Here is a 72,089-nt window from a genome sequence, read left to right as displayed (position 1 = left end):
CCAGTGCACTCTCTGGACTCACTGCACTGCATCCCCAGTGGTGCCAGTGCACTCTCTGGACTCACCGCACTGCATCCCCAGTGGTGCCAGTGCACTCTCTGGACTCACCGCACTGCATCCAGAGTGGTGCCAGTGCACTCTCTGGACTCACTGCACTGCATCCCCAGTGGTGCCAGTGCACTCTCTGGACTCACTCCACTGCATCGCCAGTGGTGCCAGTGCACTCTCTGGACTCACTGCACTGCATCCCCAGTGGTGCCAGTGCTCTCTCTGGACTCACTGCACTGCATCCCCAGTGGTGCCAGTGCACTCTCTGGACTCACTGCACTGCATCCCCAGTGGTGCCAGTGCACTCTCTAGAGTCACTGCAGTGCATCCCCCGTGGTGCCAGTGCACTCTCTAGACTCACTGCACTGCATCACCAGTGGTGCCAGTGCACTCTCTGGAGTCACTGCACTGCATCCCCAGTGGTGCCAGTGCACTCTCTGGACTCACCGCACTGCATCCCCAGTGGTGCCAGTGCACTCTCTGGAGTCACTGCAGTGCATCCCCAGTGGTGCCAGTGCACTCTCTGGACTTACAGCACTGCATCCCCAGTGGTGCCAGTGCACTCACTGGACTCACTGCACTGCATCCCCAGTGGTGCCAGTGCACTCTCTGGACTCACTGCAGTACATCCCCAATGGTGCCAGTGCACTCTCTGGACTCACTGCACTGCATCGCCAGTGGTGCCAGTGAACTCTCTGGACTCACTGCACTGCATCCCCAGTGGTGCCAGTGCTCTCTCTGGACTCACTGCACTGCATCCCCAGTGGTGCCAGTGCACTCTCTGGACTCACTGCACTGCATCACCAGTGGTGCCAGTGCACTCTCTGGACTCACTGCACTGCATCCCCAGAGGTGCCAGTGCACTCTCTGGACTCACTGCAGTGCATCCCCAGTGGTGCCAGTGCACTCTCTAGAGTCACTGCAGTGCATCCCCCGTGGTGCCAGTGCACTCTCTAGACTCACTGCACTGCATCACCAGTGGTGCCAGTGCACTCTCTGGACTCACTGTACTGCATCCCCAGTGGTGCCAGTGCACTCTCTGGACTCACCGCACTGCATCCCCAGTGGTGCCAGTGCACTCTCTGGAGTCAATGCAGTGCATCCCCAGTGGTGCCAGTGCACTCTCTGGACTTACAGCACTGCATCCCCAGTGGTGCCAGTGCACTCTCTGGACTCACTGCGCTGCATCCCCAGTGGTGCCAGTGCACTCTCTGGAGTCTCTGCAGTGCATCCCCAGTGGTGCCAGTGCACTCTCTGGACTCACTGTACTGCATCCCCAGTGGTGCCAGTGCACTCTCTGGACTCACTGCACTGCATCCCCAGTGGTGCCAGTGCACTCTCTGGACTCACTGCAGTACATCCCCAATGGTGCCAGTGTACTCTCTGCACTCACTGCAGTGCATCCCCAGTGGTGACAGTGTACTCTCTGGACTCACTACACTGCATCGCCAGTGGTGCCAGTTCACTCTCTGGAGTCACTGTACTGCATCCCCAGTGGTGCCAGTTCACTCTCTGGACTCACTGCAGTGCATCCCCAGTGGTGCCAGTGCACTCTCTGGACTCACTGCACTGCATCCCCAGTGGTGCCAGTGCACTCTCTGGACTAACTGAACTGCATCCCCAATTGATCCAGTGCACTCTCTGGACTCACTGCACTGCATCCCCAGTGGTGCCAGTGCACTCTCTGGAGTCACTGCAGTGCATCCCCAGTGGTGCCAGTGCACTCTGTGGACTCACTGTACTGCATCCACAGTGGCGCCAGTGCACTCTCTGGACTCACCGCACTGCATCCAGAGTGGTGCCAGTGCACTCTCTGGACTCACTGCACTGCATCCCCAGTGGTGCCAGTGTACTCTCTGGACTCACTGCAGTGCATCCCCAGTGGTGCCAGTGCACTCTCTGGACTCACGGCACTGCATCCCCAGTGGTGCCAGTGCACTCTCTGGACTCACAGCAGTGAATCCCCAGTGGTGCCAGTGCACTCTCTGGACTCACAGCACTGCATCCTCAGTGGTGCCAGTGCACTCTCTGTAGTCATTGCGCTGCATCCCCAGTGGTACCAGTGCACTCTCTGGACTCACTGCACTGCACCCCCAGTGGGGCCAGTGCACTCTCTGGAGTCATTTCAGTGCATCCCCAGTGGTGCCAGTGCACTCTATGGACTCACTGCAGTGCATCCCCAGTGGTGCCAGTGCACTCTCTGGACTCACTGCACTGCATCCCCAGTGGTGCCAATGCACTCTCTGGACTCACTGCACTGCATCCCCAAGGTGCCAGTGCACTCTCTGCACTCACTACACTGCATCACCAGTGGTGCCAGTGCACTCTCTGGACTCACTGCAGTGCATCCCCAGTGGTGCCAGTGCACTCTCTGGACTCACAGCAGTGCATTCCCAGTGGTGCCAGTGCACTCTCTGGACTCACTGCACTGCATCCCCAGTGGTGCCAGTGCACTATCTGGACTCACTGCACTGCATCCCCAGTGGTGCCAGTGTACTCTCTGGAGTCACTGCAGTGCATCCCCAGTGGTGCCAGTGCACTCTCTGGACTTACAGCACTGCATCCCCAGTGGTGCCAGTGCACTCTCTGGACTCACTGCGCTGCATCCCCAGTGGTGCCAGTGCACTCTCTGGAGTCTCTGCAGTGCATCCCCAGTGGTGCCAGTGCACTCTCTGGACTCACTGTACTGCATCCCCAGTGGTGCCAGTGCACTCTCTGGACTCACTGCACTGCATCCCCAGTGGTGCCAGTGCACTCTCTGGAGTCACTGTACTGCATCCCCAGTGGTGCCAGTGCACTCTCTGGACTCACTGCAGTGCATCCCCAGTGGTGCCAGTGCACTCTCTGGACTCACTGCACTGCATCCCCAGTGGTGCCAGTGCACTCTGTGGACTCATTGTACTGCATCCACAGTGGCGCCAGTGCACTCTCTGGACTCACCGCACTGCATCCAGAGTAGTGCCAGTGCACTCTCTTGACTCACTGCACTGCATCCCCAGTGGTGCCAGTGCACTCTCTGGACTCACTGCAGTGCATCCCCAGTGGTGCCAGTGCACTCTCTGGACTCACTACACTGCATCCCCAGTGGGGCCAGTGCACTCTCTGGAGTCATTTCAGTGCATCCCCAGTGGTGCCAGTGCACTCTATGGACTCACTGCAGTGCATCCCCAGTGGTGCCAGTGCACTCTCTGGACTCACTGCACTGCATCCCCAGTGGTGCCAATGCACTCTCTGGACTCACTGCACTGCATCCCCAAGGTGCCAGTGCACTCTCTGCACTCACTACACTGCATCCCCAGTGGTGCCAGTGCACTCTCTGGACTCACTGCAGTGCATCCCCAGTGGTGCCAGTGCACTCTCTGGACTCACAGCAGTGCATTCCCAGTGGTGCCAGTGCACTCTCTGGACTCACTGCACTGCATCCCCAGTGGTGCCAGTGCACTATCTGGACTCACTGCACTGCATCCCCAGTGCTGACAGTGCACTCTCTGGACTCACTGCACTGCATCACCAGTGGTGCCAGTGCACTCTCTGGACTCACTGCAGTGCATCCCCAGTGGTGCCAGTGCACTCTCTGGACTCACTGCACTGCATCCCCAGTGGTGCCAGTGCACTCTCTGGAGTCTCTGCAGTGCATCCCCAGTGGTTCCAGTGCACTCTCTGGACTCACTGTACTGCATCCCCAGTGGTGCCAGTGCACTCTCTGGACTCACTGCAGTACATCCCCAATGGTGCCAGTGTACTCTCTGCACTCACTGCAGTGCATCCCCAGTGGTGCCAGTGCACTCTCTGGACTCACTGCAGTGCATCCCCAGTGGTGCCAGTTCACTCTATGGAGTCACTGTACTGCATCCCCAGTGGTGCCAGTGCACTCTCTGGACTCACTACACTGCATCCCCAGTGGTGCCAGTGCACTCTCTGGACTAACTGAACTGCATCCCCAATTGATCCAGTGCACTCTCTGGACTCACTGCACTGCATCCCCAGTGGTGCCAGTGCACTCTCTGGAGTCACTGCAGTGCATCCCCAGTGGTGCCAGTGCACTCTCTGGACTCACTGTACTGCATCCACAGTGGTGCCAGTGCACTCTCTGGACTCACTGCAGTGCATCCACAGTGGTGCCACTGCACTCTCTGGACTCACTGCAGTACATCCCCAGTGGTGCCAGTGCACTCTACGGACTTACAGCACTGCATCCCCAGTGGTGCCAGTGCACTCTCTGGACTCACTGCACTGCATCCCCAGTGGTGCCAGTGCACTCTCTGGACTCACTGCACTGCATCCCCAGTGGTGCCAGTGCACTCTCTGTAGTCATTGCGCTGCATCCCCAGTGGTGCCAGTGCACTCTCTGGACTCACTGCACTGCATGCCCAGTGGTGCCAGTGCACTCTCTGGACTCACTGCAGTGCTTCCCCAGTGGTGCCAGTGCACTCTCTGGACTCACTGCAGTGCATCCCCAGTGGTGCCAGTGCACTCTCTGGACTCAGAGCAGTGCATTCCCATTGGTGCCAGTGCACTCTCTGGACTCACTGCACTGCACCCCCAGTGGTGCCAGTGCACTCTGTGGACTCACTGTACTGCATCCCCAGTGGTGCCAGTGCACTCTCTGGACTCACTGCAGTGCATCCCCAGTGGTGCCAGTGCACTCTATGGACTTACAGCACTGCATCCCCAGTGGTGCCAGTGCACTCTCTGGACTCACTGCACTGCACCCCCAGTGGTGCCAGTGCACTCTCTGGACTCACTGCAGTGCATCCCCAGTGGTGCCAGTGCACTCTCTGTAGTCATTGCGCTGCATCCCCAGTGGTGCCAGTGCACTCTCTGGACTCACTGCACTGCATCCCCAGTGGTGCCAGTGCACTCTCTGTAGTCATTGCGCTGCATCCCCAGTGGTGCCAGTGCACTCTCTGGAGTCACTGCAGTGCTTCCCCAGTGGTGCCAGTGCACTCTCTGGACTCACTGCACTGCATCCCCAGTGGTGCCGGTGCACTCTCTAGAGTCACTGCAGTGCATCCCCAGTGGTGCCAGTGCACTCTCTGGAGTCTCTGCAGTGCATCCCCAGTGGTGCCAGTGCACTCTGTGGACTCACTGTACTGCATCCCCAGTGGTGCCAGTGCACTCTCTGGACTCACTGCAGTACATCCCCAATGGTGCCAGTGTACTCTCTGCACTCACTGCAGTGCATCCCCAGTGGTGCCAGTGCACTCTCTGGACTCACTGCACTGCATCCCCAGTGGTGCCAGTGCACTCTCTGGACTCACTGCAGTACATCCCCAATGGTGCCAGTGTACTCTCTGCACTCACTGCAGTGCATCCCCAGTGGTGCCAGTGCACTCTCTGGACTCACTGCAGTGCATCCCCAGTGGTGCCAGTTCACTCTCTGGAGTCACTGTACTGCATCCCCAGTGGTGCCAGTGCACTCTCTGGACTCACTGCACTGCATCCCCAGTGGTGCCAGTGTACTCTCTGGACTAACTGAACTGCATCCCCAATTGATCCAGTGCACTCTCTGGACTCACTGCACTGCATCCCCAGTGGTGCCAGTGCACTCTCTGGAGTCACTGCAGTGCATGCCCAGTGGTGCCAGTGCACTCTGTGGACTCACTGTACTGCATCCACAGTGGCGCCAGTGCACTCTCTGGACTCACCGCACTGCATCCAGAGTGGTGCCAGTGCACTCTCTGGACTCACTGCACTGCATCCCCAGTGGTGCCAGTGCACTCTCTGGACTCACTACAGTGCATCCCCAGTGGTGCCAGTGCACTCTCTGAACTCACTGCACTGCATCCCCAGTGGTGCCAGTGCACTCTCTGGACTCACAGCACTGCATCCCCAGTGGTGTCAGTGCACTCTCTGTAGTCATTGCGCTGCATCCCCAGTGGTACCAGTGCACTCTCTGGACTCACTGCACTGCATCCCCAGTGGGGCCAGTGCACTCTCTGCAGTCATTTCAGTGCATCCCCAGTGGTGCCAGTGCACTCTATGGACTCACTGCAGTGCATCCCCAGTGGTGCCAGTGCACTCTCTGGACTCACTGCACTGCATCCCCAGTGGTGCCAATGCACTCTCTGGACTCACTGCTCTGCATCCCCAAGGTGCCAGTGCACTCTCTGCACTCACTACACTGCATCCCCAGTGGTGCCAGTGCACTCTCTGGACTCACTGCACTGCATCCCCAGTGGTGCCAGTGCACTCTCTGGACTCAGAGCAGTGCATTCCCATTGGTGCCAGTGCACTCTCTGGACTCACTGCAGTGCATCCCCAGTGGTGCCAGTGCACTCTGTGGACTCACTGTACTGCAACCCCAGTGGTGCCAGTGCACTCTCTGGACTCACTGCAGTGCATCCCCAGTGGTGCCAGTGCACTCTATGGACTTACAGCACTGCATCCCCAGTGGTGCCAGTGCACTCTCTGGACTCACTGCACTGCACCCCCAGTGGTGCCAGTGCACTCTCTGGACTCACTGCAGTGCATCCCCAGTGGTGCCAGTGCACTCTCTGTAGTCATTGCGCTGCATCCCCAGTGGTGCCAGTGCACTCTCTGGACTCACTGCACTGCACCCCCAGTGGTGCCAGTGCACTCTCTGGAGTCACTGCAGTGCTTCCCCAGTGGTGCCAGTGCACTCTCTGGACTCACTGCACTGCATCCCCAGTGGTGCCGGTGCACTCTCTAGAGTCACTTCACTGCATCCCCAGTGGTGCCAGTGCACTCTCTGGAGTCTCTGCAGTGCATCCCCAGTGGTGCCAGTGCACTCTGTGGACTCACTGTACTGCATCCCCAGTGGTGCCAGTGCACTCTCTGGACTCACCGCACTGCATCCCCAGTGGTGCCAGTGCACTCTCTGGACTCACTGCACTGCATCCCCAGTGGTGCCAGTGCACTCTCTGGACTTACAGCACTGCATTCCCAGTGGTGCCAGTGCACTCTCTGGACTCACCGCACTGCATCCCCAGTGGTGCCAGTGCACTCTCTGGACTCACTGCACTGCATCCCCAGTGGTGCCAGTGCACTCTCTGGACTCACTGCAGTGCATCCCCAGTGGTGCCAGTGCACTCTCAGGAATCACTGCACTGCATCCCCAGTGGTGCCAGTGCACTCTCTGCACCCACTGCACTGCATCCCCAGTGGTGCCACTGCACTCTCTGGACTCACTTCACTGCATCCCCAGTGGTGCCAGTGCACTCTCTGGACTCACTGCACTGCATCCCCGGTGGTGCCAGTGCACTCTCTGGACTCACTGCAGTGCATCCCCAGTGGTGCCAGTGCACTCTCTAGACTCACTGCACTGCATCCCCAGTGGTGCCAGTGCACTCTCTGGACTCACTGCAGTGCATCCCCAGTGGTGCCAGTGCACTCTCTGGACTCACAGCACTGCATCCCCAGTGGTGCCAGTGCACTCTCTGGACTCACTGCACTGCATCCCCAGTGGTGCCAGTGCACTCTGTGGACTCACTGCAGTGCATCCCCAGTGGTGCCAGTGCACTCTCTGGACTCACTGCAGTGCATCCCCAGTGGTGCCAGTGCACTCTCTGGAGTCTCTGCAGTGCATACCCAGTGGTGCCAGTGCACTCTGTGGACTCACTGTACTGCATCCACAGTGGTGCCAGTGCACTCTCTGGACTCACTGCAGTGCATCCACAGTGGTGCCACTGCACTCTCTGGACTCACTGCAGTACATCCCCAGTGGTGCCAGTGCACTCTACGGACTTACAGCACTGCATCCCCAGTGGTGCCAGTGCACTCTCTGGACTCACTGCACTGCATCCCCAGTGGTGCCAGTGCACTCTCTGGACTCACTGCACTGCATCCCCAGTGGTGCCAGTGCACTCTCTGTAGTCATTGCGCTGCATCCCCAGTGGTGCCAGTGCACTCTCTGGACTCACTGCACTGCATGCCCAGTGGTGCCAGTGCACTCTCTGGACTCACTGCAGTGCTTCCCCAGTGGTTCCAGTGCACTCTCTGGACTCACTGCAGTGCATCCCCAGTGGTGCCAGTGCACTCTCTGGACTCAGAGCAGTGCATTCCCATTGGTGCCAGTGCACTCTCTGGACTCACTGCACTGCACCCCCAGTGGTGCCAGTGCACTCTGTGGACTCACTGTACTGCATCCCCAGTGGTGCCAGTGCACTCTCTGGACTCACTGCAGTGCATCCCCAGTGGTGCCAGTGCACTCTATGGACTTACAGCACTGCATCCCCAGTGGTGCCAGTGCACTCTCTGGACTCACTGCACTGCACCCCCAGTGGTGCCAGTGCACTCTCTGGACTCACTGCAGTGCATCCCCAGTGGTGCCAGTGCACTCTCTGGACTCACTGCACTGCATCCCCAGTGGTGCCAGTGCACTCTCTGGACTCACTGCACTGCATCCCCAGTGGTGCCAGTGCACTCTCTGGAGTCACTGCAGTGCTTCCCCAGTGGTGCCAGTGCACTCTCTGGACTCACTGCACTGCATCCCCAGTGGTGCCGGTGCACTCTCTAGAGTCACTGCAGTGCATCCCCAGTGGTGCCAGTGCACTCTCTGGAGTCTCTGCAGTGCATCCCCAGTGGTGCCAGTGCACTCTGTGGACTCTCTGTACTGCATCCCCAGTGGTGCCAGTGCACTCTCTGGACTCACCGCACTGCATCCCCAGTGGTGCCAGTGCACTCTCTGGACTCACTGCACTGCATCCCCAGTGGTGCCAGTGCACTCTCTGGACTTACAGCACTGCATCCCCAGTGGTGCCAGTGCACTCTCTGGACTCACCGCACTGCATCCCCAGTGGTGCCAGTGCACTCTCTGGACTCACTGCACTGCATCCCCAGTGGTGCCAGTGCACTCTCTGGACTCACTGCAGTGCATCCCCAGTGGTGCCAGTGCACTCTCAGGAATCACTGCACTGCATCCCCAGTGGTGCCAGTGCACTCTCTGCACCCACTGCACTGCATCCCCAGTGGTGCCACTGCACTCTCTGGACTCACTTCACTGCATCCCCAGTGGTGCCAGTGCACTCTCTGGACTCACTGCACTGCATCCCCTGTGGTGCCAGTGCACTCTCTGGACTCACTGCACTGCATCCCCAGTGGTGCCAGTGCACTCTCTGGACTCACTGCAGTGCATCCCCAGTGGTGCCAGTGCACTCTCTGGACTCACTGCAGTGCATCCCCAGTGGTGCAAGTGCACTCTCTGGACTCACAGCACTGCATCCCCAGTGGTGCCAGTGCACTCTCTGGACTCACTGCACTGCATCCCCAGTGGTGCCAGTGCACTCTCTGGACTCACTGCAGTGCATCCCCAGTGGTGCCAGTGCACTCTCTGGACTCACTGCACTGCATCCCCAGTGGTGCCAGTGCAGTCTCTGGAGTCTCTGCAGTGCATACCCAGTGGTGCCAGTGCACTCTGTGGACTCACTGTACTGCATCCACAGTGGTGCCAGTGCACTCTCTGGACTCACTGCAGTGCATCCACAGTGGTGCCAGTGCACTCTCTGGACTCACTGCAGTACATCCCCAGTGGTGCCAGTGCACTCTACGGACTTACAGCACTGCATCCCCAGTGGTGCCAGTGCACTCTCTGGACTCACTGCACTGCATCCCCAGTGGTGCCAGTGCACTCTCTGGACTCACTGCACTGCATCCCCAGTGGTGCCAGTGCACTCTCTGTAGTCATTGCGCTGCATCCCCAGTGGTGCCAGTGCACTCTCTGGACTCACTGCACTGCATGCCCAGTGGTGCCAGTGCACTCTCTGGACTCACTGCAGTGCTTCCCCAGTGGTGTCAGTGCACTCTCTGGACTCACTGCACTGCATCCCCAGTGGTGCCGGTGCACTCTCTAGAGTCACTGCAGTGCATCCCCAGTGGTGCCAGTGCACTCTCTGGAGTCTCTGCAGTGCATCCCCAGTGGTGCCAGTGCACTCTGTGGACTCACTGTACTGCATCCCCAGTGGTGTCAGTGCACTCTCTGGACTCACCGCACTGCATCCCCAGTGGTGTCAGTGCACTCTCTGGACTCACTGCACTGCATCCCCAGTGGTGCCAGTGCACTCTCTGGACTTACAGCACTGCATCCCCAGTGGTGCCAGTGATCTCTGTGGACTCACTGCACTGCATACCCTGTGGTGCCAGTGCACTCTCTGGACTCACTGCACTGCATCCCCAGTGGTGCCAGTGCACTCTCTGGACTCACTGCAGTACATCCCCAATGGTGCCAGTGCACTCTGTGGACTCACTGCACTGCATCCCCAGTGGTGCCAGTGCACTCTCTGGACTCACTACACTGCATCCCCAGTGGTGCCAGTGCACTCTCTGCACTCACTGCACTGCATCCCCAGTGGTGCCACTGCACTCTCTGGACTCACTTCACTGCATCCCCAGTGGTGCCAGTGCACTCTCTGGACTCACTGCACTGCATCCCCAGTGGTGCCAGTGCACTCTCTGGACTCACTGCACTGCATTCCCAGTGGTGCCAGTGCACTCTCTGGACTCACTGCACTGCATCCCCAGTGGTGCCAGTGCACTCTCTGGACTCACTGCACTGCATCCCCACTGGTACCAGTGCTCTCTCTGGACTCACTGCACTGCATCCCCAGTGGTGCCAGTGCACTCTCTGGAGTCACTGCACTGCATCACCAGTGGTGCCAGTGCACTCTCTGGACTCACGGCTCTGCATCCCCAGTGGTGCCAGTGCACTCTCTGGAGTCACTGCAGTGCTTCCCCAGTGGTGCCAGTGCACTCTCGGGACTCACTGCACTGCATCCCCAGTGGTGCCAGTGCACTCTCTAGAGTCACTGCAGTGCATCCCCAGTGGTGCCAGTGCACTCTCTGGAGTCTCTGCAGTGCATCCCCAGTGGTGCCAGTGCACTCTGTGGACTCACTGTACTGCATCACCAGTGGTGCCAGTGCACTCTCTGGACTCACTGCACTGCATCCCCAGTGGTGCCAGTGCACTCTCTGGACTCACAGCACTGCATCCCCAATGGTGCCAGTGTACTCTCTGCACTCACTGCAGTGCATCCCCAGTGGTGCCAGTGCACTCTCGGGACTCACTGCAGTGCATCCCCAGTGGTGCCAGTTCACTCTCTGGAGTCACTGTACTGCATCCCCAGTGGTGCCAGTGCACTCTCTGGACTCACTGCACTGCATCCCCAGTGGTGCCAGTGCACCCTCTGGACTAACTGAACTGCATCCCCAATTGATCCAGTGCACTCTCTGGACTCACTGCACTGCATTCCCAGTGGTGCCAGTGCACTCTCTGGACTCACTGCAGTGCATCCCCAGTGGTGCCAGTGCACTCTGTGGACTCACCGCACTGCATCCAGCGTGGTGCCAGTGCACTCTCTGGACTCACTGCACTGCATCCCCAGTGGTGCCAGTGCACTCTCTGGACTCACTGCAGTGCATCCCCAGTGGTGCCAGTGCACTCTCTGGACTAACTGAACTGCATCCCCAATTGATCCAGTGCACTCTCTGGACTCACTGCACTGCATCCCCAGTGGTGCCAGTGCACTCTCTGGAGTCACTGCAGTGCATCCACAGTGGCGCCAGTGCACTCTCTGGACTCACCGCACTGCATCCAGAGTGGTGCCAGTGCACTCTCTGGACTCACTGCACTGCATCCCCAGTGGTGCCAGTGCACTCTCTGGACTCACTGCAGTGCATCCCCAGTGGTGCCAGTGCACTCTCTGGACTCACTGCACTGCATCCCCATTGGTGCCGGTGCACTCTCTAGAGTCACTGCAGTGCATCCCCAGTGGTGCCAGTGCACTCTCTGGAGTCTCTGCAGTGCATCTCCAGTGGTGCCAGTGCACTCTCTGGACTCACTGCACTGCATCCCCAGTGGTGCCAGTGCACTCTGTGGACTCACTGTACTGCATCCCCAGTGGTGCCAGTGCACTCTCCGGACTCACTGCAGTGCATCCCCAGTGGTGCCAGTGCACTCTCTGGACTCACTGCAGTACATCCCCAATGGTGCCAGTGCACTCTCTGGACTCACTGCAGTGCATCCCCAGTGGTGCCAGTGCACTCTCTGGACTCACTGCAGTGCATCCCCAGTGGTGCCAGTTCACTCTCTGGAGTCACTGCAGTGCATCCCCAGTGGTGCCAGTGCACTCTCTGGACTCACTGCAGTGCATCTCCAGTGGTGCCAGTGCACTCTCTGGAGTCACTGCACTGCATCCCCAGTGGTGCCAGTGCACTCTCTGGACTCACTGCACTGCATCCCCAGTGGTGCCAGTGCACTCTCTGGAGGCACTGCAGTGCATCTCCAGTGGTGCCAGTGCACTCTGTGGACTCACTGCACTGCATCCCCAGGGTGCCAGTGCACTCTCTGGACTCACTGCACTGCATCCCCAGTGGTGCCAGTGCACTCTCTGGAGTCTCTGCAGTGCATCCCCAGTGGTGCCAGTGCACTCTCTGGACTCACTGCAGTGCATCCCCAGTGGTGCCAGTGCACTCTCAGGACTCACTGCACTGCATCCCAAGTGGTGCCAGTACACTCTCTGGACTCACAGCACTGCATCCCCAGTGGTGCCAGTGCACTCTCTGTAGTCATTGCGCTGCATCCCCCGTGGTGCCAGTGCAATCTCTGGACTCACTGCACTGCATTCCCAGTGGGGCCGGTGCACTCTCTGGACTCACTGCACTGCATCCCCAGTGGTGCCAGTGCACTCTCTGGACTCACTGCAGTGCATCCCCAGTGGTGCCAATTCACTCTCTGGACTCACTGCACTGCATCCCCAAGTTGCAAGTGCACTCTCTGGACTCACTACACTGCATCCCCAGTGGTGCCAGTGCACTCTCTGCACTGACTGCAGTGCATCCCCAGTGGTGCCAGTGCACTCTCTGGACTCACTGCACTACATCCCCAGTGGTGCCAGTGCACTATCTGGACTCACTGCACTGCATCCCCAGTGCTGACAGTGCACTCTCTGGACTCACTGCACTGCATCCCCAGTGGTGCCAGTGCACTCTCTGGACTCACTGCACTGCATCCCCAGAGGTGCCAGTGCACTCTCTGGACTCACTGCACTACATCCCCAGTGGTGCCAGTGCACTCTCTGGAGTCTCTACAGTGCATCCCCAGTGGTGCCAGTGCACTCTGTGGACTCACTGTACTGCATCCCCAGTGGTGCCAGTGCACTCTCTGGACTCACTGCAGTACATCCCCTATGGTGCCAGTGTACTCTCTGCACTCACTGCAGTGCATCCCCAGTGGTGCCAGTGCACTCTCTGGACTCACTGCACTGCATCTCCAGTGGGGCCAGTGCACTCTCAGGAGTCATTTCAGTGCATCCCCAGTGGTGCTAGTGCACTCTATGGACTCACTGCACTGCATCCCCAGATGTGCCAGTGCACTATCTGGACTTAATGCACTGCATCCCCAGTGGTGCCAGTGCACTCTCTGGATTCACTGCACTGCATCCCCAGTGGTGCCAGTGCACTCTCTGGACTCAATGCACTGCATCCCCAGTGGTGCCAGTGCACTCTCTGGACTCACTGCACTGCATCCCCAGTGGTGCCAGTGCACTCTCTGGACTCATTGCACTGCATCCCCAGTGGTGCCAGTGCACTCTCTGGAGTCTCTGCAGTGCATCCCCAGTGGTGCCAGTGCACTCTGTGGACTCACTGTACTGCATCCCCAGTGGTGCCAGTGCACTCTCTGGACTCAATGCACTGCATCCCCAGTGGTGCCAGTGCACTCTCTGGACTCACTGCAGTGCATCCCCAGTGGTGCCGGTGCACTCTCTAGAGTCACTGCAGTGCATCCCCAGTGGTGCCAGTGCACTCTCTGGAGTCTCTGCAGTGCATCCCCAGTGGTGCCAGTGCACTCTGTGGACTCACTGTACTGCATCCCCAGTGGTGCCAGTGCACTCTCTGGACTCACCGCACTGCATCCCCAGTGGTGCCAGTGCACTCTCTGGACTCACTGCACTGCATCCCCAGTGGTGCCAGTGCACTCTCTGGACTTACAGCACTGCATCCCCAGTGGTGCCAGTGCACTCTCTGGACTCACCGCACTGCATCCCCAGTGGTGCCAGTGCACTCTCTGGACTCACTGCACTGCATCCCCAGTGGTGCCAGTGCACTCTCTGGACTCACTGCAGTGCATCCCCAGTGGTGCCAGTGCACTCTCAGGAATCACTGCACTGCATCCCCAGTGGTGCCAGTGCACTCTCTGCACCCACTGCACTGCATCCCCAGTGGTGCCACTGCACTCTCTGGACTCACTTCACTGCATCCCCAGTGGTGCCAGTGCACTCTCTGGACTCACTGCACTGCATCCCCGGTGGTGCCAGTGCACTCTCTGGACTCACTGCACTGCATCCCCAGTGGTGCCAGTGCACTCTCTGGACTCACTGCAGTGCATCCCCAGTGGTGCCAGTGCACTCTCTGGACTCACTGCAGTGCATCCCCAGTGGTGCCAGTGCACTCTCTGGACTCACAGCACTGCATCCCCAGTGGTGCCAGTGCACTCTCTGGACTCACTGCACTGCATCCCCAGTGGTGCCAGTGCACTCTCTGGACTCACTGCAGTGCATCCCCAGTGGTGCCAGTGCACTCTCTGGACTCACTGCACTGCATCCCCAGTGGTGCCAGTGCACTCTCTGGAGTCTCTGCAGTGCATACCCAGTGGTGCCAGTGCACTCTGTGGACTCACTGTACTGCATCCACAGTGGTGCCAGTGCACTCTCTGGACTCACTGCAGTGCATCCCCAGTGGTGCCAGTGCACTCTCTGGACTCACTGCAGTACATCCCCAGTGGTGCCAGTGCACTCTACGGACTTACAGCACTGCATCCCCAGTGGTGCCAGTGCACTCTCTGGACTCACTGCACTGCATCCCCAGTGGTGCCAGTGCACTCTCTGGACTCACTGCACTGCATCCCCAGTGGTGCCAGTGCACTCTCTGTAGTCATTGCGCTGCATCCCCAGTGGTGCCAGTGCACTCTCTGGACTCACTGCACTGCATGCCCAGTGGTGCCAGTGCACTCTCTGGACTCACTGCAGTGCTTCCCCAGTGGTGCCAGTGCACTCTCTGGACTCACTGCACTGCATCCCCAGTGGTGCCGGTGCACTCTCTAGAGTCACTGCAGTGCATCCCCAGTGGTGCCAGTGCACTCTCTGGAGTCTCTGCAGTGCATCCCCAGTGGTGCCAGTGCACTCTGTGGACTCACTGTACTGCATCCCCAGTGGTGTCAGTGCACTCTCTGGACTCACCGCACTGCATCCCCAGTGGTGTCAGTGCACTCTCTGGACTCACTGCACTGCATCCCCAGTGGTGCCAGTGCACTCTCTGGACTTGCAGCACTGCATCCCCAGTGGTGCCAGTGCACTCTGTGGACTCACTGCACTGCATACCCTGTGGTGCCAGTGCACTCTCTGGACTCACTGCACTGCATCCCCAGTGGTGCCAGTGCACTCTCTGGACTCACTGCAGTACATCCCCAATGGTGCCAGTGCACTCTGTGGACTCACTGCACTGCATCCCCAGTGGTGCCAGTGCACTCTCTGGACTCACAGCAGTGAATCCCCAGTGGTGCCAGTGCACTCTCTGCACTCACTGCACTGCATCCCCAGTGGTGCCACTGCACTCTCTGGACTCACTTCACTGCATCCCCAGTGGTGCCAGTGCACTCTCTGGACTCACTGCACTGCATCCCCAGTGGTGCCAGTGCACTCTCTGGACTCACTGCACTGCATTCCCAGTGGTGCCAGTGCACTCTCTGGACTCACTGCACTGCATCCCCAGTGGTGCCAGTGCACTCTCTGGACTCACTGCACTGCATCCCCAGTGGTACCAGTGCTCTCTCTGGACTCACTGCACTGCATCCCCAGTGGTGCCAGTGCAATCTCTGGACTCACTGCACTGCATCACAAGTGGTGCCAGTGCACTCTCTGGACTCACGGCTCTGCATCCCCAGTGGTGCCAGTGCACTCTCTGGAGTCACTGCAGTGCTTCCCCAGTGGTGCCAGTGCACTCTCTGGACTCACTGCACTGCATCCCCAGTGGTGCCAGTGCACTCTCTAGAGTCACTGCAGTGCATCCCCAGTGGTGCCAGTGCACTCTCTGGAGTCTCTGCAGTGCATCCCCAGTGGTGCCAGTGCACTCTGTGGACTCACTGTACTGCATCACCAGTGGTGCCAGTGCACTCTCTGGACTCACTGCACTGCATCCCCAGTGGTGCCAGTGCACTCTCTGGACTCACTGCAGTACATCCCCAATGGTGCCAGTGTACTCTCTGCACTCACTGCAGTGCATCCCCAGTGGTGCCAGTGCACTCTCTGGAGTCACTGCAGTGCATCCCCAGTGGTGCCAGTTCACTCTCTGGAGTCACTGTACTGCATCCCCAGTGGTGCCAGTGCACTCTCTGGACTCACTGCACTGCATCCCCAGTGGTGCCAGTGCACCCTCTGGACTAACTGAACTGCATCCCCAATTGATCCAGTGCACTCTCTGGACTCACTGCACTGCATTCCCAGTGGTGCCAGTGCACTCTCTGGACTCACTGCACTGCATCCCCAGTGGTGCCAGTGCACTCTGTGGACTCACCGCACTGCATCCAGCGTGGTGCCAGTGCACTCTCTGGACTCACTGCACTGCATCCCCAGTGGTGCCAGTGCACTCTCTGGACTCACTGCAGTGCATCCCCAGTGGTGCCAGTGCACTCTCTGGACTAACTGAACTGCATCCCCAATTGATCCAGTGCACTCTCTGGACTCACTGCACTGCATCCCCAGTGGTGCCAGTACACTCTCTGGAGTCACTGCAGTGCATCCACAGTGGCGCCAGTGCACTCTCTGGACTCACCGCACTGCATCCAGAGTGGTGCCAGTGCACTCTCTGGACTCACTGCACTGCATCCCCAGTGGTGCCAGTGCACTCTCTGGACTCACTGCACTGCATCCCCAGTGGGGCCAGTGCACTCTCTGGACTCACTGCACTGCATCCCCATTGGTGCCGGTGCACTCTCTAGAGTCACTGCAGTGCATCCCCAGTGGTGCCAGTGCACTCTCTGGAGTCTCTGCAGTGCATCTCCAGTGGTGCCAGTGCACTCTCTGGACTCACTGCACTGCATCCCCAGTGGTGCCAGTGCACTCTGTGGACTCACTGTACTGCATCCCCAGTGGTGCCAGTGCACTCTCCGGACTCACTGCAGTGCATCCCCAGTGGTGCCAGTGCACTCTCTGGACTCACTGCAGTACATCCCCAATGGTGCCAGTGCACTCTCTGGACTCACTGCACTGCATCCCCAGTGGTGCCGGTGCACTCTCTAGAGTCACTGCAGTGCATCCCCAGTGGTGCCAGTGCACTCTCTGGAGTCTCTGCAGTGCATCCCCAGTGGTGCCAGTGCACTCTGTGGACTCACTGTACTGCATCCCCAGTGGTGTCAGTGCACTCTCTGGACTCACCGCACTGCATCCCCAGTGGTGTCAGTGCACTCTCTGGACTCACTGCACTGCATCCCCAGTGGTGCCAGTGCACTCTCTGGACTTGCAGCACTGCATCCCCAGTGGTGCCAGTGCACTCTGTGGACTCACTGCACTGCATACCCTGTGGTGCCAGTGCACTCTCTGGACTCACTGCACTGCATCCCCAGTGGTGCCAGTGCACTCTCTGGACTCACTGCAGTACATCCCCAATGGTGCCAGTGCACTCTGTGGACTCACTGCACTGCATCCCCAGTGGTGCCAGTGCACTCTCTGGACTCACAGCAGTGAATCCCCAGTGGTGCCAGTGCACTCTCTGCACTCACTGCACTGCATCCCCAGTGGTGCCACTGCACTCTCTGGACTCACTTCACTGCATCCCCAGTGGTGCCAGTGCACTCTCTGGACTCACTGCACTGCATCCCCAGTGGTGCCAGTGCACTCTCTGGACTCACTGCACTGCATTCCCAGTGGTGCCAGTGCACTCTCTGGACTCACTGCACTGCATCCCCAGTGGTGCCAGTGCACTCTCTGGACTCACTGCACTGCATCCCCAGTGGTACCAGTGCTCTCTCTGGACTCACTGCACTGCATCCCCAGTGGTGCCAGTGCAATCTCTGGACTCACTGCACTGCATCACAAGTGGTGCCAGTGCACTCTCTGGACTCACGGCTCTGCATCCCCAGTGGTGCCAGTGCACTCTCTGGAGTCACTGCAGTGCTTCCCCAGTGGTGCCAGTGCACTCTCTGGACTCACTGCACTGCATCCCCAGTGGTGCCAGTGCACTCTCTAGAGTCACTGCAGTGCATCCCCAGTGGTGCCAGTGCACTCTCTGGAGTCTCTGCAGTGCATCCCCAGTGGTGCCAGTGCACTCTGTGGACTCACTGTACTGCATCACCAGTGGTGCCAGTGCACTCTCTGGACTCACTGCACTGCATCCCCAGTGGTGCCAGTGCACTCTCTGGACTCACTGCAGTACATCCCCAATGGTGCCAGTGTACTCTCTGCACTCACTGCAGTGCATCCCCAGTGGTGCCAGTGCACTCTCTGGAGTCACTGCAGTGCATCCCCAGTGGTGCCAGTTCACTCTCTGGAGTCACTGTACTGCATCCCCAGTGGTGCCAGTGCACTCTCTGGACTCACTGCACTGCATCCCCAGTGGTGCCAGTGCACCCTCTGGACTAACTGAACTGCATCCCCAATTGATCCAGTGCACTCTCTGGACTCACTGCACTGCATTCCCAGTGGTGCCAGTGCACTCTCTGGACTCACTGCACTGCATCCCCAGTGGTGCCAGTGCACTCTGTGGACTCACCGCACTGCATCCAGCGTGGTGCCAGTGCACTCTCTGGACTCACTGCACTGCATCCCCAGTGGTGCCAGTGCACTCTCTGGACTCACTGCAGTGCATCCCCAGTGGTGCCAGTGCACTCTCTGGACTAACTGAACTGCATCCCCAATTGATCCAGTGCACTCTCTGGACTCACTGCACTGCATCCCCAGTGGTGCCAGTACACTCTCTGGAGTCACTGCAGTGCATCCACAGTGGCGCCAGTGCACTCTCTGGACTCACCGCACTGCATCCAGAGTGGTGCCAGTGCACTCTCTGGACTCACTGCACTGCATCCCCAGTGGTGCCAGTGCACTCTCTGGACTCACTGCACTGCATCCCCAGTGGGGCCAGTGCACTCTCTGGACTCACTGCACTGCATCCCCATTGGTGCCGGTGCACTCTCTAGAGTCACTGCAGTGCATCCCCAGTGGTGCCAGTGCACTCTCTGGAGTCTCTGCAGTGCATCTCCAGTGGTGCCAGTGCACTCTCTGGACTCACTGCACTGCATCCCCAGTGGTGCCAGTGCACTCTGTGGACTCACTGTACTGCATCCCCAGTGGTGCCAGTGCACTCTCCGGACTCACTGCAGTGCATCCCCAGTGGTGCCAGTGCACTCTCTGGACTCACTGCAGTACATCCCCAATGGTGCCAGTGCACTCTCTGGACTCACTGCAGTGCATCCCCAGTGGTGCCAGTGCACTCTCTGGACTCACTGCAGTGCATCCCCAGTGGTGCCAGTTCACTCTCTGGAGTCACTGCAGTGCATCCCCAGTGGTGCCAGTGCACTCTCTGGACTCACTGCAGTGCATCCCCAGTGGTGCCAGTGCACTCTCTGGAGTCACTGCACTGCATCCCCAGTGGTGCCAGTGCACTCTCTGGACTCACTGCACTGCATCCCCAGTGGTGCCAGTGCACTCTCTGGAGGCACTGCAGTGCATCTCCAGTGGTGCCAGTGCACTCTGTGGACTCACTGCACTGCATCCCCAGGGTGCCAGTGCACTCTCTGGACTCACTGCACTGCATCCCCAGTGGTGCCAGTGCACTCTCTGGAGTCTCTGCAGTGCATCCCCAGTGGTGCCAGTGCACTCTCTGGACTCACTGCAGTGCATCCCCAGTGGTGCCAGTGCACTCTCTGGACTCACTGCACTGCATCCCAAGTGGTGCCAGTACACTCTCTGGACTCACAGCACTGCATCCCCAGTGGTGCCAGTGCACTCTCTGTAGTCATTGCGCTGCATCCCCCGTGGTGCCAGTGCAATCTCTGGACTCACTGCACTGCATTCCCAGTGGGGCCGGTGCACTCTCTGGACTCACTGCACTGCATCCCCAGTGGTGCCAGTGCACTCTCTGGACTCACTGCACTGCATCCCCAGTGGTGCCAGTGCACTCTCTGGACTCACTGCAGTGCATCCCCAGTGGTGCCAATTCACTCTCTGGACTCACTGCACTGCATCCCCAAGGTGCAAGTGCACTCTCTGGACTCACTACACTGCATCCCCAGTGGTGCCAGTGCACTCTCTGCACTCACTGCAGTGCATCCCCAGTGGTGCCAGTGCACTCTCTGGACTCACTGCACTACATCCCCAGTGGTGCCAGTGCACTATCTGGACTCACTGCACTGCATCCCCAGTGCTGACAGTGCACTCTCTGGACTCACTGCACTGCATCCCCAGTGGTGCCAGTGCACTCTCTGGACTCACTGCACTGCATCCCCAGAGGTGCCAGTGCACTCTCTGGACTCACTGCACTACATCCCCAGTGGTGCCAGTGCACTCTCTGGAGTCTCTACAGTGAATCCCCAGTGGTGCCAGTGCACTCTGTGGACTCACTGTACTGCATCCCCAGTGGTGCCAGTGCACTCTCTGGACTCACTGCAGTACATCCCCTATGGTGCCAGTGTACTCTCTGCACTCACTGCAGTGCATCCCCAGTGGTGCCAGTGCACTCTCTGGACTCACTGCACTGCATCCCCAGTGGGGCCAGTGCACTCTCAGGAGTCATTTCAGTGCATCCCCAGTGGTGCTAGTGCACTCTATGGACTCACTGCACTGCATCCCCAGTGGTGCCAGTGCACTCTCTGGACTCACTGCAGTGCATCCCCAGTGGTGCCAATGCACTCTCTGGACTCACTGCACTGCATCCCCACTGGTGCCTTTGCACTCTCTGGTCTCACTGCACTGCATCCCCATAAGTTCAAACGCTGCTTTATTTATTTATTTAAATGCCATTTTTCTTATTTAGAAGGATTTCCATAGGGTGACAGGCCTTTAATGACACTCACGACTCAGAAACATTTGCCGATGCAGTCAAACGGTGTCTATTAACGCGAGGCACTGAAGTTAATTGGTATTAAAAATGAGCCAAAACGAAAGGCAAGTATCTGCGTGTCCAGCAGAATGACAGCGATCATCACCATTTGATCAACCTTCCCTGTGAGGTCTATCTGCAAGTTACTTTGAGGTAGTGCTAGAAAGAAGCGGTTAGTCCAGAGCATCCCTGCAAAAAGAAACATCCACGGCTTAAGTACCATTTACTCTTTTGGTATCCTTTTAAGTACTTTTTACCCGTTTCGGACTCCTGCCTTTTCCCGGCTCACTGATGACAGCATTAGTAGCCCCTCAAGCTACTGTCCTACAGCCTTTCCCATCAGTGAAGAGATAGGAAAAACCCCACTACTTCTTGGAAGAGAAAACCAGCAGGTTTTTGAATAAAAGCACTCTCTGTTGCAGCTAGGTACAACGAAAAGAGTTTATGAAATCATTACGGGACATTCTTGTAGAAAACTTCCTCAAGCTTGGAAGAAAAAAAACATTTCAGCTAAGTAAAACAGAAAATAACTGGAAGAAGTGAAGTATGGCGGTGTTGGAAAAGTTGCTTCAAAGACTTGTTTAATTAAAAAGAAGGAAAAAAGCAAGTTCCTACTGCAATCCCATCTTTGTCAAACTGATGGCGGGCACCAGTACGATGTGTTCAGCTAACACAGGCTGGAAGTTGTAACTGCAGCTGTGAAGTTTACCCAGTAAAAAGACTCCGCAAAGCATTCTAGCAGTTCCGATGCAATCACTGCTTCCTGAATTTGTGACTCACGGTTAACACGGCAGTACAGGAAGAAGTCTGGCATTCACTGTGCTCTTACGGTAAAGAATCTGCCCTGCGCACACCATCCCAAGCCAGGTATGCGCTCCTAACAGGAAAGGACGATAGGCTGATAAGTCTCAGCAGAGGGAAAAAGACATCAGAGAACTACTTTATAACAGCAGCACGCGGGCTGCAACCAACGTTCTCTTCCTCTCATCATTTTCATTTCTGTGGAATCCAAGAGAATACACTCCCAACATTTTTCAGCTCTGGAGAACAAACAGCCCAACCAATCTCATTCACTGAACTACAAAACTGGTATTTTCGCTATCTAGTCCGGAAAAGGAGGCGCACGTCTCTAACGCACAGTGTAGAGACCTTGTTAATAGGCAAAGTCTGCATAAAATAGGTGGCCACAGCCTGATTTTCTGACGTTCAGGGCCTTGGGTCACACACCACCACAGCATCAGACTTAATGAAGTCACCAATCTATGTGGGCCTCTCGTTACACAGGTCACATGTTATGGACCAACCTCTCAAAGGCCAAAAACCAGCACTGATACTGCCGGGCCAACACATATCTGTAGCATCCCATTTCTGGGTGACAACACAATGAATGTTTCCACAAAGTACTCGATGCAACCTAACTACTGTGTTTGGTGATGCAAAGCAAGCCGTGTCAAAGCAGCGTAGCACCCAGGCACATTCCTGGAAGATGTTTTGCTGCTCACGTTGAAGAAAATAGATAAAAAAATCCTGTGCAGTTTGCACTTCTGAGCTCAAGTACCACAGCTATGCACTACAATTGAAGTGGCATCAAAGCTTGTAAGGTTTTGAAGCTTCAGCACTGCCATCCAAAGTCAAGGAGGCTGCATCTATTATCTTGAATTTGCCCCAGCTCAGTCCCCTGAAACAATTCCATAGACACGTACAAGCAACCCTTTTCCCACCCAGATTCTTTGCTTCATCTATTGCACCTCTACCTTGTGTCATATTCTTATTAATCTGCCCCTCAAAAGACTCCCTGGCTCACACAAAGAAGCAACCCAACAAATCCCTGTTCCCAGCCACGTTGCTTTCATGCTTTGGGAAGAGTTAACTGCAACAGCTCTAACTGTGATGCCACCTCACCCCCTCCACCTATGTGAGGTTCTTTGCCTTCTGTCTCCTCCTACGTCTACACCTGCACTAGAACCAGGAAGAATGTGCTTCCTACAATACTCCAAGAGCCTCTTCTGTTTCAGGATGTCATCATTTCAATTCAGGACTGAAAGTATTCCTAGCAAAAACCCAACAGCTAATAGCTAACAGAAGCAGTTGCTGGTGATCAGCTACAAGTAACCTGGAAGTACTGAGGAGTCACAAAAGAGAATTTGCATTACATTTAAGAACAGCATGCAGCTTAGGACCACTGCTTTCACTGACTACACTAAGCCATAAAAAAGAATTGGATTCTTACCTGCCATCACAGCAATTATGGTTTATGTTGCCCCCAAAACACACATGGCAGTACCAGAACTGTGTCAACTAGCTTTAACAGCTTCCCCAGCTATTAAGTACAGTAATTTCTGCTTCCTTTTTTTTCTTGGAGGAATATTCTTTTGTTTCCAGCCTCACTTACTTATTATACACACTGTTAATTAGCAACTATTTCTCCATACTCATAGGGTTATGGAGTCCCTATGACTGGAAAAGACTCTGTACCCTTCAAGATAAAGAACAGCATAAAGGCAGCAACTCGCAAGACTGCTCTAGCTTAAAGCAAAGCTTTCCTCATTGCTCTCATCTCCTTTGACTTGAGTACTGTCATCCTTCTACCAGAGCTTTAAAAACTTCATTACCACGAATGAAGGAAGACCAGAGCAATCAGAGAGGGTAGCAGAGGGTATAACTTAAGGAGCTGTTACTAGGATTTTTTTGTTGTTCCTGGTGGACTATTTTTCTCCTTGCCAGCAAGGAGGGAAAACCAGCAAGTTGTTTTCTCCAAGATTTTTTTTTTTTTAGGTTTAAGAACACGGATTATGTTGTAGCAATTTCTTCGCTGTAAAACGTCAGCTGAGAAGTCTAACAGTAAGAAGGGCAAGGGAAAACTGAATGCTGATGCAGAGAGTGCCAGCAGACATCATCCTCATTCCATGGGATGTTTGTAGCTATGGCAGTTGAAGTCTACACTTCCATATGCTTAACATACCCTATTTATAAGCCAATTTTAGCTGACCTAGCATGTATCAGTAGTACAGTTAGAGCCAGCAGCCTGCAGGAAAAAGTGGGCACAGGTGTTTCCATAGCAAGGCCTGTGAGTGTCTCCCATACATACTTCCAGTCTAAGCAAGCACATGAAAGGCTTGGCTTGTCGCTTACCTAAGGAACCAGGAAAACAAGGGGAAGCTAGATTTTGCTTGTGTCCTAATGCCCATATAAAAATAAAGACAGATGAAATACCCTTACTACCTTGTTAAATTCCATAAGCCGGAAGAGAACGTGCTGCACACAGGTACAAGTAAAATCTCTTGCTGGCAGGTTTGCAGAAACAAATTTTTTATTTACACAGGCAAGTCTATCTTTAGACCCCATTTACCTCTTTACATTTCTCGAATATTTACATGACTTCATGATGCTCCAAGAAGGGAGTGATGAACAAAAAGATTACAGAAACTGTCAAAAGCATAGCAAAAAAAACCCAACCTATCATTGTGCTTTAAAACTTATGAGCTAGAATAATGTAGAAGAAATGTAGTTTTAGCACTTTGGTCCTAACGGTCATGCTCTAGAAGACACTTAAATAGCAGAGGGGATTTCAGAAGTGACCGTATCCAGAGGTTGCCAGTGACAATTCATGAGTGAATCGTAGAGTTCTTCGCTTGTCTCCGTGAATTGTCTGTTCATTTCATCAACATCCAAGTAGAGCTGTGGATCTGAAAATAAAAGCCTGGTAAGTCCAAGTATCAAATCTGAGGCATGCACACAAAAAAACTTCATGTGAAATGGCTAATAAAATGTATTTTAAGCTAAGTGTAATAAGCTATTAGATCTACTAATTTTAGTGAGGTATTTAGTCCTCTAAAATTTTGAGCCTCACAACTCCAACTTTTGGGAATTTGTATATTAGAAGGCTGGGACTAGAACTGTCTTTCAAGATAAAGACAAAGACAATGTTTAAGATAGTAAAGATAACGTTTAAGGATAATCAGCCATGAAACCCTCCCAAGAGTCATTTAATTCACTTCTACGGCAATACACGTTACATAGGATAGTTTCTAAACACTAACACAAAATGCCTCCACGTGAGGAACTTTGCAAACCTTCCAGGACACAAATATGTTTTGTACCATATTTGTAAGTGCAAGCTGAATCCTCCTTTTGGAATCTGCAACATAAGCTTTTACCTCAGGGTGGAGAACAAAGCTTTTGCATATTACTGAGTTTCTAATATAAAATCTGTTTAGCGGAACCAATACAAAGAACAAAATTCTGTCTTAGACCATTTTCAAATGGGAATGAAGGCACAGGTACAAGAAACCTGCTGCGAAGCATTGACAGTGTCCCGTTTTACTTGATGCGGTCAGTGTATGCTGTATCAGCTTTAAAACCCCAGCTGATTGCAGATCAACCCCACAGAGGTTTGACCTCAGCTGAACTTTCAAGATGTTCTTCATCCAGTAGAGGTTGGCTTGTATTGTTAAAAGGCACAAGGATGGCTAAACTCAAGTGACAATGATAGAACCCTTATTACCGTCAGTAATTAGGTCATCACCGATTGCAGTCATAACTGAAGATTCCTGAAAGACAGAAAAGGCTAAGTTTAATCATAACTCATTTCAGAAAGCATCACAGATTCAAAGAGCTGCAGTCTCAACCCATTCCTTCTTCCTACAACTACAAGGATAGATGGCATTTTATCTACTTATTTTTAGAAGAAAGCCAATATTACAGTACAGGTTGGAAGGGACCTCCGGAGGTCACAACTAATACATTGACCACGATAAGACCACTTACAACAACTGTTTAATTTGCTTTAAGCAAAGCAAATCAGAAGAACAGGAACAGAAGAAGCGTACGCAATTATGCTGTCAAAACCATTCTTTGGTATGCGTGAACAAATAATGGTGTATAAATCACTAATTCTATGGATTTACTATTTAAGCACTTAAATACAAACACCTCTGAATGGAATCTGCTCTTTTAACTTCACACTAAGCAGAAAGCATGTTTTCAACTTCGGATTCTTTTTGCTGATTCACACAAATCTGTACAACATATTATCTGTGAAATATTTTCTTTACAGCAAGCGTGCAGTATCTTTACCTCAAAAACAGCTGGAGCCATTAAAGAATCTCCTAAAGAGCAGTCTCCAACAGCTTGCATGCTGTCATAGGGAGCATAGGAGCTGTAGTTGTAGTCAGCGTAAGCATCGTAACTCCGCTGCGAGTAGTAGTTCTGGTAATCTTGGCAATAAGCATTATAGTTGTATGACTGGTACCGCTGCAATTCTGCTTTCAGTCTGAAACATGAGAAGTTGCATACAGTCAGAGAACAAGAGACTGTAAACCCAGTTCTGAACTTAAACAATTTGTCAGCTTACATACTTCAAAACTTAAAAGGAAGCTTTCCTAAACAGTCACCTAAGTGACAGCTTAAGTCACAGCTCAAAACCTCATTTCTATAGAAGCAAGCATCCTCACCTTTGCCAATACCAGAAGGAATTGTTCTCATGGATTAACTCCAGAGCCTTGACATGGTTACCTGTACACATCAAGTATTTTTAGCGTTGGCATAAGCAAGCTGCTGCTAAGTCTCTGTGCTTTGCTAAAGACTGATTTAAGACCAGAGACATTTATCAAGCACAGCTGCTTTAAAGATGCAGTCTTAACCCTTCTATCTTTTGTTTGGTTAATTACTAGATCTTATTTCCAGAAAGGAGTGAATGGAGTCAGATTATCCATTTCCATTGGTTCTTAAGAAGAAAGGGCCTGCTGATTAGATTTCACTACTTTCCCTTTCAAGATTTTCTCAGGGGCAGCTTCAGACTAATGACAAGAACCAAGACAAGTGCTATCTGTACTAAAACTGAGGTACACTGCATAAAGAACATTCAGATAACCCAGCTGCATATTCAAAAAAAACCGCTGTTTAGACTTGTCTTCACTGATTCTGTACAGGCAGACCTCCTGTGTTTGCAGTGCCCAGTTTCTCTGACTTGAATTGGGGATGCAGAGAAGTGAGTTCTATGCTTTTGGGGAAGAATACAAGCTGAAGGCATTCTGAAATAGCTTCCAAACTCAGCAAACATGAGGGACAAACTAATCCAATGGCTGGGTATTTCAATGCTAAGAGAGCACGGTACTCAGCCATTCAGAAACGTATTACTGATGTGTATTTTAATACCTACATTTGTTTCAATACTGCAAAGCTACACAAGTTCTAATAAAGAGGTAATCCATTGTCTTGTTACTGTAGTAAACAAACAGAAGATACATCATCTTAGGTCTTCTGCTTCCAACTGCACTCTTCCTACATACAGTTGTGTAGGGAAGGAAAATCTGAAAATACTGTTGACGTTCTTCTGGATAGCCGAAGCAAGAAAACATGTTTGTGGCTTATTCCTGTTTTCAAAATAAAACAATATTAATTTAATCAAAAAATTTTGGCAAAGAAGTTTGGACAGTGCTCTCTTGGAGAAGAGCATTTCCATTCTAAAGCAGAAGGAGGCAACATTTGCAGAATTATGCTAGGTAAACAGAAACAGAAGTGTCATTTTTTACTATTTAACAGAACACACAAGCTAACCTCATGAACATACTGAAATTGTTTATATGAAGTCCTGTTTTGTCAGTATCCTGGATCAAAGTTCATCAAATTTGGTATCAATTCTTTAACCGTTCAGAGACCTGAATTGCCTTAAATAAGTGATAGAACTGAGCCGGTAGAGTAAGAAACCCTCTCAGGAAGTGCTAAGCTTTAAACTCCCCATTGCCCTAAGCTCATGAAAAGCAAAGAATAGCATTCTAAACCTGTTCTAGTAATAACGCCTTTGGCTTTCTCCCTGCGTTCCCATTTTTCCCCCCCACTTCTTTCCTGTCAACCCACTGTAAAACTAGTTATGTGCTTCTCTCAAACTAGAGGGAAAGCTCTAAGAACAAGAACTCCCTAGCATATAAAACCACTTCTTGTCCCTTCTACCTTATGCAGGCCCAAACCTGAAAATATTTTCCAATGCATTCAGCTTTGCTACTGTTGAGAAACAAGGCTGGTTACAATGGCAGCTAAGCCCAAGTTGCGCTGTCTGGCTAGACTTAACAGTTGGATTCCCCCAGCCATCCTGAAGCAGGTTGATGAATCCAGGGAGTCAAAACATAGGACTTCTGCATTTCTGGTTTTGTAGACTGCATCCTGTGTACAGCCACTACAGCAAGGGCCACAGACTTTCCAAAGGCAGAGCTACAAGAATCTGATTATTTAGAATAACTGTATCAATGCACAACTCCTTGGTTACCTTTTAGAAATTCCTATGCTCAGCCGGATTCCTTTTCCCCCCAGACCTGGTGCGTTCTGGCAGTCTTGCAGTGCCCTCATCTGATCACCTTGCTCACCAAATCTGACATAGGCATATCCTCTACTATTTTCAAAAGGGAGAAAACCAATTCTAGTATGCATAACAGTTACAAAGCTAACGAATTCAGTTTCTGTCTTCTACAAAAAACAGAAGATAGCAGCTACTATAGCTTCTATTATTTAAGCAACCTCTCTGGCATGTGCACGTGCACAGAAAAGGCTTTCACCAAATTAAAAAACTTGGGCCAGAAGCAAAAAGCTTATTCCTTGGTAGCATTAAGATGCAACTCACTGAGAGCCAGCAAAACAATACATTTTAAGTGCTCTCTGCGTAAGTAATCAGATTCCATATTTCTGCATATACAGCAGTTAATCAGTTAGCACTAACCCACTCCTTTTGGAGCCACAAACTTTATTGGTCACAAACACCAAGAGCTGGCTGTAATTATCTGAACCAGTATTAACCGGTACCTCTGAACTCTTCAAACAAAAATATCTTTCAGGTGCTCTTAGAAGAACAACATCAATTGCCTGCAACAATTTGATGGCTTTGCTAAACGGAGCACTGAAAAGCACAGTGGTACAGTTTCTTTTGTAGCCTGTTCAGAAATTATAGCCCCATGCCTACAGCTTCAAATCAGGCCAAGCTTACCAGCCCAACTCTTACAGCTTAAGTTCACTGCACTCGAATGCCTTCAAGACGTGCTTTTAGGAGCCATGGAGAAGAACCCTCTGGTAAGACCACCATTATAAAGTACTGAGTGTTGTTTTACACTTAAAATAGAACTATCTGTTACAGTCATTCATCAGCTTTCCCTAGGCTGCTGCTCTCTCACTACTGAATGTGATCCTGCTCTCAGTTTCCCACTAACTTTTTCCCCCAGCGGTTATGGCCTCTTTTCATCTATGACACTTTTAAGGGACTACACCGTGTTGAAAAATGCTGGTTAACATTTCCTTTTACACAAGGTGCCTCATCGAATTTTCCTGACTAAACCAAACCCCAGAACCTTAACTAGAAGAGGAAGCACACAAACACACACGCCTCCCTGGCCACCATATCTCCCCAAAACATATCTGTTCAGTAACAGACCAACTGTAAGAATACTGCGATTAAAATCAGTATAGCTCTATACACTGCTTTTGTTCGGGATTACTAGCTAATGTCCTTCCCCTTACCCCTTCTGGAATTAATACTGAATTCTGTACTCCAAAACGCGGTTCTTAAGTCATACAAATGACATTTAACAATCAGAATTTTTCCACACAGTGATCCTCAATAAAAACTTCAATCCTCTACTGCAGTCTTTCAACAAATTAAAGGAATACAAAACTGGCTAATAACTGTTCAGTGATTTTTGGACCTTTGTAGCACTAGAGTAACAGCAGTACACTCTGCAGCATAGTTGCAAGTACGTGGGAATAAGATACTCTCTCTCATCTCTTTTTTTCTCTGAAAAGTGTGAGGCCTCTATTTCACCCTACTAAAGATTTTACCACCAACTGTACTGCTAGCATTGAGACACTACAACTTCTGTGCTTGTATGAGATGCAGGACAGGTTCCTTAAGGTGTCGCAATTTTTTGTCTAAACCTAGTGTTGAGATCAAAAAAGGGATTGCTACTAATTGCGTACGTATCAATAACCAGGACAGAAGACATGCTGCATATAGGAATTAAACTTTTTCTAAAGCTCTAGTACATGAACATATCAAATCCCACAGATTTTTTCTAGTATGGTTTCAGAGGTCTTACTTGATGGACATAAGCGCACAAGTGAAGACAAAAGATACTCTGTTTACCTGAAGTACTGGTTTGGACCCCAAATGGAAAAGCTGGCTTTGCTTGCTCAGGTTCCTTCTCTGATGGTTTAACGAAACTGAAGTTGAACATAGGTTTTGCTGTGCTCTCTTCTTTTGTACGCTCGGACTTCCCAACTGAAAAGCTAGGCTGTGTCTTTGACTCTTCAGTGTCAGCTTTCTTTCCAAACACTAACGGAGCAGCAGTAGTGACAGAATCCTGCTTCTCTTCTGTCCTTCCCAAAGTAAACTGTGAGGCAGCTGCAGACTCTGCACCTGAACACTCTGAGTGAACACCGAATGTAAATGATGGCAAGGCAGCATTTTGTGGACGCAGTCGCAGTACCAAAACCTGAAGAAATAAGTGAATGTCAAGTCCGTAACCCACGGTGTATCTGCAGTACATGAAGGTTTGAACTACATTCTAGTCCTGATCTTTCCAGTCAAAACTGTTTAAAAAACAACCCACCAAACAGTAAAACAAACAAGAAAACCCCATGCTTCCTCTCTACATAAAACTTTTCACAACTGTGTTTTCTGCCCACCACCTGGCTTTAAAAAGTATACGAACTTCTTTGAAAGATCATGTTTTTAGTCTGAACTCCAAATGAACAACGTGTAGGGCATGTAAAGAACAAGCACGTCATTAATGAAAGCTTTTCTCTAAAAAGGATAAACTTATTCTTGGGGAAAAGTGTGGAAACAGATGTTATCTAGGCAATATTCCTACAGGAAAAACGAATAATTTTGCCACACCTCAAAGGAAAAAATAATTGTGCTTAACAGGTAAGAAAATAAAAAAAATCAGAGCAAACCAAAAAATAAATCACAGAATATGCATCCTCGTTTTAATCATTAAGGATTACCTTTGAGCTCTGCTTTGGTGCTTGGCTTTGCACTTTCACAGGCTACACACTTCGTGGCCTCTGCTTTGTTTTGAACCAAGCAGGTCTCCCAATCCCAGCTTCCTTCAGGCTTCTTGAATTTGTCTAAATCCAGAAATTCTCCAGAAGGAGCAGAAAATGCAGATGCACTGCTACTGGTCACAGGTGTTGGACCCTCTGTGAGACAAACAAGACAGTTAACCATCCTGTTTGAACATGAACTATAAAATGAACATTAACTTTTAAATTTGATTTGTCAAATCCCACAGAAATGTTCAAAACTACTCCGCAACTCCCCCCCCCCCCGCCCCTGAAAAAAATAAAAGCCACCAAAAACCCACAAAGAAACAAAGAAACAAACAAAAAAACCAGAGTGGAACTCAAAGCTTCCAAACAACACACAACTCTGTTCAGCACACAAGCTTCTGCTGCTGTTGACCACAGTGTAACCTCCATAAAGAGGCCTGACAGGTGCCTTTTAAAAAAAAGGTGCCTTTTAAGAGAGAAGCAGAAGATAACGCTTCAAATTCAAAACCGGAAAGACAAGAATGGCTCTTCCCTTCCACAGCACACGCAGAAAACTTTTATCCTAGTATTACTTGCATCGCTCTTCCTCCTGACAAGTGCAACGTAACCGTGCAATTCACTGCACCATGGTCACAGTAAACCCCTCATTTCCAAAATTCCTCCTTGCAATGGCAAGAGCCTCAGACAAAGATGCCGACTGACCGCTCAGAGGTTGGAAGTCCAAGAGAATCAACTCTGTCTGAAATCCATTATCTTACCTCATGAAATTTCAGTCTTACCGCACAGGATGATTACAAAAGCCCGGTCTAGTCCATCTTAATTTGTTTCTTCCACGATATATTTGCACAGGTGTTTTTCGATGTAATGGCATGTTAAATGACATTTAGAGTCAAAGTTAGAATTAGAATCGTATTTTAAAAACAATACAACCACGCTCAAAATCAATTACGGTCACACACAATGGGAAACAACCCAGTACTGCCCTGAAGAAGTTACCCAGTGGGTCACTCGCTTTCTTGAAGCCTACCACTGACCTTCATAGGCATCTCTCTGCTTTAGCTTAAGACTAGTTAAGACTACACTGTCTTGAAATCTGGCTTCACATCTCCCCTCAATTACATACAAACGGTGAGTAGAGGCATTTTGGACACATTCTGTAATTTTTTTTACTTATTTTTTGAAAGAGAAAAACGCAGTCATTTTTAACTCTTTCTATGGAGTTCTCATTTTCGCCAGTGAAAAATCACTATGTTGTTTTTAAATTAAGTCACTCACTTCAGCCACCTTCCCTCACCAGCTGCAAAGCTGGGGGTATCTGCATTGATCCAGCTCCGTACTAATACATTTCACAATCAGTTCAATTTATGCGACAGGCTGGAACCTGGGCTGAGACCTCTGAAGTGCCTGTAAACCAATCCTGCAGACAGCCGCTAACCCATCAACCGTACCTGGGAATCGTGTTGCTTAAAATATTCCATATATGCAACGTACTTTTATTCTGTACAAGATTCACAGAGGCTAGGATGGAAACAACAGGAAAAAAAGGACCATACCTGGTTTCTCAGACTGACAGGCTACACATTTGTTATCTTCCGTCTTATTTGGTACAAGGCATATTCCACAGTCCCAAGAGCCTTTCGCCTTCTTAAATTTGTCTCCAAAGCCCAGAGTGGCTGTTGTGTCAGTGCTGCTCGAGGAGGATGTCACTGTCACCGAGCTGTCTGTGACCACTGGTCATGTCAGAGCAGGCATTACTCCCGTTCCAGGTTTTGGTGTCTCACATGCTATACATTTTGTAGCTTCCGGTTTGTTTTGGACAAGACATGTATCACAATCCCACGTTCCAGGTACTGTTTTGAATTTGTCTCCAAAGCCCAGCATCCCTGCTGGGGGCGCTGCTGGCTTTGAGGTGTCGCATTGACTTGAACTTACTGTCTGTTTCATACTCTCAACTGTTGAGGCTTTAGTAGCTTGACAAGTTACACATTTGTCCTTTATGTCTTTGTTTTGCAGAAAAGGGTCACATGTATCAGATTGCCAGTACGATGCTTGTTTAGAAGTCTCTTTACCTGCAGAAAAAGTTGTTATTGCAGGCCTAGTATAAACCACTGTGCTTGTTGTAGGTTGCGCAGACGTAGAAGAGCGTGTTTTCAACAATCCAAAGTCTAGGAAGCAAGAAAAAAAAGTCTTCCTGTTAGCGCAGCACCTCACTACATGTAACTAAGTGACTTTACTAGAGGGCAAAAATTTCAACTCAGGTGCCAATGGTTACAACTAGACATTCAGACCGAGCGCAACAGGAAGTCCCCAGAAATCTTATCTAAACGGATGAAATTTCATCTGCTGCACTGGGTCACAACAGAACATTTCGTTAAAGCTTCATTTAACTCTTTGTTTCCAAGCAAGCTTTAAATCAACATTTTCACTGGTCGATACAAGTACAAACAGACAGTAGCTGACTGAAATCTGACAGTCCAACGTGGAATGGAAATAATACAATTTGATTAAGACGCGATGCCCAATCGAATCAAATTTCTAAAGCTCCTCCTTCCGTAGCAGATGACTCAAATCTACTCCAGTAACTGTACAGAAGTTTGTACTCGGAGCAGCAATCCGTACGGTATTTTCCCACAGATGCTGAATATTAATTAAATAATAAAAACTCAAGACAATTGAACAACTGTCTAATTTTCTATAATCTTTTTCAAAATGCATCGGACACAGGACAACTCCTTATTTAAAAGGTGGCAATTTTAACAGAAAAGACAAGCTACTAATACAGAAAGACTAAAGGAAATGCATCTTAAACAGCAGCTCAAGTTGCTTGTAAATCTACCTTGAACATAGTTGTTTTGTGGTTTGTTTGTTGGTTTTTTTTAATCAAAAATGAAGTCTTTGAACAATGTGGATTTAGATTCTGCTTCTTTTAAACCGATAAAGAAAGTGAATGTCACTTCACTCAGAGGTCTTTCCTTAAACAAAATGCACAATGTATTTTCTCTCACTTAGCTCTTTCCAACAGAGAAATGTGCTGCCTTCTTAACAAGTATGTAAGTTAGAAGAAGACTTTTGGGAAAAGATCAAATTCAATAAAGCCCTTTTTCTTAAAAGATATCTTTTCCACAGACACACTTTATGAAACTGTTGAAAACAATTGCAATTGCTTAAAAACAAAATTCAGAAAAGGGTTTTTAACGTAAAACACTCCACTTCTGTTTGCAGTTTAAATTTTAATCCACAGGAGCCATTGTAAGCTAAGGCCCAAAGATTCGCAGCTTTCGCCATGTATTTGGAACTGAAGCTCTTTCCTATTCTTTCTTCACCTGGGCTGAAGGTGGGACAGGAGTGTTGAGTTTTACAAACATTTCCTTTTCAATTCCACAAATTGTATTTACTTAAAATGAAACACCGATTATCTGGCTAATTCTCTTAGTACCTCATTTACAATTACATCCTAACACGTAAAGGAGATGCAACCCATCTGCTTTTCATCTTGCAGTTTTACTTCCAGCAACAAACACCACTTAGAATAGAAGGGGGCAGATGCACCCTAACAAACGCAGCGCTTAATGTAATGCTCTCCTACATTCATATTTATAGCAGATACTCTATTAACCATAAGTCGTGTGTTGGTTTTTTTTTAATAAAAAATGCTAGCGTATTTTTTGCAGCATCTTTTTAAAAGGAGTTCATTATCTCACCAGGATTTTTTAGAACGTCTAAGACGCTTCCTTCCTTTAAGACGTGGGCAGTGGTGAAGGGACCACCAGCAAAATCTTTGACCTCCTCTTTCTGTGTATTGATGTTGGTTGAGGTGGTGGTGTCTTTTGAAACAAAAGAAAACAAAAACAGCTTTCACAATGTGACCTAGTTAGAGCAGATTATACTCACTTTTGTTAGAAACAAGAATTTCCAGCTTTCATGCTTCTCACATAAGAATCTTCACAAATTCTACTTACTTTGCAATGCTTTATGATTACAAGCAAAACAAAAAGCAACAAAACAAAACAAAAATTATAAAAGCAGATCTGTCACTGGAAAAATACTGCAGAAGTCCAACACTGCCTGGAATTGCTAGCATGCGCAGACAGGACAGATTGAAGATTTAATAAAGAAAAAAAGGAAAATCAGCACTTCAGATCTGAAGTGCTAAAGTTTCAGTTACCTAGGGTAAGAAAGGGCGTCACTGGAGTACCACTGGGTCCAGAAAGTTCTGCCGATTTTACAACGGGAACACTAAATGTAAACCCAATCTGCTATGAACAAGAGAGGTTTTTCAGATTCTCAAGCCACAGGAACTTCAGTCGAATGCACACACAAAACCAAATCTGAAAGCTGCTCTTCACATTTGTAGCACGCATGCTGAATGACAAATTATAAGCCAGAAGCCTACATACTTTTCTCCATCAAGGCAGATTCTGCTTTAGTGTTCTGCAACAGCCTACTAAATGCCTAAGAAAAAAAGTCAAGCTCCTTTATTATTTTACTTACAGAAGACGTAGGTAGCACTTCTGCCTCAGTAGATTTCACAACTGGAGATGAAAACGCAAACTCAGGACTGCTAACAGTACTTGTTGGTTGTATCTGTATTTTCAAAAGAATTAAAGGTTTATATTTAAGAGCAACAACTACCTGAATTCACTACCCAACAGAAGTCCCGCAGTGACGTCGAAAAACCTGATGTTTGAGTTATTTTGCAGATAAAAGTAATAATAAAACACAGGGAAGTTTCCAAGTGGGTATAGGACAATATCTTCAAAACCAAATTCCAGAAACTGAGAGGAAAAGCTGGAGATGCTACTTAGGTCTAAATGCACGGAAAAGCAAGCCAGGAAGCTGAAGAACGGCAAACTCAGCCCAATGATACTCCAAGAACTTCAGCAAACACCTCAACATGTTAAAGCAGCTGTCTACTTCAAACCGTACAAAAAATATTTCAAGTACTCTGGAACAGATTAATGTTTATTTTATTGCAATAATATGCCAATTATTGCACCCTAGGCTCATTCTATGTGAGGCTCATATGACCACGTTACCTCTAATTTAATAACTTAAATAAAGTTGTGGTTTAACCATTGCAGGCAACTAAGCACCACACAGCCACTCGCTCACTCCCTCCAAGTGGAACAGGGAAAAGAACTGGAAATAAAGAAGTAAAGTTGTTAAATTTGAGGTAGCATTAATGACTCATCGCATGTAATGGCTACCTGGAAAGACAAATGCCATAACCCTGTACATACTCCCCACTCCTTCCCCTTCTTTCCCCCAGCATTTATTGCTGAGCACGATGCTAAATGGTGTGGAATATCCCTTCGGTCCTCTGGGCTCCGCTGTCCTGGCTGAGTGCCCTCCCAGCCTCTTGTGCATCCCCGACCTCCTCGCTGGCAGGGCAGCGTGAGACACAGAAAAGGACTTGTCACTGTGTAAGCACTGCTCAGCAACAGCTAAAACACCAGTGCCTTACCAACACTGTTTTGCTCACAAATCTGCAACACAGCATCATCTACTACGAAGAAAATTAACTCTACCCCTGCCCAAACCACTATAAATAACTTGGCATAAAGTCCACACCCCCCTTCCCCCGCAGACTTCCACAGCATTTGAAGCAGTTATACAATCACGTTAAATGGGAGTTGGCAGGCTCTAAGACTGAGAGAAGCAGAATCAAAACATTTATGCCTTTTTCCCCAAACTGGCATACAACCCCAATTCATTCAGCTGCGTAGAAACTAATATTTGTTAGTTTCATGAGCACCACAGAAAAAGTCAACTCGCAATAAAGCAGTATACTCATTGTAAACATTATTTATAGCATAAAGATTTACCTTGCCCGCCGCCGTCGCTGCTGCATCTGCCATGCCTGCCGCCTCCGTTGAATTTGCCACGCTTGTCGTTGCCGCTGTTGACTTTGCCTTGTCCTTTGTCATCAGCAGATATGGCATGCCCGCCGCCATTATTGGATATGTCAAGCCTGAGGGCACTGTTGAACACGTTATGCCTGACGTCGCCGTTGTATATATCATGTCCTCCACCTCCTCCTCTGATAGATCTGTCAAGTCCTCCACCTCCGATGGATCTATCATGCCCTCCACCTCTGATGGATCTGTCATGCCCTCCACCTCTGATGGATTTGCCATGCCCGTCGCAGCTGCTGGAGTTGCCGTGCTCATTGCTGCTGTTGAAACAGCGCTCGGTGACGCTGAGACAGCGCTACTACCAATGAAACTAGAATTGAACTGAGGCAGCGATGCAGCACTGATGGGTAGGGGTATGTTCGGTAGCACTGGTTCCTCCACTTCCTAAAGTTGCAAATTTTAATTTTTCTTATACAAGACATACTACTTTCTCACCCCATCCCACCCAATTTATTAACAAAATTAAATAGAACAAAAATCCATACAAATTAAGAGAAAGCAAGTTTCCAGAAGAAATCCCAATCTCCCCACCTCTGTCTACCACGTCATTTTAATTTATGGCAGGCCTGCTTCCACATTATACTCTATTCAACAACTGTACAGCAAGAACACTGAAAGTTAACTCAAAACCTGTGCAGAACAGAGACGCACAGATCACATTTTTTTTCTTTCTTTTCTATACTTTAGTCATCAAAGCTCTAGAGAAGCATCATCCTTTCTAACTACCCTCGCATGGCTTCAATTAAGAGTACACTCTCAAGACAAGTGAGAAAGTGTTCCTCTTGCAAAATTAGGCAGGATAGCTGCCAAAGTTTCTAAAGTCATTACAGCAGTGAACGTGGAAAAAGGTAATGTTTAAAGAAGCAGGTAGGTTCAACAACCAAACTAAACACAAAAAGCACCAAAGAAAGTCAGACTAGCAGCACTGAAGATTGTGTTCTGGTAAATACAGTCTATACCATGTATCAGGATGCAAATATAAAAATCAGAAAACAGCCTCTTAACAACTTCAATTTTCATCCCTGCCACTTACTTTATTTGATTACTAAGATTGGATGAGTTATGTTTTAAATGGCATAGAAAATCTGACCAAAATTTGTACAGTACTATCATGATCTACTTAGAAATGACTAGGCAGGGATGTAAGTTGGTACTACTGATATTCAGTGCATCCTGTAGCTTACATCTGTTTCACAGTTTTGATTTGAAAAGTTTATGGAACTTTTGATATTTGGACCATTATTTTATTTGCGTTACAGGAATAAACAACAGTGTTTACGATTTCTTTATATTGCATCATCCAGAAGTCCCATTTAATGATTTGAAACTTAAATTAACTTAAATACTTAATATTAACTTAATATTAATTAAATACTTAATGTTAACATAAATACTTAAATTAACTTACAGGCAGCTTATATAACATCCAATAAAAGAAAAAATAATCTGAATATTCATGGTCATAGTTTTATGGAATAGATTTTTCCTATTAAAATGAGAAAAAAACTCTCTCACAATGAGTTTGGTGAGTATCAAAAACTGAGTCATCGTTAGCAGACATGCAGAATGCTCTCTTCTACTACTCTTTTTCACACTCTTGGCCTGTATCTTTCTGTATGACTTAAATATGAAACCAAAAATTAAGCTTTTTTTTTTCTTTTTATACTTGGCACTCGTTTCAAGTATCATTCCTGTAGAAAAACTATACAAACCTTCACCAAAACATTACTTCTCCTCTTAGGACTCATTCATTCAATTGCTAACGAGAAATGTTATAGTTTGAAGAATCTCCAAGGTAAGAGAATTAAAAATTTCAAAATTACATAAGCAAAGTTCAGGTATTCAAACACAGGAAATCAATTGGAGCCTGCTCTGAAACCCAAAAGAAAACAAAAACAATGCAAAAATAAAGCGGTATTGTTATAATTTACTATGATGCAATAAAACTGACACACTTAGCTAGTTACTTCAGTGAGCTCAGTGACAGCAATTAATTTAAGAGTCACTTACCTGTTCTTGTACAGCTCTTGATAAATAGTGTATTCCTCTTTCCCTTCTCATTTTGCCGCCTCCGCTACTCACTCCTGAAGACAGACCACTGGACGCAGCAGTACTGAATTTGTAGCTGGTCACATTGCTAGCACACGACAGTACAGAAGTTGGGGGAAACAAGAGAAAAAAAAATTACCAGCCAAATTTTTTTTTCAAGATATTAGAGCTGTTATTAGTCCTAGAATTGAAACCTGCTGATCAGAAAAAAACTAAAGCTGTCTCACAAGTTGCTAAACGCTGGTAAATACTTGATGTTCTAAATAGGAAAAACTTTATTAACAGCAGCAATGAAAAGGACATACATAAGTGCACCGTTCACATGGGAACAATGACTAAGCCAGAAGACCTGAAATAGAAGAGCTGATTTAGATTGTTATTTTCCAGTGCTTCCTTTAAATAGGACTGGTTCTCTGATTCTGCGATGCACGTGTATCTTTTGCAGGGATATAAAAGAACAGCTCACAAAAATACAGAAAGAGTGCACATATGCACACATACACATGGGAAACACTGCCAACAGCTCTGATAGAATAGGGACGCCTTAGACTTGTGTGGCAAGGTAATATGGCCTAAGCTTCAGAAGCAGCTCTGGCTTTCATGTGGCCATCAGCAGGAACAGCAGAGGTGTTTGGGTATGCCAACATTCCAGAAGTCTTTTCAGACATGAATACAGATCCCTTTTGTAAGGCATACAAAGGCGTTTTTCTGGTACTTAAAAAAGCCTAGCTCAAAACCAGAAAGATATCCTAATCCAAGAGCAAATGGGGAAAAAATAACCCAAACCAGAAGTGGAATAGGGAATAACTCTAACAAAAGTACTATGGCAAGAAAATGAAGTATGCCTGGAAAAACCGTGACATCAAAGCTTATCTTGCAGCCAATCAGTCAGTCAGTACAGAAGTGCATTAGATCGCACTGGAAGACACCAGGTCAAACTCCCACAATACTGAGGAGGAGAACTGGTCTAAACTTGTCAAATACTTGACAACAGCCTGCTTAGCACTGTAACTGCATAGAGGAAGACAGATCCCTAAGGCAGATGCTCAGACTTTTCTCTAATCCAAACTGTCAATCCATTAGAATTCTGAAAAAAAGTCTTACATCAAAATAGATCTTCATTCAGACAACTATCGCTTGCCCATAATAGCCCATATTCCTCTTTCTGTTAACACCTGTGAGCTTCAAGGGGGCAAAGACAGTTGTCAGCCTTCAAGCAAGTCTAATCTACAATTGGACTCAGGATATAAAATATATATATATATACACACACACGCATAGATATATAGCATTGGTGGGCCAGAGATTTACTGAGTATTCCAACTCAACTGTCCAAAGGGACTCTTGCCAGCAGATCAGTGTGGTGCTCCTGCTCCAGAACATGGCACCCAACAGAGACCAGCATCACAAAAAACACTACCACCACTACCTACTCTACAAACAAAAGGTAGGGCACTGCAATAAACTTTGTGAACGAAATCAAAAGCAGTATGAGTTTGCTGTATCTCCTTCCTAAATGGAGAAGTAGAAAGGAGTTCTAGCAAAGACAATTTAGAACAGTTTGAAAAAAACATAATTACAACCCAGCACCTGATTGCACCTGTACCAGAACCTTAAAGCCAGTCGCTTCCACCCCTAAAAAGGTGGTTGTTGTGAAGTCCAACTTTTAGATGCCAAAACAAAGTGTTGAGTTCTTTCTGCAAGCCAAAGAATGCCCATGGTCACCTAAGAATTGCTTGGCAGATGAGCATAGAGTCAACAAAATTCCCTGCTACTGTTCTTTGAAAAGAGCGGCCCCCCTAAAAACCGAGTGCAAAGTCCCTTAACTCAAGCATTATTACCCAAAACACCATTTGCCCAGAAGGAAAAGCCATCAATATTATCTGGAGGATAACTCATTTGACCTAAACCAAGAAAGCAGTATAACACAAAGCAGTCTCCTCAAGAAGAAATTCAATTAATTCTGCTGGATTTTTTTTATTTTAGAGATGAGTTAGCATTTGGCCTCAAATGATCCTAAAGAACACATGGTCTTCATGTGAACTCAAAGCAGACAATTAACTTCATCATGAAAGGAGTATTAAAAAAAAAGAATAATAAATCATAAATCTTCCTCCATGTTTTTGCTTAAAAAATAAAGAAAAAAACACATCAATAAACATCCTCCTGAACTGTAACTCACTTCCCCTACTTCACCTTCTAAAGAATGCTTCAGAAAGAATCATCCCATTAGGACAGAGCTTTCAAACTGCAAGCAATTAAATAGCTAAAACTAATAGCTTTTCCCCTAGGGAACATTAGGAGGGACAAATTATTTTGTTATAAGTAAACTGAGTTATAAACCATGAAATATCTGTCAAAGCAAAATTTGTAACGCTACAGATTTAGTTAAACTACAAAATGAGCCATATTTCCTGTAGAAGGAAAAAATTAGGCCTCCAATAGCAAAGATCCTTTCTGTGGATACAGAAAACGTGCCTCGTTTCCCATCTTCGTATCCTACTCAGAAGATAAACTTGGGATAAAAAGTGGTGTATCAGTACTTTTATTCTTGCTCATCTTCCTTCCTTTCATAAAAACAACAATTTTCTCAAAGTTATATTGATCTTCAAACACAATCCAGACTTTGCAGCTGCCTCAAAATACAAAATTTTCATTGGATTTCCCATTCCTTTTACTGAGAACTGTCACCACCTTTCAGGTGCAGACCATACTGAAAAAGGAGATGTCTTTCTTCCTTCAAGTAAGTTTTAAATTAATAGATGTCATACCTTTCAGATGGTTCTGCTCGCTGTTCTGCAGGCAAAGTCTTCTCTCTCATCCCCTGCAAGTTAAGTTTAGTTCAAGACTTAGCTGAATATGTACAGAATACACAAAGTACCAACAACCACTTCATGTGGTTTTTTGTGGTTTTTATTTTATTTATTTATTTTTAATTTTATAGCACTGAATACACCTCACCTACTTAACGTTGTTCCCTAATTCAGCATTGTGGGTACAGTTCAGTTAAATTTTGGGGCTAAAGTAAGCACACTGGTTCACTCAGCATTGAGGACAAACTGATAGAACACTAAATCAAATTTGTCAAATCCTCTAACAAAGAAAGTAATTATTTTAAACAAAATGACAAAAATTGTGTGTGGGGGGGAGAGTTTTCATCAAAACTTGTGTTTACCAACCCCGTAAAAGGGACATACTTTTCTGTTTTCTGTCATTTATGAACAAACAAGGAAAAAAAAAAACTCTACCCCCCTAAAAACTAAGCAGTTGCTGCTACATTCATTTTAGAACTTTACCAAATGGAGATTGTGCTGGCTAAACAATACAGAGATTGAAAGAGTTAAAAGCAATAAGCAACCAGTATTACTGTCCACTTTGATTTCCAGCCTAAGAAGCCCATACACTTAACACGTGGTCATTTGTACACTCAGACTGATACTGGAAACACAGATGTTTTCGCAGAAAGAGATGCCCATTTAATTTTATGGAAAATTTATCAGACTCCATCTACTCCAAAGCAATCAAAACCGATAACTCAGCACATTGTCAGAACTCTCACTTGGAGCACATAGCTCACCTGGAATAGTTTACACAGAACACGAGCATGTTTCATCAGTGACAGCTTTGTGTACATGAGAATATAAAAGGAAAACATTTCTGTCTTTTAATATTCTTTCACTGAGAACAGGATGACTCAATAGCACATCATGACATCGTGAAAACAACCACAAGACACTGAGTGTTCCAAAAACAGAATTAAATCCATAAAAGCTCAATCTATTTCACAATGGTTCCCACTGCCTTAAAGCTCGCCTCAAACATACTATCAGTACTTTTTGCAAAGATAGGATAACAATTGGTTTGAGAAACATTCCAAGACTGGAAAAAAAAAACAGGCACATAAGGACTCAAAAATGTACTCACTTGGTACTTTGTGTCTACTCTCTGGCAAATTTTGCTGGACTGAGTAGTTGAAGTCGGTGATGGTTCAGAATACCGCGTATAACGCATCGGTTGACGGTTTACCGTTGGTGTCACAAGTCTCTTAACAGGTGGAGGCTGGAATGCATTCTGGGATTCCAGCTTTGAAAGGGAAACAGCAATCAATTTATCCTTATGTCCACCCAAATTAATTCCAATATTTATTGATGAAAACAAATTACAGAACTATAAACCTCCCCCCATCGGTCTTGGCACTCAATGAATACAATTTGAAAATTCTGAAGACCGTTCAACTTGTAGAGGGAAATCACCAGAAAACCAGTAACGAAATCCATAAAGCTATATATAAGTAGCCAAAGTCTGACTGAATTCCATTTCAAAATTTGGCAGTTAGCTTCATAGACAAAATAATTCATGCTACCATAATTAAAATAACCCATGTTCCTAGAATATGCTCCTATCTTTTCCTCTGCCCACACTGTGATTTTTTTTTTTTAGTAGCTTAATTCATTAATTTAACATTTGAAGTGTTAAGCAACTAATTATACAGGCTTCTGGGCTTCACATTCCCTACATTTTCCCTCTTCAAAGTTACACAAACAATAGAACACACTCAAAAAAACCAACTTGTCAGTCTTACAATAATCTCATTCATTAAAATATGATCCAATGCTTTACATGTACATTAGATGCACTTCAAGTAGTGGGTTTGACTTCCCTTTTCAAAGCATTTTCACAGACCAGAGTTAATTTTTAACACAGACCACTGCGTGTTCTGCAAAACTGACTTAACTGAACTGTCAGACAGAAAACAAACCCTAAAGGCTACAAGATTTACCGATGGCTCCGCCTGCGGTCTTAAGGATCAGAAAATACAGTCTTAGGAAGCATGCTATTGTTCAAATCAATACCAACAGGAAATTTTTGTTTACGCTGCAGCTTTAATTTCACAGTATCTCCCAGCTCTTAGTAATAGAATTCACACTCTCTCTAAAGTATATAAAAATACATCTTTCTAAAAAATATTACATTCAGTTTGAAACCTTGAATAAGACATGTTTTATGTAAGTTCACAAATCTACTTCGAGTGAACGATGGTTCATTGCTGGTTTTAAAGGTAAAAAAGAAAAATATTAATTCCCCCAGTTAGGCATTCAATACACCAAGAGCTATTCTGCCTGGTACAGTTCCTTGAAATAAGAAAAATACCACATCACTGCTACCCACTGCAGAAGTTTAGCCCGAGTGCACAAGTGTTCCGTCAACCGCATGTTCACTTTAGCAGGAAAACACACGATCGTCTCCTCAGCAAATAATTGCTTCTCATCACGGGCTACCCTTCTCCCGCCACCATTATGAATTCTAGTATTATGAATAGACAATCTATCTTCTTTCACCCACTGACAGCTGCGTGCAACATTCATTTAGTGGCTGACAATTTCAGGCTCTCTGTTGCAAATCTGGCAGATCTTTCTTAATGCCTTATCACAGGTGTATTGCTATAATATAACTGAGAATTCACACCAGATTTGGTTTTAGTTATTTGGATAATATTTATGATATACTTCACTTCTCCATGCCCTTGTAATTTGGCAGATGGTGAAAAGATGGTCCAGGAAATCTGAGATGTTTGTAAACTCTGAAGTGATTGTAAACTTAATTATACATCCATCCAATCAAGGAATTAGCACAGAAACTTCTTGAGACACTGTCCCTTTTCTCATTAGAACAGAAGATGAAAAGTTTGCACATCTTGTTATTTCCTTCAGTCACCTGATCTTCAAGTGGTCATTTAAGGGTTTTGTAATTTAATAAGCCCAAGGATACCCCTAACTAAAGTCGTCAAAAAAAGATGACTAGTTTTCATTTTTTAAAGAAAATGAAAGGAAATCATGCTTTACCACAGCATTATCACCAGTTCTGTGCTACCTCCAAATAGGAATTTAGGAGCGTAAGATTTATAGCGTCGGAAAAGAAAAAGAAAAAAAAAAACCTCTACCCCCCTAAAAACTAAGCAGTTGCTGCTACATTCATTTTAGAACTTTACCAAATGGAGATTGTGCTGGCTAAACAATACAGAGATTGAAAGAGTTAAAAGCAATAAGCAACCAGTATTACTGTCCACTTTGATTTCCAGCCTAAGAAGCCCATACACTTCACAAGTGGTCATTTGTACACTCAGACTGATACTGGAAACACAGATGTTTTCGCAGAAAGAGATGCCCATTTAATTTTATGGAAAATTTATCAGACTCCAACGATGGTTCATCGCTGGTTTTAAAGGTAAAAATGAAAAATATTAATTCCCCCAGTTAGGCATTTAATACACCAAGAGCTATTGTGCCTGGTACAGTTTTGCAATTTAATGATACCCCTAACTAAAGTCATCAAAAAAAGATGACTAGTTTTCATTTTTTAAACAAAATGAAAGGAAATCATGCTTTACCACAGCATTCTCACCAGTTCTGTGCTACCTCCAAATAGGAATTTAGGAGCGTAAGATTTATAGCGTCGGAAATTAACAATTTTCCTCCTCTTTACTTTGAATGGTGATAAAAAGCACAAAAACTAGTTTTCTGTGCCCGAATGAACACGGAAGTCTGTACAAAGTCTATATGACCACTCAGTCAGTATTTTTCTATTTGTGATCATTTCTTCAAGAGCAAACTTGCCTCAACAGGAATTTTAATATGCAGCTTCACCCCAAGTTGGGGGACAAGATAAAACGACTTGGTGTGTTCTAGAGTTGGTGCTCTCAACTTACAAAGATAACATAATTCTTAACCTGAGTAATCTTCACAGCCCATCATCTACTGTGGATACATGCCAATATTAACTTGATTTGATGTCTATGTCGTCACTGAGGTTTGAGAAAATTTTTCTAATAGTGATAAAGCATTGAAAAAGTTATCTACCTCAGCTTAAGACATTATTGGTTCTTACCTTTCTTCGTTTGGACTGGAAGTCAGTAATATCCGGTTTATCTATGTCCGGAGGCTGAGGAAAAAACAAAGCATAACTATTAGAGGGCAATTTTTTTCTCCTGAGAGAGAGGGTTCCCTGCAACAAAAATGTGGGGGTTCATGGTCAACTTACACAACACAGCAGCAAAACAGATGCCATTCTTTTAGCATCCTGTTGAAAAAACAGCGCAATAAATTAAACCGGCCACAACGTAAGGAAGAATAGTTTTATCTTTATCCTTTGATGGCACATTTACTAAGTTTTATAAACACATGAAGCAAAAACAGATTAAAAGAAGTGCTATTTACCAACAAAGGGCTTGACAGCTTCTCCATTGCCTCCAAGATGCGCCGTGCTGAGGTACTTAACGTAGCGCGGGACCACACAGTTTCTTGTCTAGCTTTCGCTCTCCTTTGTGCCTGAAAAATTAGCATTTTAAGTGTTACAATGGTCAATTCTGAGCTAAAGAGGCATGTATTTTACGTCCCAAGGCTACACTGATGATACAATCAATATATTCTGATGACAGAGAAAAATGCAGTCACTGGGAGTTCAAGCCATAAAGAAGAGAATACATTCGGAGTTTAATGAAGTTTACCTTGGGCCTCAGTGCATCTTGCACGTGCTTGTTGCACGAGCAATAAAAGAACTCCGTACTTGTAAAAGGTCAAGACGGATGATGCTAGGACTGCTAAGGCCTCCGAAGCAGTAATCAGGGAAACAGAACTCAAGAAAAGGCTTGTGGTACAGAAAGCATTTTCAGTAACAACACAGACCTCAGAGTTTCACAATGGTCTAAGTGTACCATCTTAAAATCAGTGTATACAATCATAACCAGGAACTAGTTTTACTTCTCTCTTGCTTCCTCCCTTCCCCCAAGATTAAAGTTGGCTGCAAATCTTTGTCTTAAAAGATAAAGATCTGATTTAAACTGTAACAGATCTAAACATTACACTGAAAAAGTAAACTGTTTATTTGCACCACCCAACTTCAAATATCAGTCGAAAACTTCCTTTGGTGTGACTTTTTTTCTTCCCAGGTTAAACCCCTCATATAACCACACTGTGCTTATCACACGATGTGAAGACAGGAAGCAGACCACGCAGCATGTAAAAACACAAGTGAGACTCACAGAACCACAGAATGGTTAAGGTTGGAAATGACCTCTAGAGATCGCCTGGTCTACCCCCCCGCTCGAGCAGGGCCACCCCGAGCAGGTTGCCCAGGACCATGTCAAGTCAGCTCTTGAAGACCTCCAAAGAGGGAGACTCCACAGCCTCTCTGGGCAACCCGTGCCAGGGCTCCATCACCCGCACAGTGCAAAAGCATTTCCTGATGCTCAGACAGAGCCTCACGTTTCAGTTTGTGCCTGTTGCCTCTTGACCTGGCACTGGGCACCGCTGAAAACACAATGGCTCTCTATGCTCTTTGCACCATCCATTCAGGTATTTATATACACCAATAAGATCCCCCCAAACCTCCTCTCCTCCATGCTAAACAGGCCCAGCAGTCCCTGCCTCTCCTCAGAGGAGAGGTGCTCCCAGTCCCTTGATCTTCTTGGTGGCCCTTCGCTGGACTCTCTAGTACCTTGCTGTCATTCACAGCAAGCAGCAAGAAGCAAGCTACTCTCTCCTTTAAAAGCCTAGTATTTTGGTTCCTCTTTTTACCATAATGCAGTAATATTGTAAAAAACAAAAATAGCCGACCAAAGAGGGTTCCCAGCTTTGCACCACAAGGTTTCAAGGTTTCCCGTAAGTGAGGTACTTGTACTGCCCTTTTTCCGTTGCACAAATGGACTGTCAGAACAGAGCCAGCAAACCCGCGTTTTCATTTTCTTCAAATTCCTTTTGATTTATCGATAAAAGTCACTTTCATTTAAATACATTCCTACCAAACCTGATTTGACTTTCCTTTTCGATTCAGCTCTAGCTAATCAGAGTTGTCAGCAGTTTTTATTTGCTATTTCCAAGAACTCTTGGGGGCAAATAACTCTCTCCAAGAACTATATGAATCGTTCAAAACAGAAAGCATGTTACTGCTTATCTTGGGACTGCATTTAGTCCTGCATGCCTCTGTGTACCAGAAGAACAAAGGATCAGCAAAGTTGATTTTAGATATTTTCAAAGACTGCAGGTTTATACAACATATCCATAGCATGAATGTAGGCATGCTTGGAAAAGAAGATCCACAGATAAATATTAGCCAGGTTTGACTACTGTAGCTTTTGCTACCATAAACACAAGTTTTCAAAGTTATGCTGTCATTGGCTTTTTTGCATCAAGTTATTTTAACGTAATGTAGTCAGAGGCAGACAATGGCACTTGAATGGAATTTTTTGAAAGACCTAACAACAGAGGAAACCCCAACTACCAACAACTAGCCCAAACTGTCATTCTTGTTCTTTCTGACAAGTGTTACCTGTGGTAAAAACTGTCATTAAAGAATTTAAACAGAAATCAATCTCAGACGTCTATTTTTGTAGACCAAGAGGGCAGAAGAGCAACTGTTACCACATATTCAGCTCCCTGCTCAAAGCTCCTTTGGCAGTGCTGCTTTTTTTATTTCCATCACTATTTCCCACTACACTACTTTTCTCATACCTGATAAGGTTCCGTCTTTGGCTGCCTTGATCTTACAGCTGCACCACCGGCATAGGCCGTCTTTCCGGGGTAAAATGGAGAAAACCCAAGCTGGTTTTGCTTAAAAACAGACGTGCTTCCACGTACCTACGGAAACACAGTATGAGAAGTGGATAGAAAAGCAGGTACACATTCAAACTGATTAAAAGAAATACTGTGCAGTACTTACAGGACACAGTCCTCCAAAAACAAATAAACTGAATGCAGGTTTCTTAGAGCTAGCTGCAGAATGCTGCGAGAGGGAATGAGTTCTTTCATCTTGTGTGGGCCAGAGCAGTGACGATGAAGTATTTTTTAAAACTGCAACATCTGCCAAAATGACGTATGCTAGATGTAAATGCCTCTCGTACGTACAGAACTTTAACAATAAAGATCACACTAATTCAAGTTCTTCAATACAGAAAAATAAGCATGACTTCAGCTTCTTTAAATAGATCAACTTCACGTACAGACTGAAAACCAAGTATCACCTACAAACTTGAAAACTGTTCACAGAGCTGCAAGTAGTTTTCAGCAATCTTACCAAGTTAATACTGTGCTTCCAATGCAGATATTTTTTTCCTTCAGGCTAAGATAAAAGAGGACCGCATCAACATCAGTGCATTTGTACGGACAAAGCTTTTTTCTGTGTTGGTAAAAGGCTGGAGGCCAGCACAGATCATAATCGCACAGGTTTTAAACCTGGAAGATTCCCCAAAGGCTGCTCTAAGAGTTAACGATCTTCTGCCCATGTATGTTTTACGAAGACACACCAGAAAGTTCTAGTGCACTCAGGTTATATTGCTAAAGCCCAGCAACTCTACTCTCAGCTGTACAAAAGTTCTCTGCAAAACCTGCTGAGCACACGTCAGTCCCTGTCTATATGGGGGACTAGAAAAAGCTGCAAACCTGCTGTTCGCCCTTTCAGCGAGAAGACCTACGTACCAACCTACATCGACACGATGCTTATTTTTTATTTTAAAATGGTGTGCTTTCCTCAATGAATTTGGCAAAAGACATGAAAGTATTGACAGCTGAAGCCTTCTACCAAGAAAGGTCAAAAAACAGCCTATAGCTTATGACAGAGTAGTTTCTTTATCTTCTCTTGCTGAAACACAGGAAAACATCTCGTGTTCCTATTTGTCACCTGCACTTATTCACATTTAACCAGCTGTCTGTTAGATATTCTGAGTCACTCTTCCTTCTAGACAATCAGCCTAGTTGTCAAGCTACGGCAAGTCAGCCTGATTTCCTACCGTCCCAGTTCAAAATTTACATATAACCTAGCTGAATGTGTATATTTCAGCATTGACTCTTTCTAACATCAGGGTATCATAAACGTATTCCAAAGCACGCTTCTATTAAAAAGGTGATAGGATTATATACTTCTAAAACACTAAAAATTCAATTTAATTCTCGCATCCAAAGTTGACATTCACCTATTTTATTTACTAAGGTGATGTGGAATATTAAAGAACGCAAGGTACTTCACATTAAAAAAAAAGTCAATTAAACAGAGAACACAAAAATCACCTTCATCAGATGCTCTAGAGGAGGAATCACTGGTTGTTGAGATGTTATCATCGTCTTGTTGAGAGGTAGAATCTTCTATTTCTTTTATCAAGGACAGCCTAGGACTGCCAATGCCAAATACAGAAGATGTCGAGGGCTGACAAGGTGGGACAGGAGAATCCAGCATGGTATAATTCAGACGGCTCCGATGAAGAGAGGGCCTTGTTAACACAACTGGGAAGTTCAGTGCTGATCTACTTGTGGATGGTTCTAGACAAGAACAGGGAGATAATTAGCTTTGCTATAGACAAGCTCACAGAAGCCAAAACCTGTTTCCTATCGACAGCCATGCTATTGCCAAGTTCTAAGCGCAAAAAGAGAGAAGCCAAATTTAACTTCTTCCTCACCCAGATACGGTTGCATCTAACTGTCTGGCTACAACAACAACACTGCTTGCGATACACAGTATTAATGTTGCATCCAGAAGTAGTTAACTATGAGGTTTTACAACACCACATTCTGACCCCGTGCTCAAATGCTCTAACGCTGACTTGGCCGTTCACTAAATCAAACATATATACTCCTTCTCCCATGTACAGCTTGCAATAAGCTTTACAAAATTTGAGATTACACGGTAAATTACAGATAACACTGCAGCTTCCATAATATTGGAACAAAGGTTACATTAATCTGAATACACAACATGAAAATGAACGTTTGCAGTACTTTTTTCCCAAGTTCTTCCATATCAGCTCACGTTAGAGGCAAAACATCATCTCCTACCCATTAACTATTGGGATTTTGACCCAAGGGACAAGGATGTTGACCCAAGTAACCAGACGAGCATTTTTCCCTCTTGAAGCAAAGGGTCTGCAAACAATGCTAGTGGCCTGGAATAGGTGGCCTTGAAGTCTATCTTGCTAAATGAATGGAACTATTCATGGGTATTTTGCCTGATGAAAGCCTACTGTCTCTCCCAGGAATCTGGGCAATTCAAATGACTTTGAGCCACTATCCTCTTGATACTTGAACTGAAGCTTAAACTAGTTAGTTCAATCTTCATAACCACTGCAGTACCACTAATTAGCTCTCCAAACCATGAGCAGATTTTTAGGACAGCACCGTTTGAGATACAGAAAGGTATTCAGGCGGAAGGCCACCCAATATAGGCTCCAGCACACTGATACCTCAGAACTGAAGAAACACATTGGTTTCAAAATGTAGTAATAATTAAAAAAAAAAATCTTATTCTTAAGCATAGTAAGCGACACCCACGGACAGCAACATAAGCTGCAAAAGGTTCCAGGGTGTCCACCTGCTCCTGATCTCCTGGAGTTAGCAAGCTTGCAGTGCAGCTGTTCTTACTGAAAGCTCCTTTCACGCAGTTACATAGGAAAGCCAACATGTGTTCCTCAGTCACGAAGACCTTCTCTATTCTTTTCTCCAAACTCATTCCCAAGCTACAGCTACACAGAAAGCCATCAATCTCCTTGTTTACAATTAGATGAGATTGGAGGCAAAGATATTTCCTCCTTATTTTTTGATTCTGCCAACAACAGAAGCAACTGACTTTCCACATTATCTATGGTTACCTACGCACGCTCAGACAAAACTTCTTCACTTATTAAAAGCTGACTTCCCCAAAACAGCTAATTTAAGAGAAACTCAAATAAGAATAGATGCAAATTTATACAACAGGACTACAGGAACAGTGAGAGGCACTGGATATAAGACAAATTAATCTTTCATGAGGTAAAGGAGTTGCAAACCTCGTTGCCAACGGTCCAAATACCTTCTCAAAGACACCCCCTCCCCCCGCGTAGACCTTAAAGTTATTGAATATTTTAAGGATAATAATCTCATAAACCACATCCGTGCACAAGTTCCCCAGTTCACCATCAAGTTAACGAGGAACTTTACTAAATTGATCAAAGCCCAAAACAAAAAAAAAACAAAACAAAACAAACAAAGTCGGGACACGAGACGGAATTTTCCTCTGCCATTCTAGCATCTAGTCTTTTGTTTCGAAGACTGCAAAACAAATTAATTTTTTTAATTGCCTTAGGCAATTAGACAGATTTTCATTCCATATCTTTTAAAAGATGGAAAATGCAACCCAGCACACTTGCAAATGACTTATTTTCAGCATTTAGCACCTGGCTAATAGAGTACCTAAAGTTAACTGATGCCTTCCAAGAGCATAAGATGTATGCTTCGTAACTGTGTATACAGTTTAAAGCTAAGACGGTTTCACAAACAGTTGTTTTGACTTTTTTTGTTTTTTTTTCATTCTGTCAAAACCCTCATTCCAATTTCCTTTTGAAATTCAGATTCAAAACTAGAAATCTGTGAATAAATACAGATGGCCAGAATTCCAAATGATTTTTCACATACCTCGTCTACTAATTCCTGCTGGTTCAGGCGTGAATCTCTCATCGATTATGGTATCTTCATCTGAATAATCGTGGTGATAGTTTACCGGAGTCTCCTCCTGGTTTGCAGATTCATTTCTGTCTACACACTCCTCCTCACGCTTATTGAAATACTTCTGCAGCCAGGCCGGTACAATATTTTTCACCGTTTCTGTCATTCTGCTAATTATTCCCTGCTTGAAAGAAAAAACACTTAATTACAGAAACGCAGTCAACAGCATATGCTGCGATACCACCTTCCACGGACCTTGAAGACAGATATTATACAGCAAATATTCAGAAGACGACGACGAGGTTGATCCCTGGCATAGGATCGCTACACTTCTGGTAAACCTAAAATTCACCTAAGATTGATTTACAACTAACTATCACTTTCTGCACTTCCAAGTGACCTTGGCAAGGTTCAAAGTTTTGAAACCTCTGCCAAAATTCACCAGCAGGTCGTCAATCTGCAAGGCTATCAGGAAACTCTACGCCTGAACAGCTCCTGACCTACAGACTTGTTCCAGGACTCTTCCTCTTCGCACCCTCCCGTGAAAACCAACTAAACCAGAAGTTCAGCAATTATCTACTGCGACAGTCAGGACCATACTACCCATTAAAATCAGTGAATCTAAATATTTTCAATTTTAGTAATGCTGAATTGCAGTGACTATACGCACAAAAAACAGTTCTGCTCTCAACAGTCAGGCTAACCCAGAAGATGTCCTGCAAGAAACACAGCTATAGCTATAGCACCAGCACCTCCTCTTGCAAGAGCCTTCTAAAGCTGTTGCTGTATTTTGTAGAAGACTGACTCTGCGGCATACATCGGGTACGATCGGAGAATTCCCACCTGACCGAAAGCCCCAGGAACTACGGTTAAATAAAAGATAAATTAATATAAATGAATATAATTAATAATAAAAATTAATAATAAAAATTAATATCCAGAAAGCTGACAATCATGAGCTAGGCATCCTGCTAATCATCCCTCCTGCAGGTAGGGAGAAAAAAAAAAGTAAATTAGATCCAGGACTAGTTCCCAGGAACTTTGAAGCTGCTAACTATACTGCCTACAGTGCCCAGGCACCTTCAGAGCTTAATGGTAAGAGACAGAGGGTTTGGTGGGCTGTAATTACGATCACAAGCACACAAAACACATCTATTTAAGTATTTCTAAGAATCGACTTATCGACTAAAGTTGTAGGGGGAAGGATGAGAAAAACAGCGGGGTAGGGATCAGAACCAGAGGTATAACCTCACAAAATCGCATCGGTCGCTTTCGTGCCTCCCCAACTGCATCACTGAGAGACAATTAACATTAAGCCACAGAACCTTCTGCAGAGTGGACATGATATTGAAAATAAACTGAAATTAATTGACAAATGCTCTAAGCAAGCTATCTGCTCAAAGCTCGTCCTTTTACGTTATGAACATTTGCACGATTCGTCTGGTTACAAAGCTAACTGCTATAATAAATGCACACATGTAACACCTATCAGTTTGTCTATTTATCAAATCATTAAAATTCTTCCCCGATAAGTTACTGTTAATTTGATCTGCGCTGGATGTGCAGCAGCCATTCTCTGTGCAGAATCCCCCAGATATCCCCACGCACGTGTTTGCTCTGGCACACTCTTTAAATAAACCTACTGGAAAACACGCAGAGATAACAGACAATGGAAAAGTTAGAAAACCATCTCCACTGATTATTTTCAATCCACGTGTAAGGTTTATCAGTTAGCTACACAGTGTCGGCACACGCAAGCTATGGCACTTTCAACATTAATGCACTGTTCAAGCTAGAGGTTTCAACGGTTGCTCTGTAAGCGTGGGGAATGTTTGCATTGCCCTTCCAGGCCAGCTTTAGATGGACAAGATTGATTGTCAATATGTGGTATAAGGGACTTGGCATTTCTGCAAGTGATAAAAACCTAATTGAGCAGCTATCCATGCGTAGCGCTCCCTTGGTTTTGCATATGATAATCAATCCCCTCAGCTACGTTGCTCATTTAATAGCGGAGAGGTTTTGGCTGAACAAACGTGCAGAGGGCATCTCCAGAGCATCTCTCTGGGCGTCCTGACATTTCTTAGCAAAGAGCTGCTGGGAGGGATCTCGGCGCGTCCCCCCTCCAGCACGGGGATTTTCACACCCCGAATTGACGGACCGCTTTCACCGTCAACCTGCTGTACCCTACAGCACAAACGAGAAGCAAAGCCTGGCAGGTAACGTTCAGAGAATTGATGATGGGCTGAGGAGGGGTGCAGGGAGCGGGGAAAGCCCTGGGGGTGGCACTGGGGGTCCTGAGGGCAGCGGGCTGGGGGTGAAGGGGAGGGGGAGGAGGGGGGTAATGGGCTGGGTAGAGGGGTAAGGGGGTAAGTAAGGGGCTGAGGGGGTAACTGAGGGGGTTAGGAAGGGGCTGAGGGGGTAACTGAGGGGGTTAGGAAGGGGCTGAGGGGGTAACTAAGGGGGTAACTAAGCCGTTGAGGGGGTAACTAAGGGGGTAACTAAGCCGTTGAGGGGGTAACTAAGGGGGTAACTAAGCGGTCGAGGGGGTAACTAAGGGGGTAAGGAGGTGGGTAGGGGGTAACTAAGGGGATAAAGGGGCGGGTAAGGTAAGGGGGTAAGTAAGGGGGTAACTGGTGGGCTGAGGGGGAAGGGCCCGCTGTGGGGGGGCCGCTCCTCACCCGCTTGCTCCTGGCACAGGGGGGCTTCGCGGCGCCCAAACGGTGGCGCCGCCTCTTCACCTTGCCGCCGGCCGCTCCTCCTCCTCCTCCTCCTCCTCCTCCTCCTCCTCCTGCTCCTCCTCCTCCTGATCGGGCTCCTGGGCTGCCGCCCGGCGCCCCGCCGCCACCGGCCCTGCCACCGCCGGCCATGCCGCTGCCGGTCGCGCCGCTACCGGTCGCGCCGCCCGAGGCCATACCGCCCCCCCCCCGCGTTCGGTGCCGTCACGGGGCCCCCCCGCCCCCCGCCGCCACGCGCCGCGGGGCCTGCCCTGCCCCTCGTGGGAATAAAAATGTTGTTTTTGCAGAGTTACGTTGTTTAAAGGTAAGGAATGGGGTATCGAGGTGTGCTTGCAGCGATAAGAACGCTTAGCAGGCGACCTTGTAAAATGCAGACAACCAGACTCCGTAGAACAATTCGGGGAAAATCACGGTGTTGAGTCAAGTCAGGTAAGTGAAGAACCATTACCGCTTCAACCAGTAAAAAAGTCGAAAGAAATTCGAAATTTAACAGGCCGGCAACTGAAGGCCATGCATTGTCTGGGAAGCATCAGACAGATTGTGAGCCTGGATCACCCCCTCAGCGGGGAAACAGGGGAGGGTCCCGTCATCAAAAAGTATATAAACTGGGTTTTGGAACCAGCAGGGGCGCTCCTGCTCGTGGGACGCCCGCCACTGCGATCGCGAATAAATTCCTGCTTCGCTGAGCTCCTCGCCTGAGCCCAAGTTATTGGCTACGGAGTGTTTCTCACAATTTGGGGGCTCGTCCGGGAGCCAGTCGCCTACTGGGGAGCCCCACCGCCGCAGCAGCAGGAAGGCATGCCCCGCTGATTTCAGCGGTCCTGTGCATCGACGGCGGCGGTTCTGCGGAGAGCTGACAGAGGGCCCGAGACTGATGAAAGAGGCAGGATCCGTGAAGGAGTGGGGAAGGGAAGAAGGCAGGCACTCCGGCTTTGAGAATTGATCCGGTAACTCTGTGCACAGACCAAGGTAAGAAATAGGAAGTATTGCCTTGGGGGTCGGGTGAGACTCTGTGTGCCGTGTGATTGAGACGTACTTTTGTACGGAGCGAGTGTGGAGTCCTGATCCGCGGTTCCGCAGCTCCGCGAGGGGCGCGGCCGGAGACGGACGAAGCGTGAGATAAGGGAGAGAAAGGAAGAGTCTCGGGAAATGTGGTGTATGGTAAGCCCTTGCACGGGGAAGTGCTTGGCAATACACCAGGGAAATTTGGTGTGCGGTAGTCCTCGCACGGACGGGACGCCCGCCACTGCGATCGCGAATAAATTCCTGCTTCGCCGAGCTCCTCGCCTGAGCCCAAGTTATTGGCTACGGAGTGTTTCTCACACCCTCCCCCTCCCTCCCTCGCGCGCCCCCTCCCCTCACGGGAACGCGCGCCCCCCCCTCCCGCTGCCGCTCCCGTTCCTCGCCCCGCCCCGGTCCCGTCCCGGTCCCGCCGCCCTCCCGCTCCCGCCCTCAGGACCCGGCCGCCATAATGAACCCCGGCCCGGCCACCGTAAGCACGGGGCTAGGAGTCACCTCCAGAGCCTCCCCGCGCCGTGGCGCCGACCGCTGGTGTGCCGCAGCACCGCGCCGGGCGTGGGACGGCGCCCCGAGCCCACAGTGCTCGTCAGAAAAGCCCCGCACCGACAACCGATACCCCCGCACCGACAACCAACAGCCCCCACGCCGACAACCAACGCACAAGCAGTGTTTTAGGCCGGATTCGTGGCCCCGTTGGTCCGGGAAGCAGTCGTCACGCTAAATTCTACCCCACGGCAGGGGAACGATGGGCATCGTGACAGATCGCCGCCCCAGAAAATAAACACATAAATAAAGAATAAAAACGATAACGGGACATGAATCGTGCCCTTAATAACAGACATTGGGCAGTGAAATCACCGACTTCTGCAACAATACGTGCTCAGGGAACTGACTAAAACCCCTCCTGCATCGGCCATGTAATAGCTAGGCAAACATCACATAATACTTCCCTCCCTCATGTACACCAAACCTATTAAGGCAACCATAGTAGTGTGATAACGTGATTTTTCTTCTCCAGATCAGCGTCAAAGGCAGCTACGCTAGGTTTGCTCATAAGTTCAAACGCTGCTTTATTTATTTATTTGAATTCCATTTTTCTTATTTAGAAGGATTTCCATAGGGTGACAGGCCTTTAATGACACTCACGACTCAGAAACATTTGCCGATGCAGTCAAACGGTGTCTATTAACGCTAGGCACTGAAGTTAATTGGTATTAAAAATGAGCCAAAACGAAAGGCAAGTATCTGCGTGTCCAGCAGAATGACAGCGATCATCACCATTTGATCAACCTTCCCTGTGAGTTCTATCTGCAAGTTACTTTGAGGTAGTGCTAGAAAGAAGCGGTTAGTCCAGAGCATCCCTGCAAAAAGAAACATCCACGGCTTAAGTACCATTTACTCTTTTGGTATCCTTTTAAGTACTTTTTACCCGTTTCGGACTCCTGCCTTTTCCCGGCTCACTGATGACAGCATTAGTAGCCCCTCAAGCTACTGTCCTACAGCCTTTCCCATCAGTGAAGAGATAGGAAAAACCCCACTACTTCTTGGAAGAGAAAACCAGCAGGTTTTTGAATAAAAGCACTCTCTGTTGCAGCTAGGTACAACGAAAAGAGTTTATGAAATCATTACGGGACATTCTTGTAGAAAACTTCCTCAAGCTTGGAAGAAAAAAAAACATTTCAGCTAAGTAAAACAGAAAATAACTGGAAGAAGTGAAGTATGGCGGTGTTGGAAAAGTTGCTTCAAAGACTTGTTTAATTAAAAAGAAGGAAAAAAGCAAGTTCCTACTGCAATCCCATCTTTGTCAAACTGATGGCGGGCACCAGTACGATGTGTTCAGCTAACACAGGCTGGAAGTTGTAACTGCAGCTGTGAAGTTTACCCAGTAAAAAGACTCCGCAAAGCATTCTAGCAGTTCCGATGCAATCACTGCTTCCTGAATTTGTGACTCACGGTTAACACGGCAGTACAGGAAGAAGTCTGGCATTCACTGTGCTCTTACGGTAAAGAATCTGCACTGCGCACACCATCCCAAGCCAGGTATGCGCTCCTAACAGGAAAGGACGATAGGCTGATAAGTCTCAGCAGAGGGAAAAAGACATCAGAGAACTACTTTATAACAGCAGCACGCGGGCTGCAACCAACGTTCTCTTCCTCTCATCATTTTCATTTCTGTGGACTCCAAGAGAATACACTCCCAACATTTTTCAGCTCTGGAGAACAAACAGCCCAACCAATCTCATTCACTGAACTACAAAACTGGTATTTTCGCTATCTAGTCCGGAAAAGGAGGCGCACGTCTCTAACGTACAGTGTAGAGACCTTGTTAATAGGCAAAGTCTGCATAAAATAGGTGGCCACAGCCTGATTTTCTGACGTTCAGGGCCTTGGGTCACACACCACCACAGCATCAGACTTAATGAAGTCACCAATCTATGTGGGCCTCTCGTTACACAGGTCACATGTTATGGACCAACCTCTCAAAGGCCAAAAACCAGCACTGATACTGCCGGGCCAACACATATCTGTAGCATCCCATTTCTGGGTGACAACACAATGAATGTTTCCACAAAGTACTCGATGCAACCTAACTACTGTGTTTGGTGATGCAAAGCAAGCCGTGTCAAAGCAGGGTAGCACCCAGGCACATTCCTGGAAGATGTTTTGCTGCTCACGTTGAAGAAAATAGATAAAAAAATCCTGTGCAGTTTGCACTTCTGAGCTCAAGTACCACAGCTATGCACTACAATTGAAGTGGCATCAAAGCTTGTAAGGTTTTGAAGCTTCAGCACTGCCATCCAAATTCAAGGAGGCTGCATCTATTATCTTGAATTTGCCCCAGCTCAGTCCCCTGAAACAATTCCATAGACACGTACAAGCAACCCTTTTCCCACCCAAATTCTTTGCTTCATCTATTGCACCTCTACCTTGTGTCATATTCTTATTAATCTGCCCCTCAAAAGACTCCCTGGCTCACACAAAGAAGCAACCCAACAAATCCCTGTTCCCAGCCACGTTGCTTTCATGCTTTGGGAAGAGTTAACTGCAACAGCTCTAACTGTGATGCCACCTCACCCCCTCCACCTATGTGAGGTTCTTTGCCTTCTGTCTCCTCCTACGTCTACACCTGCACTAGAACCAGGAAGAATGTGCTTCCTACAATACTCCAAGAGCCTCTTCTGTTTCAGGATGTCATCATTTCAATTCAGGACTGAAAGTATTCCTAGCAAAAACCCAACAGCTAATAGCTAACAGAAGCAGTTGCTGGTGATCAGCTACAAGCAACCTGGAAGTACTGAGGAGTCACAAAAGAGAATTTGCATTACATTTAAGAACAGCATGCAGCTTAGGACCACTGCTTTCACTGACTACACTAAGCCATAAAAAAGAATTGGATTCTTACCTGCCATCACAGCAATTATGGTTTATGTTGCCCCCAAAACACACACGGCAGTACCAGAACTGTGTCAACTAGCTTTAACAGCTTCCCCAGCTATTAAGTACAGTAATTTCTGCTTCCTTTTTTTTCTTGGAGGAATATTCTTTTGTTTCCAGCCTCACTTACTTATTATACACACTGTTAATTAGCAACTATTTCTCCATACTCATAGGGTTATGGAGTCCCTATGACTGGAAAAGACTCTGTACCCTTCAAGATAAGAACAGCATAAAGGCAGCAACTCGCAAGACTGCTCTAGCTTAAAGCAAAGCTTTCCTCATTGCTCTCATCTCCTTTGACTTGAGTACTGTCATCCTTCTACCAGAGCTTTAAAAACTTCATTACCACGAATGAAGGAAGACCAGAGCAATCAGAGAGGGTAGCAGAGGGTATAACTTAAGGAGCTGTTACTAGGATTTTTTTGTTGTTCCTGGTGGACTATTTTTCTCCTTGCCAGCAAGGAGGGAAAACCAGCAAGTTGTTTTCTCCAAGATTTTTTTTTTTTAGGTTTAAGAACACGGATTATGTTGTAGCAATTTCTTCGCTGTAAAACGTCAGCTGAGAAGTCTAACAGTAAGAAGGGCAAGGGAAAACTGAATGCTGATGCAGAGAGTGCCAGCAGACATCATCCTCATTCCACGGGATGTTTGTAGCTATGGCAGTTGAAGTCTACACTTCCATATGCTTAACATACCCTATTTATAAGCCAATTTTAGCTGACCTAGCATGTATCAGTAGTACAGTTAGAGCCAGCAGCCTGCAGGAAAAAGTGGGCACAGGTGTTTCCATAGCAAGGCCTGTGAGTGTCTCCCATACATACTTCCAGTCTAAGCAAGCACATGAAAGGCTTGGCTTGTCGCTTACCTAAGGAACCAGGAAAACAAGGGGAAGCTAGATTTTGCTTGTGTCCTAATGCCCATATAAAAATAAAGACAGATGAAATACCCTTACTACCTTGTTAAATTCCATAAGCCGGAAGAGAACATGCTGCACACAGGTACAAGTAAAATCCCTTGCTGGCAGGTTTGCAGAAACAAATTTTTTATTTACACAGGCAAGTCTATCTTTAGACCCCATTTACCTCTTTACATTTCTCGAATATTTACATGACTTCATGATGCTCCAAGAAGGGAGTGATGAACAAAAAGATTACAGAAACTGTCAAAAGCATAGCAAAAAAAACCCAACCTATCATTGTGCTTTAAAACTTATGAGCTAGAATAATGTAGAAGAAATGTAGTTTTAGCACTTTGGTCCTAACGGTCATGCTCTAGAAGACGCTTAAATAGCAGAGGGGATTTCAGAAGTGACCGTATCCAGAGGTTGCCAGTGACAATTCATGAGTGAATCGTAGAGTTCTTCGCTTGTCTCCGTGAATTGTCTGTTCATTTCATCAACATCCAAGTAGAGCTGTGGATCTGAAAATAAAAGCCTGGTAAGTCCAAGTATCAAATCTGAGGCATGCGCACAAAAAAACTTCACGTGAAATGGCTAATAAAATGTATTTTAAGCTAAGTGTAATAAGCTATTAGATCTACTAATTTTAGTGAGGTATTTAGTCCTCTAAAATTTTGAGCCTCACAGCTCCAACTTTTGGGAATTTTTATATTAGAAGGCTGGGACTAGAACTGTCTTTCAAGATAAAGACAAAGACAATGTTTAAGATAGTAAAGATAACGTTTACGGATAATCAGCCATGAAACCCTCTCAAGAGTCATTTAATTCACTTCTACGGCAATACACGTTACATAGGATAGTTTCTAAACACTAACACAAAATGCCTCCACGTGAGGAACTTTGCAAACCTTCCAGGACACAAATATGTTTTGTACCGTATTTGTAAGTGCAAGCTGAATCCTCCTTTTGGAATCTGCAACATAAGCTTTTACCTCAGGGTGGAGAACAAAGCTTTTGCATATTACTGAGTTTCTAATATAAAATCTGTTTAGCGGAACCAATACAAAGAACAAAATTCTGTATTAGACCATTTTCAAATGGGAATGAAGGCACAGGTACAAGAAACCTGCTGCGAAGCATTGACAGTGTCCCGTTTTACTTGATGCGGTCAGTGTATGCTGTATCAGCTTTAAAACCCCAGCTGATTGCAGATCAACCCCACAGAGGTTTGACCTCAGCTGAATTTTCAAGATGTTCTTCATCCAGTAGAGGTTGGCTTGTATTGTTAAAAGGCACAAGGATGGCTAAACTCAAGTGACAATGATAGAACCCTTATTACCGTCAGTAATTAGGTCATCACCGATTGCAGTCATAACTGAAGATTCCTGAAAGACAGAAAAGGCTAAGTTTAATCATAACTCATTTCAGAAAGCATCACAGATTCAAAGTGCTGCAGTCTCAACCCATTCCTTCTTCCTACAACTACAAGGATAGATGGCATTTTATCTACTTATTTTTAGAAGAAAGCCAATATTACAGTACAGGTTGGAAGGGACCTCCGGAGGTCACAACTAATAAATTGACCACGATAAGACCACTTACAACAACTGTTTAATTTGCTTTAAGCAAAGCAAATCAGAAGAACAGGAACAGAAGAAGCGTACGCATTTATGCTGTCAAAACCATTCTTTGGTATGCGTGAACAAATAATGGTGTATAAATCACTAATTCTATGGATTTACTATTTAAGCACTTAAATACAAACACCTCTGAATGGAATCTGCTCTTTTAACTTCACACTAAGCAGAAAGCATGTTTTCAACTTCGGATTCTTTTTGCTGATTCACACAAATCTGTACAACATATTATCTGTGAAATATTTTCTTTACAGCAAGCGTGCACTATCTTTACCTCAAAAACAGCTGGAGCCATTAAAGAATCTCCTAAAGAGCAGTCTCCAACAGCTTGCATGCTGTCATAGGGAGCATAGGAGCTGTAGTTGTAGTCAGCGTAAGCATCGTAACTCCTCTGCGAGTGGTAGTTCTGGTAATCTTGGCAATAAGCATTATAGTTGTATGACTGGTACCGCTGCAATTCTGCTTTCAGTCTGAAACATGAGAAGTTGCATACAGTCAGAGAACAAGAAACTGTAAACCCAGTTCTGAACTTAAACAATTTGTCAGCTTACATACTTCAAAACTTAAAAGGAAGCTTTCCTAAACAGTCACCTAAGTGACAGCTTAAGTCACAGCTCAAAACCTCATTTCTATAGAAGCAAGCATCCTCACCTTTGCCAATACCAGAAGGAATTGTTCTCATGGATTAACTCCAGAGCCTTGACATGGTTACCTGTACACATCAAGTATTTTTAGCGTTGGCATAAGCAAGCTGCTGCTAAGTCTCTGTGCTTTGCTAAAGATTGATTTAAGACCAGAGACATTTATCAAGCACAGCTGCTTTAAAGATGCAGTCTTAACCCTTCTATCTTTTGTTTGGTTAATTACTAGATCTTATTTCCAGAAAGAAGTGAATGGAGTCAGATTATCCATTTCAAAGAAGCATCTGACACCGCCTGTCAGTTTGCCATGTCTACCTCCACCTGCTCAGTTTTTTTGTTTGTTTAAAGTCCATTAAACATTCAACAGCTGCCAACTATACCGCTCAGGTGAAGTCAGTCTTGCTTAACAACACAATCGCGATTCTCCAGCGTGACGCCTTATTATTAGTGGGAGAATTACAAAATACGCTGGTTCTTAAGAAGAAAGGGCCAGCTGATTAGCTTTCACTACTTTCCCTTTCAAGATTTTCTCAGGGGCAGCTTCAGACTAATGACAAGAACCAAGACAAGTGCTATCTGTACTAAAACTGAGGTACACTGCATAAAGAACATTCAGATAACCCAGCTGCATATTCAAAAAAATCCGCTGTTTAGACTTGTCTTCACTGATTCTGTACAGGCAGACCTCCTGTGTTTGCAGTGTCCAGTTTCTCTGACTTGAATTGGGGATGCAGAGAAGTGAGTTCTATGCTTTTGGGGAAGAATACAAGCTGAAGGCATTCTGAAATAGCTTCCAAACTCAGCAAACATGAGGGACAAACTAATCCAATGGCTGGGTATTTCAATGCTAAGAGAGCACGGTACTCAGCCATTCAGAAATGTATTACTGATGTGTATTTTAATACCTACATTTGTTTCAATACTGCAAAGCTACACAAGTTCTAATAAAGAGGTAATCCATTGTCTTGTTACTGTAGTAAACAAACAGAAGATACATCACCTTAGGTCTTCTGCTTCCAACTGCACTCTTCCTACATACAGTTGTGTAGGGAAGGAAAATCTGAAAATACTGTTGACGTTCTTCTGGATAGCCGAAGCAAGAAAACATGTTTGTGGCTTATTCTTGTTTTCAAAATAAAACAATATTAATTTAATCAAAAAATTTTGGCAAAGAAGTTTGGACAGTGCTCTCTTGGAGAAGAGCATTTCCATTCTAAAGCAGAAGGAGGCAACATTTGCAGAATTATGCTAGGTAAACAGAAACAGAAGTGTCATTTTTTACTATTTAACAGAACGCACAAGCTAACCTCATGAACATACTGAAATTGTTTATATGAAGTCCTGTTTTGTCAGTATCCTGGATCAAAGTTCATCAAATTTGGTATCAATTCTTTAACCGTTCAGAGACCTGAATTGCCTTAAATAAGTGATAGAACTGAGCCGGTAGAGTAAGAAACCCTCTCAGGAAGTGCTAAGCTTTAAACTCCCCATTGCCCTAAGCTCATGAAAAGCAAAGAATAGCATTCTAAACCTGTTCTAGTAATAACGCCTTTGGCTTTCTCCCTGCGTTCCCATTTTTCCCCCCCACTTCTTTCCTGTCAACCCACTGTAAAACTAGTTATGTGCTTCTCTCAAACTAGAGGGAAAGCTCTAAGAACAAGAACTCCCTAGCATATAAAACCACTTCTTGTCCCTTCTACCTTATGCAGGCCCAAACCTGAAAATATTTTCCAGTGCATTCAACTTTGCTACTGTTGAGAAACAAGGCTGGTTACAATGGCAGCTAAGCCCAAGTTGCGCTGTCTGGCTAGACTTAACAGTTGGATTCCCCCAGCCATCCTGAAGCAGGTTGATGAATCCAGGGAGTCAAAACATAGGACTTCTGCATTTCTGGTTTTGTAGACTGCATCCTGTGTACAGCCACTACAGCAAGGGCCACAGACTTTCCAAAGGCAGAGCTACAAGAATCCGATTATTTAGAATAACTGTATCAATGCACAACTCCTTGGTTACCTTTTAGAAATTCCTATGCTCAGCCGGATTCCTTTTCCCCCCAGACCTGGTGCGTTCTGGCAGTCTTGCAGTGCCCTCATCTGATCACCTTGCTCACCAAATCTGACATAGGCATACCCTCTACTATTTTCAAAAGGGAGAAAACCAATTCTGGTATGCATAACAGTTACAAAGCTAACGAATTCAGTTTCTGTCTTCTACAAAAAACAGAAGATAGCAGCTACTATAGCTTCTATTACTTAAGCAACCTCTCTGGCATGTGCACGTGCACAGAAAAGGCTTTCACCAAATTAAAAAACTTGGGCCAGGAGCAAAAAGCTTATTCCTTGGTAGCATTAAGATGCAACTCACTGAGAGCCAGCAAAACAATACATTTTAAGTGCTCTCTGCGTAAGTAATCAGATTCCATATTTCTGCATATACAGCAGTTAATCAGTTAGCACTAACCCACTCCTTTTGGAGCCACAAACTTTATTGGTCACAAACACCAAGAGCTGGCTGTAATTATCTGAACCAGTATTAACCGGTACCTCCGAACTCTTCAAACAAAAATATCTTTCAGGTGCTCTTAGAAGAACAACATCAATTGCCTGCAACAATTTGATGGCTTTGCTAAACGGAGCACTGAAAAGCACAGTGGTACAGTTTCTTTTGTAGCCTGTTCAGAAATTATAGCCCCGTGCCTACAGCTTCAAATCAGGCCAAGCTTACCAGCCCAACTCTTACAGCTTAAGTTCACTGCACTCGAATGCCTTCAAGACGTGCTTTTAGGAGCCATGGAGAAGAACCCTCTGGTAAGACCACCATTATAAAGTACTGAGTGTTGTTTTACACTTAAAATAGAACTATCTGTTACAGTCATTCATCAGCTTTCCCTAGGCTGCTGCTCTCTCACTACTGAATGTGATCCTGCTCTCAGTTTCCCACTAACTTTTTCCCCCAGCGTTTATGGCCTCTTTTCATCTATGACACTTTTAAGGGACTACACCGTGTTGAAAAATGCTGGTTAACATTTCCTTTTACACAAGGTGCCTCATCGAATTTTCCTGACTAAACCAAACCCCAGAACCTTAACTAGAAGAGGAAGCACACAAACACACACGCCTCCCTGGCCACCATATCTCCCCAAAACATATCTGTTCAGTAACAGACCAACTGTAAGAATACTGCGATTAAAATCAGTATAGCTCTATACACTGCTTTTGTTCGGGATTACTAGCTAATGTCCTTTCCCTTACCCCTTCTGGAATTAATACTGAATTCTGTACTCCAAAACGTGGTTCTTAAGTCATACAAATGACATTTAACAATCAGAATTTTTCCACACAGTGATCCTCAATAAAAACTTCAATCCTCTACTGCAGTCTTTCAACAAATTAAAGGAATACAAAACTGGCTAATAACTGTTCAGTGATTTTTGGACCTTTGTAGCACTAGAGTAACAGCAGTACACTCTGCAGCATAGTTGCAAGTACGTGGGAATAAGATACTCTCTCTCATCTCTTTTTTTCTCTGAAAAGTGTGAGGCCTCTATTTCACCCTACTAAAGATTTTACCACCAACTGTACTGCTAGCATTGAGACACTGCAACTTCTGTGCTTGTATGAGATGCAGGACAGGTTCCTTAAGGTGTCGCAATTTTTTGTCTAAACCTAGTGTTGAGATCAAAAAAGGGATTGCTACTAATTGCGTACGTATCAATAACCAGGACAGAAGACATGCTGCATATAGGAATTAAACTTTTTCTAAAGCTCTAGTACATGAACATATCAAATCCCGCAGATTTTTTCTAGTATGGTTTCAGAGGTCTTACTTGATGGACATAAGCGCACAAGTGAAGACAAAAGATATTCTGTTTACCTGAAGTACATGAAGGTTTGAACTACATTCTAGTCCTGATCTTTCCAGTCAAAACTGTTTAAAAAACAACCCACCAAACAGTAAAACAAACAAGAAAACCCCATGCTTCCTCTCTACATAAAACTTTTCACAATTGTGTTTTCTGCCCACCACCTGGCTTTAAAAAGTATACGAACTTCTTTGAAAGATCATGTTTTTAGTCTGAACTCCAAATGAACAACGTGTAGGGCATGTAAAGAACAAGCACGTCATTAATGAAAGCTTTTCTCTAAAAAGGATAAACTTATTCTTGGGGAAAAGTGTGGAAACAGATGTTATCTAGGCAATATTCCTACAGGAAAAACGAATAATTTTGCCACACCTCAAAGGAAAAAATAATTGTGCTTAACAGGTAAGAAAATAAAAAAAATCAGAGCAAACCAAAAAATAAATCACAGAATATGCATCCTCGTTTTAATCATTAAGGATTACCTTTGAGCTCTGCTTTGGTGCTTGGCTTTGCACTTTCACAGGCTACACACTTCGTGGCCTCTGCTTTGTTTTGAACCAAGCAGGTCTCCCAATCCCAGCTTCCTTCAGGCTTCTTGAATTTGTCTAAATCCAGAAATTCTCCAGAAGGAGCAGAAAATGCAGATGCACTGCTACTGGTCACAGGTGTTGGACCCTCTGTGAGACAAACAAGACAGTTAACCATCCTGTTTGAACATGAACTATAAAATGAACATTAACTTTTAAATTTGATTTGTCAAATCCCACAGAAATGTTCAAAACTACTCCGCAACTCCCCCCCCCCCCGCCCCTGAAAAAAATAAAAGCCACCAAAAACCCACAAAGAAACAAAGAAACAAACAAAAAAACCAGAGTGGAACTCAAAGCTTCCAAACAACACACAACTCTGTTCAGCACACAAGCTTCTGCTGCTGTTGACCACAGTGTAACCTCCATAAAGAGGCCTGACAGGTGCCTTTTAAAAAAAAGGTGCCTTTTAAGAGAGAAGCAGAAGATAACGCTTCAAATTCAAAACCGGAAAGACAAGAATGGCTCTTCCCTTCCACAGCACACGCAGAAAACTTTTATCCTAGTATTACTTGCATCGCTCTTCCTCCTGACAAGTGCAACGTAACCGTGCAATTCACTGCACCATGGTCACAGTAAACCCCTCATTTCCAAAATTCCTCCTTGCAATGGCAAGAGCCTCAGACAAAGATGCCGACTGACCGCTCAGAGGTTGGAAGTCCAAGAGAATCAACTCTGTCTGAAATCCATTATCTTACCTCAGGAAATTTCAGTCTTACCGCACAGGATGAATACAAAAGCCCGGTCTAGTCCATCTTAATTTGTTTCTTCCACGATATATTTGCACAGGTGTTTTTCGATGTAATGGCATGTTAAATGACATTTAGAGTCAAAGTTAGAATTAGAATCGTATTTTAAAAACAATACAACCACGCTCAAAATCAATTACGGTCACACACAATGGGAAACAACCCAGTACTGCCCTGAAGAAGTTACCCAGCGGGTCACTCGCTTTCTTGAAGCCTACCACTGACCTTCATAGGCATCTCTCTGCTTTAGCTTAAGACTAGTTAAGACTACACTGTCTTGAAATCTGGCTTCACATCTCCCCTCAATTACATACAAACGGTGAGTAGAGGCATTTTGGACACATTCTGTAATTTTTTTTACTTATTTTTTGAAAGAGAAAAACGCAGTCATTTTTAACTCTTTCTATGGAGTTCTCATTTTCGCCAGTGAAAAATCACTATGTTGTTTTTAAATTAAGTCACCCACTTCAGCCATCTTCCCTCACCAGCTGCAAAGCCGGGGGTATCTGCATTGATCCAGCTCCGTACTAATACATTTCACAATCAGTTCAATTTATGCGACAGGCTGGAACCTGGGCTGAGACCTCTGAAGTGCCTGTAAACCAATCCTGCAGACAGCCGCTAACCCATCAACCGTACCTGGGAATCGTGTTGCTTAAAATATTCCATATATGCAACGTACTTTTATTCTGTACAAGATTCACAGAGGCTAGGATGGAAACAACAGGAAAAAAAGGACCATACCTGGTTTCTCAGACTGACAGGCTACACATTTGTTATCTTCCGTCTTATTTGGTACAAGGCATATTCCACAGTCCCAAGAGCCTTTCGCCTTCTTAAATTTGTCTCCAAAGCCCAGAGTGGCTGTTGTGTCAGTGCTGCTCGAGGAGGATGTCACTGTCACCGAGCTGTCTGTGACCACTGGTCATGTCAGAGCAGGCATTACTCCCGTTCCAGGTTTTGGTGTCTCACATGCTATACATTTTGTAGCTTCCGGTTTGTTTTGGACAAGACATGTATCGCAATCCCACGTTCCAGGTACTGTTTTGAATTTGTCTCCAAAGCCCAGCATCCCTGCTGGGGGCGCTGCTGGCTTTGAGGTGTCGCATTGACTTGAACTTACTGTCTGTTTCATACTCTCAACTGTTGAGGCTTTAGTAGCTTGACAAGTTACACATTTGTCCTTTATGTCTTTGTTTTGCAGAAAAGGGTCACATGTATCAGATTGCCAGTACGATGCTTGTTTAGAAGTCTCTTTACCTGCAGAAAAAGTTGTTATTGCAGGCCTAGTATAAACCACTGTGCTTGTTGTAGGTTGCGCAGACGTAGAAGAGCGTGTTTTCAACAATCCAAAGTCTAGGAAGCAAGAAAAAAAAGTCTTCCTGTTAGCGCAGCACCTCACTACATGTAACTAAGTGACTTTACTAGAGGGCAAAAATTTCAACTCAGGTGCCAATGGTTACAACTAGACATTCAGACCGAGCGCAACAGGAAGTCCCCAGAAATCTTATCTAAACGGATGAAATTTCATCTGCTGCACTGGGTCACAACAGAACATTTCGTTAAAGCTTCATTTAACTCTTTGTTTCCAAGCAAGCTTTAAATCAACATTTTCACTGGTCGATACAAGTACAAACAGACAGTAGCTGACTGAAATCTGACAGTCCAACGTGGAATGGAAATAATACAATTTGATTAAGACGCGATGCCCAATCGAATCAAATTTCTAAAGCTCCTCCTTCCGTAGCAGATGACTCAAATCTACTCCAGTAACTGTACAGAAGTTTGTACTCGGAGCAGCAATCCGTACGGTATTTTCCCACAGATGCTGAATATTAATTAAATAATAAAAACTCAAGACAATTGAACAACTGTCTAATTTTCTATAATTAGGACAACTCCTTATTTAAAAGGTGGCAATTTTAACAGAAAAGACAAGCTACTAATACAGAAAGACTAAAGGAAATGCATCTTAAACAGCAGCTCAAGTTGCTTGTAAATCTACCTTGAACATAGTTGTTTTGTGGTTTGTTTGTTGGTTTTTTTTAATCAAAAATGAAGTCTTCGAACAATGTGGATTTAGATTCTGCTTCTTTTAAACCGATAAAGAAAGTGAATGTCACTTCACTCAGAGGTCTTTCCTTAAACAAAATGCACAATGTATTTTCTCTCACTTAGCTCTTTCCAACAGAGAAATGTGCTGCCTTCTTAACAAGTATGTAAGTTAGAAGAAGACTTTTGGGAAAAGATCAAATTCAATAAAGCCCTTTTTCTTAAAAGATATCTTTTCCACAGACACACTTTATGAAACTGTTGAAAACAATTGCAATTGCTTAAAAACAAAATTCAGAAAAGGGTTTTTAACGTAAAACACTCCACTTCTGTTTGCAGTTTAAATTTTAATCCACAGGAGCCATTGTAAGCTAAGGCCCAAAGATTCGCAGCTTTCGCCATGTATTTGGAACTGAAGCTCTTTCCTATTCTTTCTTCACCTGGGCTGAAGGTGGGACAGGAGTGTTGAGTTTTACAAACATTTCCTTTTCAATTCCACAAATTGTATTTACTTAAAATGAAACACCGATTATCTGGCTAATTCTCTTAGTACCTCATTTACAATTACATCCTAACACGTAAAGGAGATGCAACCCATCTGCTTTTCATCTTGCAGTTTTACTTCCAGCAACAAACACCACTTAGAATAGAAGGGGGCAGATGCACCCTAACAAACGCAGCGCTTAATGTAATGCTCTCCTACATTCATATTTATAGCAGATACTCTATTAACCATAAGTCGTGTGTTGGTTTTTTTTTAATAAAAAATGCTAGCGTATTTTTTGCAGCATCTTTTTAAAAGGAGTTCATTATCTCACCAGGATTTTTTAGAACGTCTAAGACGCTTCCTTCCTTTAATACGTGGGCAGTGGTGAAGGGACCACCAGCAAAATCTTTGACCTCCTCTTTCTGTGTGTTGATGTTGGTTGAGGTGGTGGTGTCTTTTGAAACAAAAGAAAACAAAAACAGCTTTCACAATGTGACCTAGTTAGAGCAGATTATACTCACTTTTGTTAGAAACAAGAATTTCCAGCTTTCATGCTTCTCACATAAGAATCTTCACAAATTCTACTTACTTTGCAATGCTTTATGATTACAAGCAAAACAAAAAGCAACAAAACAAAACAAAAATTATAAAAGCAGATCTGTCACTGGAAAAATACTGCAGAAGTCCAACACTGCCTGGAATTGCTAGCATGCGCAGACAGGACAGATTGAAGATTTAATAAAGAAAAAAAGGAAAATCAGCACTTCAGATCTGAAGTGCTAAAGTTTCAGTTACCTAGGGTAAGAAAGGGCGTCACTGGAGTACCACTGGGTCCAGAAAGTTCTGCCGATTTTACAACGGGAACACTAAATGTAAACCCAATCTGCTATGAACAAGAGAGGTTTTTCAGATTCTCAAGCCACAGGAACTCCAATCGAATGCACACACAAAACCAAATCTGAAAGCTGCTCTTCACATTTGTAGCACGCATGCTGAATGACAAATTATAAGCCAGAAGCCTACATACTTTTCTCCATCAAGGCAGATTCTGCTTTAGTGTTCTGCAACAGCCTACTAAATGCCTAAGAAAAAAAGTCAAGCTCCTTTATTATTTTACTTACAGAAGACGTAGGTAGCACTTCTGCCTCAGTAGATTTCACAACTGGAGATGAAAATGCAAACTCAGGACTGCTAACAGTACTTGTTGGTTGTATCTGTATTTTCAAAAGAATTAAAGGTTTATATTTAAGAGCAACAACTACCTGAATTCACTACCCAACAGAAGTCCCGCAGTGACGTCGAAAAACCTGATGTTTGAGTTATTTTGCAGATAAAAGTAATAATAAAACACAGGGAAGTTTCCAAGTGGGTATAGGACAATATCTTCAAAACCAAATTCCAGAAACTGAGAGGAAAAGCTGGAGATGCTACTTAGGT

At 46.3% G+C, this 72,089-nt stretch overlaps 1 pseudogene across 1 annotated transcript; it reads right to left on the bottom strand.

Moving 5' to 3' along the window:
* Positions 1–28,230: 28,230 nt before the first annotated feature.
* Positions 28,231–55,353, bottom strand: LOC310883834 (nuclear pore complex protein Nup153-like; annotated as a pseudogene). Its single transcript has 9 exons — positions 55,225–55,353; positions 52,517–52,727; positions 50,144–50,392; positions 48,801–48,940; positions 48,593–48,718; positions 46,337–46,411; positions 32,676–33,267; positions 31,078–31,272; positions 28,231–28,477 (listed from the first exon to the last, which is right to left on the bottom strand). The product of its transcript is annotated as a nuclear pore complex protein Nup153-like (transcript).
* Positions 55,354–72,089: the final 16,736 nt, after the last annotated feature.

This window comes from Anser anser, assembly GCF_964211835.1.
Source record: "Anser anser genome assembly, chromosome: 19".
In the NCBI taxonomy this organism is placed as follows: Eukaryota; Metazoa; Chordata; class Aves; order Anseriformes; family Anatidae; genus Anser; species Anser anser.
The sequence above is the reverse complement of the archived record's forward strand: the minus strand, read 5'-3'. Positions and strand labels throughout refer to the sequence as shown.